Source organism: Schistocerca serialis, chromosome 10 (assembly GCF_023864345.2).
Source record: "Schistocerca serialis cubense isolate TAMUIC-IGC-003099 chromosome 10, iqSchSeri2.2, whole genome shotgun sequence".
Lineage (NCBI taxonomy): Eukaryota > Metazoa > Arthropoda > Insecta > Orthoptera > Acrididae > Schistocerca > Schistocerca serialis.
Genome location: NC_064647.1, coordinates 89873826 through 89945914, shown reverse-complemented (window position 1 = coordinate 89945914; position 72089 = coordinate 89873826). Strand labels below are relative to the sequence as shown.

Here is a 72089-nt window from a genome sequence, read left to right as displayed (position 1 = left end):
GCAGCGAGGTCGTGCAATTTGTGCTTTTACCAGGGGGGGGGGGGGGGGGGGGGGGAGTGTCTTAGGGGGTTAGTACAATTATATATGTTACTAACTTTGACCGTGGCGTTACCCATGGTTAAACAGTTATTTATAAGTAGATGTTAATGCCGAAACTCACTGTTCACGCATATGCACTATCAGAAAAGCCATCCCTTGTTATATCTTTAAAAGTACATTATAGGTGAAGCTTATTTACAAAATCATCTACATACAGGTATACGAGGGGAATTAAAAAAGTAAAGGCACATTTGTGAAAAGCTGTACTTATTCTGATGATAGAAAACTGAAACATGCGTTATTTTTCTACGTAACCTCCCTGGACTTCAATGCAGTTTTCCCGACGTTTTACGAGTTTTTTTTATTTCATCAGAAAATACGTTCATCGGTTGCATCTGTAACCAATTTTGCACCGCAGCAATGACGTCTTCATCACTTTCAAATCTTCTTCCCTGTAGTGCTTCCGTTAAGCGTACAAACATGTGAAAATCGCTTGGAGCCAGGTCTGGACTGCATGGTGGATGTTCCAGCACCTCGAATCTCAACTCCTTTATTGCGTCGGCTGTCCGTTTGGCAGAATGTGGGCAAGCGTTATCTTGCTGCAGGATGACACCTCTTCACAGTTTTCCACGACGTTTGGATCTGATTGCAGGTTTTAGTTTCGTACGCAACACATCACATCCACCATACAGTACAGACCTGGCTTCGAAAGCCTCGTTTACGCTGGGGCGACGTCTTGCAACATTGTGGCATGCTACGGAAATGTGGCCTGCGTTGTCTGGTCATTTATTTCTAAATGTTATGAAATGCTTACCTATTACATAACACTTTTACAAAATTAATAAGCGAACATATTAATAGTATTAACAGCAAGACTGTATTAAAAACTTTCAGTTATCGGCTCCATAAATTTAAATTATATGTAAAGTTTTACCCCAGTGCATAGGAAATAAACATCCCAGGTTAGGATGCCTAAACTAAAATCAGAGGAGGGGATGCTCTGATGCAGAGGGGGGAGGGGGGAATCCCCCCCCCCCCACCCTGCAAATCGCACACTGCTCTCAACACGATCGAGCACGGCCTGTGGCGGAGTGGTTACATCGCTGTTATGGACTGGCCTGCACAGAGTCCTGACCTGAATCCTACAGCACTCCTTTGGAATGTTTTGGAACGCTGACTTCTTTGCCAGGCATCACCAACCAACATCGATACCTCTCCTCAGTGCAGCACTCCGTAAAGAATGGGCTATTACCCAAGAAACCTTCCAGCACTTGATTGAACGTATGCTTGCGAGAGTGGAAGCTGTCATCAAGAGCCAATACCATATTGAATTCCAGCATTACCAATTGAGGTCGCCGCGAACTTCCCACATTTTCATCCAGGTGTCCGAGTACTTTCTATCACACGGTGTACCAACTACCCCAACGAGCATCGCTGAAACAACCGGTTTTTTGGTTATATCGTTTTTTTCCACATCAGTTTAACCTGACTATTAAAACCGATCTAAATAACCGGTTTCTGAAATAACCGATTTTTTGTTCCTTTTATTTCCCATAACACACATATAAATCGAACAGAGATTTTTTTTTTAGTCTCTTGACCCTCTCAATTTCAGGATACATAGAACAAAACATTAAGTTAAATAAGCAAGTAAAAGATAACTTCGCTGCTCCTCTCAAAAAATGGTAATTGATTAAACACCACAAAAAATCACCAGAACTACTCCCACTGAGTTTAATTTTTTGAAATACTGTTCAAGAATCGTGCTGTAATCGGGAATCGTACCACTATTTGAACATAACGAATGGTCAGTGCTAAAGGGTGAAACTGAGACTGAACAACAACTGTATTTTTCGCATTCATTTGGCCGTTTTCAAGGGCTGTAAGCAGATAAAGGAATACCACGTAGAAGACACAGGCGGAGGAGATCAAATACTTTCTGTTTTTATTGAAGCTATGAATGAAGCGTTCATTAATCCCTCCTCTTTTTATTATTTCGTAGAATAGTCTTTGAATTCCTATGGGACGAAACTGCCGAGGTCATCGATCCCTAGACTTACACACTACTTAAACTTATGCTACGAACAACACCCATCCATACTCGAGGGAAGATTCGAACCTTCGGGGAGGAGGGGGGGAGGCGAGGAGGGGGAGAGGGGGGGATGGGGGGGGGCAGCGCAATCAGCAATCAGCGGCATGGCGCCTCTTAACCGCGCGGCAAGCTTTGATATACTACAGCGTACTACGGACTATGTCTACGTTCATATATCCGTCATTTTACAAAAGGATCCAAATTATAGTGACATCTTTTATAAAAAGGATCGTATTTGTGCTTGACAAAGACCCTTAGTCTCGCTAATCGCACGATTAAATAAACATCGTAGAAGGCTGTGAGATTAAAGACTTGTCTGCCATTTATACGAAGTAAAAAGGAGGAAGGAAATCATGGTAACAGTTGTTGTTGTTGTGGTCTTCAGTCCTGAGACTGGTTTGATGCAGCTCTCCATGCTACTCTATCCTGTGCAAGCTGCTTCATCTCCCAGTACCTACTGCAACCTACATCCTTCTGAATCTGCTTAGTGTATTCATCTCTTGGTCTCCCTCTACCATTTTTACCCTCCACGCTGCCCTCCAATACTAAATTGGTGAACCCTTGATGCCTCAGAACATGTCCTACCAACCGATCCCTTCTTCTGGTCAAGTTGTGCCACAAACTTCTCCCCAATCCTATTCAATACTTCCTCATTAGTTATGTGATCTACCCATCTAATCTTCAGCATTCTTCTGTAGCACCACATTTCGAAAGCTTCTATTCTCTTCTTGTCCAAACTATTTATCGTCCATGTTTCACATCCATACATGGCTACACTCCATACAAATACTTTCAGAAATGACTTCCTGACACTTAAATCTATACTCGATGTTAACAAATTTCTCTTCTTCAGAAACGCTTTCCTTGCCATTGCCAGTCTACATTTTATATCCTCTCTACTTCGACCATCATCAGTTATTTTACTCCCCAAATAGCAAAACTCCTTTACTACTTTAAGTGTCTCATTTCCTAATCTAATTCCCTCAGCATCACCCGACTTAATTCGACTACATTCCATTATCCTTGTTTTGCTGTTGTTGATGTTCATCTTATATCCTCCTTTCAAGACACTGTCCATTCCATTCAACTGCTCTTCCAAGTCCTTTGCTGTCTCTGACAGAATTACAATGTCATCGGCAAACCTCAAAGTTTTTATTTCTTCTCCATGAATTTTAATACCTACTCCGAATTTTTCTTTTCTTTCCTTTACTGCTTGCTCAATATACAGATTGAACAACATCGAGGAGAGGCTACAACCCTGTCTTACTCCCTTCCCAACCACTGCTTCCCTTTCATGTCCCTCGACTCTTATAACTGCCATCTGCTTTCTGTACAAATCATAAATAGCCTTTCGCTCCCTGTATTTTATCCCTGCCACCTTAAAATTTGAAAGAGAGTATTCCAGTCAACATTGTCAAAAGCTTTCTCTAAGTCTACAAAAGCTAGAAACGTAGGTTTGCCTTTCCTTAATCTTTCTTCTAAGGTAAGTCGTAAGGTCAGTATTGCCTCACGTGTTCCAGTGTTTCTACGGAATCCAAACTGATCTTCCCCGAGGTTGGCTTCTACTAGTTTTTCCATTCGTTTGTAAAGAATTCGTGTTAGTATTTTGCAGCTGTGACTTATTAAACTGATAGTTCGGTAATTTTCACATCTGTCAACACCTGCTTTCTTTGGGATTGGAATTATTATATTCTTCTTGAAGTCTGAGGGTATTTCGCCTGTTTCATACATCTTTCTCACCAGATGGTAGAGTTTTGTCAAGACTGGCTCTCCCAAGGCCGTCAGTAGTTCCAATGGAATGTTGTCTACTCCGGGGGCCTTGTTTCGACTCAGGTGTTTCAGTGCTCTGTCAAACTCTTCACGCAGTATCGTATCTCCCATTTCATCTTCATCTACACCCTCTTCCATTTCTATAATATTGTCCTCAAGCACATCGCCCTTGTATAGACCCTCTGTATGCTCCTTCCACCTTTCTGCTTTCCCTTCTTTGCTTAGAACTGGGTTTCCATCTGAGCTCTTGATATTCATACAAGTCGTTCTCTTATCTCCAAAGGTGTCTTTAATTTTCCTGTAGGCAGTATCTATCTTACCCCTAGTGAGATAGGCCTCTACATTCTTACATTTGTCCTCTAGCCATCCCTGCTTAGCCACTTTGCACTTCCTGTCGATCTCATTTTTGAGACGTTTGTATTCCTTTTTGCCTGCTTCATTTACTGCATTTTTATATTTTCTCCTTTCATCAATTAAATTCAATATTTCTTCTGTTACCCAAGGATTTCTACTAGCCCTCGTCTTTTTACCTACTTGATCCTCTGCTGCCTTGGCTACTTCATCCCTCAAAGCCATCCATTCTTTTTCTACTGTATTTCTTTCCCCCATTCCTGTCAATTGTTCCCTTATACTCTCCCTGAAACTCTGTACAACCTCTGGTTCTTTCAGTTTATCCAGGTCCCATCTCCTTAAATTCCCACCTTTTTGCAGTTTCTTCAGTTGTAATGTACAGGTCATAACCAATAGATTGTGGTCAGAGTCCACATCTGCCCCTGGAAATGTCTTACAATTTAAAACCTGGTTCCTAAATCTCTGTCTTACCATTATATAATCTATCTGATACCTTTTAGTATCTCCAGGGTTCTTCCATGTATACAACCTTCTTTCATGATTCTTAAACCAAGTGTTAGCTATGATTATGTTGTGCTCTGTGCAAAATTCTACCAGGCGGCTTCCTCTTTCATTTCTTAGCCCCAATCCATATTCACCTACTATGTTTCCTTCTCTCCCTTTTCCTACACTCGAATTCCAGTCACCCATGACTATTAAATTTTCGTCTCCTTCACAATCTGAATAATTTCTTTTATTTCATCATACATTTCTTCAATTTCTTCGTCATCTGCAGAGCTAGTTGGCATATAAACTTGTACTACTGTAGTAGGTGCGGGCTTCGTATCTATCTTGGCCACAATAATGCGTTCACTATGCTGTTTGTAGTAGCTTACCCGCATTCCTATTTTCCTATTCATTATTAAACCTACTTCTGCATTACCCCTATTTGATTTTGTGTTTATAACCCTGTAGTCACCTGACCAGAAGTCTTGTTCCTCCTGCCACCGAACTTCACTAATTCCCACTATATCTAACTTCAACCTATCCATTTCCCTTTTTAAATTTTCTAACCATGGTAACAGTAATAAATTAAAAAGTTAATAAAAACTTCATTCATAGTATTCAATAAAAACACAAAGTATCTGATCTGCTCTGCCTGTGTCTTCTACGTAGTGTTCCTTTATCTGCTTACAGCGGTTGAAAAACGGACAAATTAACACAAGAAATAGAGTTCTTCAGTCCCTTTAGCACTGTCTACTCGTAATGTTCAAATAGTGGCGTGATTCCCGTTTACAACAAGGTGTTTATTTAATCGTGCGATTAGTTAGACTAAGCGTCATTGTCAAGCACAGAATACGATCTTAAAAGGTGTCACTGTAGTGTGAATCCTTTCGTAAAATGACGGAATATGACTGTATTTAACTAGTAATTAAGAGTGATTTGATAATCACATGAAATACAGATGTTAAAAATGTTTTTCGACACTGACACCTAGTCGAAATTAGTTAACTGCACGATTAAATAAATGTCGCATTACAACCTACTAGGGACCGTGTTTACGTTTAATAAGCATCTGGAGACTGTGGATCCCCACAAATACCAAACTTTAATCTTTCAGAGCAGATGAAGCATTACACTCCTTTCTCACTTCGTAAAAATATTCCCAGACTAGGATTGGAGGCATTCTGCAATACTACGGATGTCCGGCTACGAAAGCGAGAAACTACCGTACAAATCAGATGGGAGCACATCTTGCACAGTGCACGTACACACACGTACCTAACCCACAACATTATTGTTTCATCAATTCTGCTCCAATATGTGTTTGTTGCTCGTTTCTGTCGGCGTTATTATAAGAGTAGCACTGATCACTTATCCCGTTTCCTATAATAACGCAATATTTCAAAACATTGTACGAGTAAAAATTATTCCTTTTTTGAAGAAGGTTTATTTACAAACGAAAAATTTTAGCATTACTGCTACAGGTAATTGATATGTCGGTTTTTTTACTAGGTGATAGGTAAAAAATAAAAAAAAAACCTTGTTACAACCGAGACTAAACAAATACCGAAAATACTAGTTATTCAGAACTAAAATACCAGTATCGGTTTTAACCGGTTGGTTTTTCCAATCCCTACTGCCGCTCCTCACGGAAAAGGTTGAAAAGGTATTTAAGTGAAATCACTCAAACCCAGAGATTCAGGAAGACATTCATGCAACTGACGTAACAGGCATAGTTGGGTCAGTCGGTCATCGTACCGCTCAAACGTAATCGCAAACTAGCCCCGTTCAGTTGTTTCATTCGACTGAAAAAAACAACTGAACGAAGAAACAATTGACTGGCCAGTCAGTTCAAAGACCTTGTAAAAAATAATTAGACTCACTGATGGCGCTGCAGTCGCGGGACAATTTGAACCTTCGGCCGGACGCCATTATAGTGGTTGTAGTCTGATGTGTTGTGTAGCATTGTTGTTTATGAAGATCCTGATTCAACGTTGTATATTTGTTGGGGCGTACATACAGTATTTGTTACTCGTAATTCTACTGTCTGTACATCCCAATCAAAAGAAGTACAATGGTGAAGAGTTACGCAGCGATTAATTGTACAAATAAATTCGAGAAAGGAACGAATAATACATTTCATAGGTATGTGAATATTTTAAGTTGTTTCGTGTGTCAGTGCACTTGCTTAATAAATGTTTTTGTAACACGGTATTAGCATAATGTCTGTGCATCTATTTGCAGGTTTCCTTTCTCAAAACCACAGCTGTTACAAAAATGGTTACACGCTGTCAGGAGGCAAGATTTCCGACCGACAGAATACCATTTTATATGTTCTGATCATTTTGAAGAAAGTTGGCTGATCGGTAGTGTTTTCATGGTCTAGGTTAGGTTGAAACTTGATAATTTGGTCGTGTGTTGCCAAAGCACTATGCCATATGTAACGCACTTCTCGTCATAAAACCTTAAGCAAGGTAGCGTCAGAAAATATCTATTAATATAGTGGGCAAATCTTTGAGTATTTTGATGCATTTTGCGTACATCTATCGTAAATGAACTACGAAAAATGCTAGGGGTCCAGTACATAACTTTTAGCTACGGCTGATTCCATGTAGTACGTAAGATAAATTCATAAACAGTGACTAGTTGCTGTTTGTTGATAAATTAAAAAGTATATTGTAGTAAAGCATTTAAATGAGGCATTATGTTTGCGACCTAACTCAAGGGAAGGCATTTTATAACCAAAAGCGATGATATATATAAACATTCGAACTCCGCGCGTCAGTTTACCACTCTAATGGCCGCCGCCCAGCTATTCAATTTGTCCGCTCTTCACAGTCGACCACTCGTGCGGTTGTGGGAGCCTGAGTCAGTTATTGGAACCAGTCGATTGTCCCATCACTACTCTCCCACCGGCGGTCGTGATGTATGTCCTGCATCGCACAGTCCCCTCTGGCCAGGGAATGAGAAAAACTGAACAGCGTTTAGTTATAAACTCTGCGAGTGACGTAATTCTGATTGACGCGATTAATTTTAGAGTTAAACGCAAAATGTATTACAAAAAAATGGTTCAAATGGCTCTGAGCACTATGGGACTTAACATCCATGGTCATCAGTCCCCTAGAACTTCAGAACTACTTAAACCTAACCTAAGGACATCACACAACACCCAGTCATCACGAGGCAAAATGTATTACACTGTAAACATTTAACTTCTGTTTCATTGACTGGTGACGTGAGTCTGGCTTGAGCAGCCAGAGACTGTGTGTGTGTGTGTGTGTGTGTGTGTGTGTGTGTGTTTCCGACGAAGTTCACTTTCTGACAGACTTTTTTGTTGTGCCTATCTTCGATTCAGCATCTCCGCTATGAGGCGAGTAGCAGCTATCCTTTTCGTAATATTGTAAACGTTATATGTGATTCGTGAAAATAAAACGGCATGGATGAATAACATAGTGAGAAATCAAACAATGGACACTCCACGTAGGAATATCAACAATGTACGGGAAAACATATGGCTACTTACCGTAAGGAAAACACGTCAAGTTGTTGACAGGTACAATTAAAAGGCACTCACATAAAGCTTTCGGTCACAGCCTTGTGCTCGTGTCATTTGAAATTTTCACACTGGGCGACAAAATCTCTGGAGCCGACCCCAGCTCAGCGACATGTAAGTAGTAATGCTTAGGTCACGCATTCTATGTCTTGTAGATTTGTGAAGTATGCACTGATGTTATATTGTGGTCCACGTTGGTGTGTTCCATTTTAGGTGCTTGATAATGACGCAGTTGTCGAAATCGGCCGATAGTACAACTAATAAGAAATAAAAAGTAAAGATCGGTACAGCCTTTTACGGACAATGGTTCGCTTCATATAAGTTCTGTTGCTCGTGGCCCCATTCAAAATCAAAATTACGAATGTTTTGTGGCTAATAATGTGTGAAGCTTACCTCATTGTTAAACCGATGTTTCTCGGGTATTTTTATTTCTCTGCTGTGTGACCATTTTATCATACTGAAAAGCAGTAACAATATACGGAAACACCTTCATTCTCGTTCTGTGGTGGTCGAAAAGTCTCCTACATCGTTCTACAGTTCTTCGTGTAGGTGATGTAGCTCGCGTAAGCTCAGAGCAGAACTGAGGCGATATTTGGTTAAGTTAGGTTGCTATTTACTAGATCATTTTACAGTGATATGTGTGAGCATTAAACACAATTAAAATTCGACATTCACAAGAGACTTTTAGTAGACTGCAAACAAATATTCGTATACGTGGGCAGCAAGATTTTACAGGTCCCCATAGATTACACTATCTGATCTAAAGTGTCCGGACACCACTTTGTAATGTGGAGTCTGTGGAATCGACAGCTAGATGTCACGAGAGACGGACTTGCCAGTATAAACTGGGGGGGAGTATTGTCTTGTCAGCAGAGAAACAGTAATAACAGAATGGGTCGGTCAGGAAAGGTCAATTACTTCGAGCATGGACTAGTTATTCAGTTGATGAAATCTTCTCGGGTGATTTGCGAGTGGTGATACCATCATGTTACAACATTTCGATGAGTTTCGTACCTACCCTCATAATGGCTTGAAGTACAGGGTGTCCACAATGAGACTCCAACATTTGAACTCATACAATCTGAGAGGAAACACAATTTATTGACGAACAAATACAGGGAAATCATACAGCAGCTCATCAAGTTTTCATACACAGGTGGACGGTTTAGTACACTTGAACATGGGCGCCACGGGTAGTGAGTGCAAAGAATATCAAGTCTATAATCTATTTCGATGCCCCCCCATGAACCATGGACCTTGCCGTTTGTGGGGAGGCTTGCGTGCCTCAGCGATACAGATAGCCGTACCGTAGGTGCAACCACAACGGAGGGGTATCTGTTGAGAGGCCAGACAAACGTGTGGTTCCTGAAGAGGGGCAGCAGCCTTTTCAGTAGTTGCAAGGGCAACAGTCTTGGTGATTGACTGATCTGGCCTTGTAACAATAACCAAAACGGCCTTGCTGTGCTGGTACTGCGAACGGCTGAAAGCAAGGGGAAACTACAGCCGTAATTTTTCCCGAGGGCATGCAGCTTTACTGTATGATTACATGATGATGGCGTCCTCTTGGGTAAAATATTCCGGAGGTAAAATAGTCCCCCATTCGGATCTCCGGGCGGGGACTACTCAAGAGGATGTCGTTATCAGGAGAAAGAAAACTGGCGTTCTACGGATCGGAGCGTGGAATGTCAGATCACTTAATCGGGCAGGTAGGTTAGAAAATTTAAAAAGGGAAATGGATAGGTTGAAGTTAGATATAGTGGGAATTAGTGAAGTTCGGTGGCAGGAGGAACAAGACTTCTGGTCAGGTGACTACAGGGTTATAAACACAAAATCAAATAGGGGTAATGCAGGAGTAGGTTTAATTATGAATAGGAAAATAGGAATGCGGGTAAGCTACTACAAACAGCATAGTGAACGCATTATTGTGGCCAAGATAGATACGAAGCCCACACCTACTACAGTAGTACAAGTTTATATGCCAACTAGCTCTGCGGATGACGAAGAAATTGAAGAAATGTATGATGAAATAAAAGAAATTATTCAGATTGTGAAGGGAGACGAAAATTTAATAGTCATGGGTGACTGGAATTCGAGTGTAGGAAAAGGGAGAGAAGGAAACATAGTAGGTGAATATGGATTGGGGGACAGAAATGAAAGAGGAAGCCGCCTTGTAGAATTTTGCACAGAGCACAACATAATCATAACTAACACTTGGTTTAAGAATCATGAAAGAAGGTTGTATACATGGAAGAACCCTGGAGATACTAAAAGGTATCAGATAGATTATATAATGGTAAGACAGAGATTTAGGAACCAGGTTTTAAATTGTAAGACATTTCCAGGGGCAGATGTGGACTCTGACCACAATCTATTGGTTATGACCTGTAGATTAAAACTGAAGAAACTGCAAAAAGGTGGGAATTTAAGGAGATGGGACCTGGATAAACTAAAAGAACCAGAGGTTGTACAGAGATTTAGGGAGAGCATAAGGGAGCAATTGACAGGAATGGGGGAAAGAAATACAGTAGAAGAAGAATGGGTAGCTTTGAGGGATGAAGTAGTGAAGGCAGCAGAGGATCAAGTAGGTAAAAAGACGAGGGCTAGTAGAAATCCTTGGGTAACAGAAGAAATACTGAATTTAATTGATGAAAGGAGAAAATATAAAAATGCAGTAAGTGAAACAGGCAAAAAGGAATACAAACGTCTCAAAAATGAGATCGACAGGAAGTGCAAAATGGCTAAGCAGGAATGGCTAGAGGACAAATGTAAGGATGTAGAGGCCTATCTCACTAGGGGTAAGATAGATACCGCATACAGGAAAATTAAAGAGACCTTTGGAGATAAGAGAACGACTTGTATGAATATCAAGAGCTCAGATGGAAACCCAGTTCTAAGCAAAGAAGGGAAAGTAGAAAGGTGGAAGGAGTATATAGAGGGTCTATACAAGGGCGATGTACTTGAGGACCATATTATGGAAATGGAAAAGGATGTAGATGAAGATAAAATGGGAGATATGATACTGCGTGAAGAGTTTGACAGAGCACTGAAAGACCTGAGTCGAAACAAGGCCCCCGGAGTAGACAATATTCCATTGGAACTACTGACGGCCGTGGGAGAGCCAGTCCTGACAAAACTCTACCATCTGGTGAGCAAGATGTATGAAACAGGCGAAATACCCTCAGACTTCAAGAAGAATATAATAATTCCAATCCCAAAGAAAGCAGGTGTTGACAGATGTGAAAATTACCGAACTATCAGCTTAATAAGTCACAGCTACAAAATACTAACACGAATTCTTTACAGACGAATGGAAAAACTAGTAGAAGCCAACCTCGGGGAAGATCAGTTTGGATTCCGTAGAAACACTGGAACACGTGAGGCAATACTGACCTTACGACTTATCTTAGAAGAAAGATTAAGGAAAGGCAAACCTACGTTTCTAGCATTTGTAGACTTACAGAAAGCTTTTGACAATGTTGACTGGAATACTCTCTTTCAAATTCTAAAGGTGGCAGGGGTAAAATACAGGGAGCGAAAGGCTATTTACAATTTGTACAGAAACCAGATGGCAGTTATAAGAGTCGAGGGACATGAAAGGGAAGCAGTGGTTGGGAAGGGAGTAAGACAGGGTTGTAGCCTCTCCCCGATGTTGTTCAATCTGTATATTGAGCAAGCAGTAAAGGAAACAAAAGAAAAATTAGGAGTAGGTATTAAAATTCATGGAGAAGAAATAAAAACTTTGAGGTTCGCCGATGACATTGTAATTCTGTCAGAGACAGCAAAGGACTTGGAAGAGCAATTGAATGGAATGGACAGTGTCTTGAAAGGAGGATATAAGATGAACATCAACAAAAGCAAAACAAGGATAATGGAATGTAGTCTAATTAAGTCGGGTGATGCTGAGGGAATTAGATTAGGAAACGAGGCACTTAAAGTAGTAAAGGAGTTTTGCTATTTGGGGAGCAAAATAACTGATGATGGTCGAAGTAGAGAGGATATAAAATGTAGGCTGGCAATGGCAAGGAAAGCGTTTCTGAAGAAGAGAAATTTGTTAACATCCAGTATTGATTTAAGTGTCAGGAAGTCATTTCTGAAAGTATTCGTATGGAGTGTAGCCATGTATGGAAGTGAAACATGGACGATAAATAGTTTGGACAAGAAGAGAATAGAAGCTTTCGAAATGTGGTGCTACAGAAGAATGCTGAAGATTAGATGGGTAGATCACATAACTAATGAGGAAGTATTGAATAGGATTGGGGAGAAGAGAAGTTTGTGGCACAACTTGACCAGAAGAAGGGATCGGTTGGTAGGACATGTTCTGAGGCATCAAGGGATCACCAATTTAGTATTGGAGGGCAGCGTGGAGGGTAAAAATCGTAGAGGGAGACCAAGAGATGAATACACTAAGCAGATTCAGAAGGATGTAGGTTGCAGTAGGTACTGGGAGATGAAAAACCTTGCACAGGATAGAGTAGCATGGAGAGCTGCATCAAACCAGTCTCAGGACTGAAGACCACAACAACAACAATCGATTTCGTGCCATGTGTTGCGGAGCATCTGTTCTGCGACTGAGTTAATGACAATTCTTATGCGCTGTTTCAAGTCTTGCAGATCCTTTACTGGTGTAGCGTATACCCGGTCTTTCACATAACCCCACAAGAAAAAATCGAGGGGGGTTATGTCGTGCGAACGTGGTGGCCAAGGAATTGGACCTCCTTGGCCAATCCATCGTTGCAGGAATGTGTCACTTAAAAAGTTTCGGACATCAAGGCTCCAATGGGGTGGTGCACCGTCCTGTTGACACATCACATTTGGCTGCAGGCCTGCTATCTGTGACACAGCAAATTGTTCCAGCTTGTCCAGGTAGATGGCTCCATCCACAGTCGGCACCTGAAAGAAAAACGGCCCAACAATGCGATTTATCATCAAACCACACCACACATTAACTTTCGGACTGTCGCGCATGTGTTCCCTAGGTGCATATGGATTTTCGGACCTCCAGATGCGCACATTGTGACGATTGACAGCGCCTGACACGTGAAAGGTTGTCTCGTCAGTAAACATCACTCGTGATAAAAATGTCTCGTCCGCGGCAATGCGATCTAACATGACACATGCAAGTTCTTCTCGCTTTGGTCGATCATCAGGCTTGATTTCTTGCACAACCTGCACTTTATATGCGTACAAACGTAATCGCTAATGAAGCACTTTGTGCACTGTTGAACGTTTCATACGAAGTTCTCGTGCTGCCTGTCGCACTGGCTTCTGTGGACTTTGTTCGAATGACCGCCGCACTTGTTCCACATGATAGTCGCTGATCCCAGGCTTACCACCACCATGCTCTTTCGCAACACTCCCAGTAGGCAAAAACTGATCACACCACTTCTTTATAGTCTTGAACGACGGGGGCGCTTTGTTGTAAACTCGACGAAAGTTTCTTTGCACTTGGGTCGTCGATTTTGTCTCTGCATACCACCAGAGCACTTGTGCACGCTCCTTCATATCCTCCATTTTGCTAAAAGAATTGATTGCAGCTCCACTACGGCCACTTGGCGTATCAAATTTGCACACCACAAACTTTTTGAGTTGCTCTGTCTGCCCCCTTCAGGATTCACAGGTCCACCATCTGAAATGAGAAAGATATAGGATATTAAAAGTGGAGTCTCATTGTGGACATCCTGTATAGTGTACACAAGATATAAAACGGCAGTGCGGTAGCGGAGCTGCCCTCTGTACTCAGTTGATTCAAGTGAAAAGGTTTTGCTACATGATTACGACCGCACGATTGTAATTAACAGACTTTGAAAGCGAAACAATGGTTGCAGTTAGAGTCATGAGACATTCCATTATGGAAATCGTTTGGGAATTCAATATTCCGAGATCCACACCGTCAAAAGTGCACCGAGAATAACAGATTTCAGGCATTACCTCTCATCGCGCACATCACAGAGGCCAACGGCCTTCACCTAATGACCGAGAGCAGCAGCGTTATCGCAGAGTTGTCAGTGCTAACAGACAAGCAGCACTGCGTGAAATGACTGCAGAAATTAATGTGGGAAGTACGACGTACATATCCTTTAGGACGCTGCGACGAAATCTGGCGTTATTGGTTATGGCAGCAGACGACAGATGCCTTTGCTATTAGCTTGGCACTGCCTGAAGTGACTCTGCTGGGCTCATGACCATTTCGGGTAGACTCTAGACAACCGAAAAAATGTGGCCTGGTCAGATGAGTTCCGATTTCAGTCGGTAAGAACTGATGGTAGCGGTCGCATGTGGCGCAACCCGATGAAGCCATGAACCCAAGTTGTCAATAAGCTGGTGTTGGCTCCATAGTGGTGTGGGCTGTGTTGACATAGAATGGACGGGTCCCGATTATGTTTGTGTACTTGAAGACCATCAGCCAGTCATTGACTTCATGTTCCGAATTTTTACGGGTGACAATTCGCTATGTCACCGCATCAGAACTGTTTGAAGAACATACTGGACAGTTCGAGCAAATGATCTGGCCACACGGATCACCCGACATGGATCCCATCGAACATTTGTAGGACTTGATCGAAAGGTTGGTTCGTGCACAAAATCCTGCACCAGGAACACTTTCGCATTTATAGATGGCCGTAGAGTAAGCATGGCTCATTATTTCTCCAGGGGGCTTCCAAAGACTAGTTGAGTCCATGCCAGGCCGAGTTGCTGCGCTATGTCAGGCTAGAGGAGGCGCAACACGATATTAGGAGGAATTCCACGACCTTTGTCACCTCGGTGTAAGGCAAAATTTTCGTTGTCACAGCTAAGCGATGCTTGAAGTGGCAATATGGTAGAGGATTTTGGGTGGCGAATGCCTGGAGAATGTTATCTGCCATCGTTTGTAGTGCCAACAATGAAGGAGGAGTGTCACAGTATGAGGGTATTTTTTCATGATTATGGCGTGATCCCATTCTAGCGCTTGAGAAAATGCAAAATACGGAAGGATATGAACACATTTTACAGTACTGATACTATGGACAATGGAGACATACTTCGGAGACGAAGGCTGTTTGTATCAGTGCGACAGACTGTTAGGCAGTGGTTTACAGACAATAACGTTCCTGATGTGGACTGGACTGCACAGAATCCTGAGCTGAATCCAAAGGGACACCTTTGGATGAGTTAAAACATAAACTTCAGACCCCCCGCGCTCACCATCAATAGTTTCTCTCTTTTCGGGTCTTGAGCAGAAATGGACTGCCATTCCTCCATAGTAATTCAGACAACTCACAGGACGTGTCACCAGTGAAATTCAGGCTGTTATAACGGCGATGGGAGAAACAGGTAAATCAGGGAGTATGAAAAAGAACCATTTGATTTTTTAAAAAAATCATTACTGTTATGTTATTTGAGATATGTGCGTGAACAAGGTACTATTGGAAAGAGAAAACTCTCTAGTTTTACATGGTTTTCGTTATACTCCGTACGTCGAGAGAAAAGCTCTGACAGCTGGCAGCACAGTTTGCCGGTATTCGACACGGACAGCAAGCCAAAGGGGGGGGGGGGGGGGGGGGACAGACCTTCCTGTCCCATCCTTCGGCCCGCAGCAATACTCGACTCCATCAGAACCTAACAATGCCGCGTCATTCACTGCAGCATACCTGTAGGGGCAGCATCCTGCTGACCAACGTGTTCCTTGATGGAATATGTTTTTACACATGCACTACCAGTGTTTGTCACCTTACACAAACACACACATAAATATTTTCTTTAATGATGTTGCAGCCATTTGACTACAACACTTTTTATTTTATTGTTATGCGGTTCAGATTTCGCTGTATTTCATATCAGTCTGATATCTTTTGAAGTTACTGTACTTGAAAATGGCCTATGGCCGAACTCTGGGTCGTGCAACAATAAAATAAAAATTATTACCGTCGAACGGCGGTAACATCATTAAAAAAGTTACCGTTCCTATGGTTCCAACCAGAATAAAAATCACACACAATCGGATTTTCAACATTAAAAAGGTAAAGCAAATTGCACAAATGCTACGTGTAAAATATCGGATAAGGACGTTACCTCTATTTTTCGTGCAGGAGAACGAAAACCCCAAGATCGTCGTCGTATGACTGGGCATCTCTACTCACGACCACATAGTCTTAGGTGTCCTCATCATCTGATAAGGAAATTACTATATTATGAAAGGATTCTTCTCTTACATCTTCTTCTGTGTTTGACCTTGTAATCTCTTTCCACACGTGGTTCACGCGTTCTTCCAATTTTATGACGTTATTCATGTGACAGCCTCATTTACCAGCCTCTGTGTGTCTCGCAACGTAAACGTTTTGTTTCGCTCCGCAACATCTGCTTTTATTTGAGCCCAGATGAATTCAATTGCGCTGTAATGGCAGTGGTACGGTGGAAGACGTATAACTTTGTGGTCATGGTTCTCTGCTAATGTATAAATCGTTTCACTAATTCCAAAAGTTCCGCTTTCCGCATATTCTGTTTAAAGCTTATTTTATTATCTTTCAATCAGCTATTTCGTATCTCCTTGCAGTAGCCGTTGGTGCCTTATGAAGTCGTACAGCCTGAGAGGGACTCTCCAAAATTTAGTGTGTTTTGTGCAGTTTTGCGTAAAAGGTGTATGGTCCATTTTTCTTTGCCGAGAACACACTGTTACAGAGAACTTTCTTTTCCCACTGTTGGGGACTGATACGAACGACTTCATTTACCAACAGGATGGAGCATCGTCACACTGGCATATGGAAGTGCGGGAATTTTCAAATCAAAAGATTACTGAACGATGGATCCGTCGCACTGGACCAAATGGTTCAGCTTTACAATACTGGCCTCCAAGGTCGCCGGACGTGTGCGTGATTATTTCTTGCGGGGGTTTATAAAAGACTGTTTATGTGCCGCCACTACCCACAACAATGAATGAACTGAGACATCACACAACAGTAGCTGTGGAAGCTTTTAAGACGTGCTCGCTGCAGTGTGGGAACGATTTGAATACCATATTGACATATGCAGCGCATCTCAAGGTATGAAAAGGTATGAAAAAAACTTTTTGAGTTTCCCGTTCATCAAAAAACAAAATTCATCGTATATGTTTATTAGTTTCACAAATATAGACGCGTCATACCGGATGATTCTTTTTAATACATCCTGTATTTATGTCCACCAGTAGTAATACTTTTGATCAGATAGTGTATAGTGTAATCGATAGAAATGTAGAAGCAAAGGTAAATGATGCAAGAGTATTCAGAGGACATGATGAAACATCACACTATTACTTGCCGGTTTCAGAGATAGTAATGTGTACTTGCCGGCAAGTTCTGGTCGAAAACGTTGAAAAATTGATTTTTTTAAAATAATTTTGCTTACCTGAAGTAAGCAGATTATGCCAGGAAAAGGAATTTTTCGATTTCGAAAGTATTTTAGAAGCTACTGCGTGTTCAATGGAATTGTGGGCCCTATCGAAATATAGGCAGCTGTAGGCACTCAGTGAATTAGTTCAGTAAAAGATTCTCCCAGTATACGAATTTCTGTCCATTGAAGATCTGCGAAAAGATGCACCAGTACATTACGCAAAATGGTAAAGACAGTCCGAATGGGTGCATTTGGAAACTGGTACTGAAACATCTTGATTGTGGAGTAACAACTGTTGAAATAGCAGCATATATACAGTGAAGCGCCAAAGGAACCGGCTTAGGCATGCCTATTCAAAGACAGAGATATGTAAACAGGCAGAATACGGCGCTGCGGTCGGCAGCACCTACATACGACAACTGTCTGCCGCAGTTGTTAAATCGGTTACTGCTACTACAATGGCAGATAATCAAGATTTAAGTGAGTTTGAGGGTGGTGTTACAGTCGGCGCACGAGCGATGGGACACAGCGTCTCCAAGATAGCGATAAAGTGGGGATTTTTCCGCACAACTATTTCACGAGTGTACTGTAAATATCAGAAATCCGGAAGACCATCAAATCTCCGACATCACTACGGTCGGAAAAAGAACCTGCAAGAATGGGACCAACGACGACGAAAGAGAATCGTTCAACGTGACAAACCGCAACCCTTACGCGAATTGCTACAGATTTCAATGTTGGGCCATCAACAACTGTCAGCGTGCAAACCATTCAACGAAACATCATCGATATGGGCTTTCGGAGCCAAAGGCCTGCTCGTGTACCCTTGATGACTGCGCGACACAAAGCTTTATGCCTCGCCTCTGCCCGTCAACACCGACATTGGACTGTTGATGAATGGAAACATGTTGCCTGGTCGGACGAGTCTCGTTTCAAATTGTATTGAGCCGATGGACGTGTATGGGTATGGAGATAACCTTATGAATCCATGGATCCTGCATGTCAGCAGCGGACTGTACAAGTTGGTGGAGGTTCTGTAATGATGTGGCGTGTGTAGTTGCAGTGATATGGACCCCTGATACATCTAGATACGACTCTGACCGGTGACAAGTACGTAAGCAACCTGTCTGATCACCTGCGCCCATTCATGTCTGTTGTGCATTCCGACAGACTTAGGCAATTCTCACAGGACAATGCGACATCCCTACACGTCCATAATTGCTATATAGTGGCTCCAGGAACACTCTTCTGAGTTTAAACAATTCAGCTGGCCACCAAACTCCCCAGGCATGAACGTTATTGAGCATAACTGGGATGTCTTACAATGTTATATTCAGAAGGGATCTCAAACCCCTCGTACTCTTATGGATTTATGGACAGCCCTGCAAGATTCATGGTGTCAGTTCCCTTCGGCACTACTTCAGGCATTCGTTGAGCCCATGTCACGTCGTGTTGTGGCACTTCTCTCGCGGGGGTCCTACACGATGTTACGAAGGTGTACTGGTTTCCAGAATGAGATTTTCACTCTGCAGCGGAGTGTGCGCTGATATGAAACTTCCTGGCAGATTAAAACTGCGTGCCCGACCGAGACTCGGGACCTTTGCCTTTCGCGGGCAAGTGCTCTACCAACTGAGCTACCGAAGCACGACTCACGCCCGGTACCCACAGCTTTACGTGTACTGGTTTCCTTGGATCTTCAGTGTAGCTGTACATATGTTCAGTGAAGGTTATTAATCTACTCTGAAGACCACGGATGTGTTAGGAATTGTCTCAGGGACGAACAGCAAAAATTTTGCAAAGTTATCTGACTGGAAACGAGTGACCACCTCAGCTGTAAGACATAGCCAAAGAGGGTCCGGCTAGGTCTGGAACCGAACGACCAGTACGGTCGCAGGTTCGAATCCTGGCTCAGGCATGGATGTGTGTGCTGTCCTTAGGTTAGTTAGGTTTAAGTAGTTCTAAGTTCTAGGGAACTGATGACCTCAGATGTTAAGTCCCATAGTGCTCAGAGCCATTTGAACCATCTTTTTGGTCCGGCAAGCCTCCCTCCCCTCCCCCCCCCCCCCCTCACTTCCTCTCACCTAAATGAAATTACACAGCGGCCTAGTAGCCGTGTAATGCATTTTGCAAGATGTAAGGGGAGACATAAAAGTTTCCGTTTGCAGCGTATATGCAAAGTAGTGCAACTCCGGTGTGGGTATATAAGCACCGACGTGTCGGCAAAGGATTAGTCTGACATTCGTGTCTTGTCAACGTGCGTGTGGCAAATGCGAACTTAGGCGACGACATTACCAACTGCGTCCAAGTACGACCAACGTACTGTCATTGTTTTCTAGGCTGCTAACAGGCAGGTAAGTAATGGTAGACATTCATTGGAGAGCGAAAAATGTGTAAGGGACAGCATATCTCTCGAAAACCACCGTTGTGGAATGAAGCGCCACTGCTTCATGATAAAGCACTCCCCATGTCGCAAACGTCGTAACGCAGACGTTACACCATCTCAAGTGAGAGACACTCGAGCACCCATCAAGTCCTGATCTCTCCCCATACGATTGTCACACATCGGTTCCTCAACAAACGCCTTGAAGCGTTGACGATTCCTGTCGGACAACGATGTGCTGCAGGCAGTTCTGGACTCCCTCACGTAGCAGGACACCGTGTTTTACCAAACTGGTATCTGCAATCTGGCGCGTCGCTGGGATCACCCTCAACGCCCACGGCGATTTTGTTTAAGTGGTATACCGATTCTGGACTGTACGGCCATCGAACTGAAACTTTTTGATCGCGCTTTATATTTTGATTTTCAATCGTACGACGGAAATGGGATACGCACATCGATAGGCAGCATGTCGATCATCAGATTTAATAGATTTAAACTATTGCTATACCAATAGCATTATCGGCTTACACCTATCCCTACTTGAGCCAATACCAACCATTGTACATTGTTAGCCTTACTTGAATCCAGTTTTTGTTTTGTTGACCAGTTCAGTTCTTACTTGCTGTTTAATTCAATGTAAGTGCAGCCGTTTCTAATTTTTGTGGTGTTCTGATAGTTCCTGATTACAGATAAGTTTGTACAAGAAAGAAAGAAAAAAAACAATTGTGATTCGCCCATGAGCGTTATGATAAGCTAAAAATATGTAGGTACTGCTATAATAGCCTAATTACCCCAGTTTAACGTTAGCACAGGAGCCATTATTTGGAGACTGGTAGAACTTAAAGGTGGAAATATTTATGTATTTCACAAGCCAGCGGAGCGGTAAAAATCATCGTAAATAACATCAAACTATAACCAGTGCGTAAAAATACACCTGGATTTGCCTGTGTCACCCAACAATCTCGTTGATCAGCAAAACTCTCGCCCAGACGACGATAGTTACACTTCTTTAAAAACATTTGCCGAAAATTCTGTCATTATTAGCCCAAATCTGGTCATCCGGGCAGTACTCAATTATGAAAACCAGTTCCAGTACGGAACGATAGGGAGGGCTTTGTAGACAGCAGAAGAGGTATGTTATGACAATACTTTCTATAGGTCGTTCATTTCTAAAAGCTGCTTGAATTCGTCCGAACTGGCTGCCCCTCTCTCGTCCAAAATATATTTATGTTCTTTTAAAACTATAATAACTGAAGCCACGAGTTCCCTGCAGAATTAAATCTTAAAATGTTTGTGTTCATGCACTGTCAAAAGATGAAACATGCACAAAGGAAAACGATGCAACACCAGAATTATGGTCTATAACTATCAGTTTGTTCACATTCTCCACTGACCGGGATAACTCTATGCCTTGAGGTGCTGAGCTACCAATCCTTGGATTCAGGAGGTGACATGGTTCGAATACATCTGCCTCCGGTTTCCGTTTCAATTTAGGCAGGTACCAGGGTACCAAATTCCTTCCTTTCATGTCAGATCAAGTTCCCTTAAATATGCAGCCTCTCTGTTTAAATGAAAAGAGCTGCATCAATAGCAAGCCGAACATCTCCTGACACTAAAAGCCACATTTACATCGGAAGGTGGGTAGCGATTGTTATTTTGTACTATTTTTCTGTGTGTGTTTATGTCTCATCTGCGGATGGCGATGTATCACGCTTTCAAGTTTTACTAAGAGAACAATGTTCTAATTTATGTAAGTCTGCAGGCTTTCGTGGCCGTTGTTACTGAAGTTAAAATCTTCTGGGTTATTAGGCCGCATCATGTTTCTTCTAAAATGTTTGATGTTTTGGCCCCTCTGCTGGGATCTTCCTCAGGATCTTTTGGTGTCCACTACTGCTAGCAGTAGCAGTGGACACCAAAAGATCCTGAGGAAGATCCCAGCAGAGAGGTCAAAACGTCAAATATTTTAGAAGAAACATGACGCGGCCTAATAAGCCGGAAGATTTTAACTTCAATGTTCTAATTTGTAATATTCTTGGATCAGAGAGTCCAACTGTCACAACTCTAACATATTTGTATATAAAAGTCATATAAATGATAATGTATGTTGTACATCGTAGAGGAGTTTGTTAGCATCAAAGACTGTTGTTGTTGTGGTCTTCAGTCCTGAGACTGGGTTGATGCAGCTCTCCATGCTACTCTATCCTGTGCAAGCTTCTTCATCCCCCAGTACCTACTGCAGCCTACACCCTTCTGAATCTGCTTAGTGTATCCATCTCTTGGTCTCCCTCTACGATTTTTACCCTCCAGTACTAAATTGGTGATCCCTTGATGCCTCAGAACATGTCCTACCAACCGATCCCTTCTTCTAGTCAAGTTGTTCCACAAACTCCTCTTCTCCCCAATTCTATTCAATACCTCCTCATTAGTTATGTGATCTACCCATCTAATCTTCAGCATTCTTCTGTAGCACAACATTTCGAAAGCCTCTATTCTCTTCTTGCCTAAACTATTTATCGTCCATGTTTCACTTCCATACATGGCTACACTCCACACAAATACTTTCAGAAACGACTTCCTGACACTTAAATCAATACTCGATGTTAACAAATTTCTCTTCTTCAGAAACACTTTCCTTGCCATTGCCAGTCTACATTTTATATCCTCTCTACTTCAACCATCATCAGTTATTTTGCTCCCCGAGTAGCAAAACTCCTTTACTACTTTAAGTGTCTCATTTCCTAATCTAATTCCCTCAGCATCACCCGACTTAATTCGACTACATTCCATTATCCTCGTTTTGCTTTTGTTGATGTTCATCTTATACCCTCCTTTCAAGACACTGTCCATTCCGTTCAACTGCTCTTCCAAGTCCTTTGCTGTCTCTGACAGAATTACAATGTCATCGGCGAACCTCAAAGTTTTTATTTCTTCTCCATGGATTTTAATACCTACTCCGAACTTTTCTTTTGTTTCCTTTACTGCTTGTTCAATATACAGATTGAATATCATACAACCCTGTCTCACTATATAACCACATTACCAAGGATAAATACAAACTCAATTATGAATTCACATACATTAGAAGCCAAACTGAAATTAATGCATGAATCAATGTTACGATCCCAAAACTATAGCTCATAATACCTGTGTATTCAATTTTGTTTAGAAATAAATTTGGGTACTATACCTGACTGTTAAAACAATAATTTAGAAAACGTTCTTGTCACTTAGGGTAATTGGAGAATATTAATAAAAAGAAACCTAGTTTAATAAAATTTTAGACTGAATAGAGGAACTTGTGATGCTTTAATGAGCTGAATAAATTCTGACTTTGTTTTAGATAAGTTGTAAATTTAAATACGAGGTTGTTGGAGAAAGATAGCCATCATAAAAAAGACATCCCATGAACCATGGACCTTGGCTTGCACGCCTCACCGATACAGATAGCTGTACCGTAGGTGCAAACACAGCAGAGGGGTATAAGTTGAGAGGCCAAAGAAATGTGTGGTTCCAGAAGAGTAGTAGCAGTCTGGATGATTGACTGATATGGCCTTGTAAGATCAACCAAAATGGGCTTGCTGTGCTAGTATTGTGAACAGCTGAAAGCAAGTGGAAACTACAGCCATAATTTTTCCCGAGGACATGCAGCTCTACTAAATAGTTAAATAATGTTTGCGTCGACTTGGGTAAAATATATGGGAGGTAACATAGACCCCATTTGGATCTCTGGGCAGGGACTACTAAGGAGAAACAAAACAGGCATTCCTCATAACAGAGTGTGGTATGTTAAATCCCTTAATCAGGCAAGTAGACTAGAAAATTTAAAAAGGAGAATGGATAGGTTGAAGTTAGATGTAGTGGGGATTAGTGAAGTCCGGTGGCTGGAGGAACAGGACGTCTGGTCAGGTGAACAGGGATTGTAAGCACAAAATCAAATAGGAGAATACAGGAGTGGTCTTAATAATGAAAAAGAAAATAGGAATGCGAGTAAGCTACTATGAACAGCATTATTGTACCCAAGATAGACATGAAGCCCACATCTACCACAATAGTACAAGTTTATGTGCCAACTAGTTCTGCAGATGATGAAGAGATTGAAGAAATGTATAATTAGGTAAAAGAAATTATTTAGATAGTTGAAGGAGACAAAAATTTAATAGTGATGGGGGACTGGAATTTGATAGTAGGAAAAGGAAGAGAAGGAAAAATAGTAGGTGAATATGGCCTGGAGAGAAAGGAATAAAAGAGGAAGCCTTCTGGTAGAGTTTTGCATGGAGCATAATTTAATCATTGCTAACACTTGATTTAAGAATCATAACACAAGGTTGTATATGTGGAAGAGACCCAGTGATACCAGAAGTTTTCAGATTGATTCTATAATGGGTAGATAGAGACCTTGCGAAAGACCAGTTTGGATTCCAGAGAAATGTGAGAACACGCAAGTGAATACTGACCCCACGACTTATGGTAGAAGATAGGTTAAGGAAAGACAAACCTACTTCTATAGCATTTGTAGATGTAGAGAAAGCTTTTAACAATGCTCACTGGAACACTCTCTCTGAAATTCTGAAGGTAGCAGGGGTAAAACAGAAGGATTGTAAGGCAATTAACTGCTTGTACAGAAACCAGACAGTAGTAATAAGGGTCAAGAGGCATGAAAGGGAAGCAGTGGTTGAGAAGGGAGTAAGACACGGTTGCAGCCTATCTCTGGCATTATTCAATCTGTACATTCAGTAAGCATTAAAGGAAACCAAAGAAAAAGTTGGAGTAGGAATTAAAATTCAGAGAGAAGAAATAAAAATGTTGAGGTTTCCCAATGACATTTTAATTCTGTCAGAGACAGCAGAGGACTTGGAAGAGTAGTTGAACGCAATGGACAGTGTTTTGAAAAGAGGCATATGACTGAACACCAACAGAAGCAAAACAAGGATACTGGAATGTAGTGAAATTAAATGTTAAGGGAATCAGATTAGGCAACAAGACATTTAAAGTAGTAGATTTGGGCAGCAAAATAACTAATGATGGCCAAAGCAGAGGGGATATAAAATCTAGACTGACAACTGTAAGGAAAGCATTTCTGAAGAAGAAAAATCAACTAACATTGAATATACATTTCAGTGTTAAGATGTCTTTTCTGAAGGTATTTGTCTGGAGTGTAGCCATGTATGGAAGTGAAACACGGGACGATGAACAGTTTAGATAAAAAGAGAATAGAAGCTTTTAAAATGTGGTGCTACAGAAGACTGCTGAAGATTAGATAGGTCGATCATGTAATTAATGAGGAAGTATTGAACAAAATTGGAGAGACAAGAGATTTGTGGCACAGCTTGACCAAAAGAGGGCTTGGTTGATAGGACACATTCTGAGACATCAAGGGATCACCATTTTAGTATTTGAAGGATGTGCGGGGGATAAAAATTATAGAGGGAGACCAAAAGGTGAATACAGTAAGCAGATTTGGAAAGATGTAGGTTGCAGTAGCTATTCAGAGATGAAGAGGTTCGCACAGGACAGAGTAGCATGGAGAGTTGCATCAAACCAGTCTTCAGACTGAAGACCAGACCAGCAAACATAAAAAAACATTTGAACCCAATTAATGTTATAAGTTATTCAACCCAACATTAAGACTCTTCTGCTCTTCAATAGTGAACCTTATATTATAAGACTGAGGTGCGTTTTGTTAGCAATGAGCCAGTACCTTATAGTCGACTTTTAATTTGTAAATAATCTTCACAGGTTTGCTGCCGGATCACATTGTACAAATTCCTCAATATTTCCTCGAAGCAACTGTTCGACATCTTCAGGTGGTTCTACCTTGTTTGTGGCTAGGTACGACTGACGGTATCCGCACACTGACGCCCCGTTTTTAGAACGTGTGCGAAGAATGCACAGCTGCGGAAATCGTGCACGCGCAGAGATTTGCAATATTCAAACTCCCTCTGCCGAAAATCGCAGATCGGCTTTCCCACGCGTGCGCTGTACGCTGTGTTTTTCAAGTGCGACCAGACATTACTCACCAACGGCAGTACTAGGCCAGTGTTATAACGGGCCTGTTACCGAAGAATCTTGAGCTTCACATCGTGATTTAATAGCAGCCAATGCAGGATTCCAGGCTGTGCTCAGTTGAAATCCCGTATCCTTGTTGATGAGATTATCGGCTGTACGGATATGTATTGCTTCCTTAATGACGCAGTCCCAGAAAGATGGTGCTGGGATAAAACTTCTGTCTTTTCATAAATCATACGATGTCCTGTATTCAGGCAGTGTTACGCAGTTGCCGACTTTTCCGGTTGATAAAAGGCGAGTGTGACGCTGATGTTCATGGCAGCATTCTTGTACTGTGCGGCATGTCTGGCCTATATACGCAGGCCCACACTGACAAGGAATCTTGTACACACCACATTTCCTCAGTCCAAGGTCACCCTTAACCGAACCCAACAGGTTTCTCAGTTTTGCAGATGGTTGAAAACCACACTTAATTACATATCTTCCAGTTCTTGATGACATGGCACCAAACTACAGCAAAAAGGCCAAAGTGGAAGGTGTCTTCGTATCTTCATTCTGCTCCATAGGTTGTACTCGCCTGGGCCTGAATGCAAGTACACTCGGCTCATTCTCTTATGAATTTCTCCCTTCTGCTTGCAGAAACTGAATTACACTTTGTAATTCACGCTTGGCAGGAGCAACAATGACGCCAGCCATGTTTACGTGGCTGTAGTGCAATGCAGACTGATGCCTTGGGGAGGTCGGCAATGGCGGGATGTGAGAGTTGTGAAGTAGCCAACAGCTCATGTCCACTTCCTGCCACTCGTGTAGCCTCTATACTATGCGATCGGAGGTTGGGAAGAATAGAAGAACATAATTGGCAGTTCAGTAAATTTATAAAGCAGAATTTGCTTTTGGGACATTGCCAACTTCGCCTAGCAGAAGCTGTGAAGTGTATTTATGTCTACGAAAGTAGAGATCATACTTAATGATTGCTAAAAGGTGTGCAATGAAATTTCCATAAGTCTGATTTACCTCAATGGTACAAACAGCAACAATAATGTCACCTGGTAGCTAAAAGTGGCAGCAACCAAAAAGCCGTCAACACCAGCCACAGTCAGATGATTTCTATTAGATTAGTTATTCCCATTAATCATCTTGCAGTGTGTGTCCTTAAAGTGTGCATATAGGAAGTGCCACGTGTTTCGCCATCCTTTATGAAGAAATAACACAGGAGCACAAAGAAAACAACAACATTAGTCAAAGAAGGAAGAAATGATTAAGAGAAAAATTGCAATTAAGTTTCATAGATATTTATTTCATATAAAAATAACACATCAAATTTGTCATTGTTGGAACCATCACAAGAAAAACTGTTTCTCAAGTTTTCAGTCACTGTATCCATAATATCTATGCGACACGTTCATGGGGAGACATAAATTAAACTGTGTAATTTTTAATCCTTTTCTTGGTAAAATCTGTCAGTTACAGCATCAGTTCATCAATCTCACAACAAAACTCTCCATCATCCAGTAAATAAACACAATAAAGTGATAACCTCCACTTAACATCAGAGGTATTACAATTTGTACAGCACTTTACACTTTATGACTGACCAGGATTCTGCCTTTCCCAATCCCATCATCTGCTTCCTCTTCTAACGCCGGAAGTCACTGCTCGATCTGCATCTGTGTTAATCAAAAACATATGTTACCATTTGCACTTTCAAATATGACAAACATGCAACAGAAACAATTACTAATATTTTAAATCAGATTTGTTAGTCACTACAACAAGCAAGAACAGAAGATATCAAATCTCTGATATGTTACTTCGTAAATACAATGAACTGTGATAAATATATATACATACAAGAAGAGGTCCCCCAGACGTGGGATCAACTGTTGCAAACCATACATACAATGATGTAGGTTAAGATCCCAGGCCTACAGCGTACAACCATTCACCCTGATTGGCCCTCGTTTGTGAGTAATCGAATAAAAAAAAATTAGAATTTTTCTTGGTGTTCTATAGCATTAAAAAAAATTTGTTGTGTACAGACTTGTTGCGTGGTGTAATGGACAGAGTAATGCCTTCATATATAGATGGTTGTGGGTTCAAACCTCGTCCGTCAGGTGATTTAAATTTATTTTTAAATCTTTATCAAAATGATTTTAATCATTTGTTTTGTTCAATTAAGTGATTTGAATGTAATTTTATATTTATATTCCTTTGTCATGTCACTCTGATGATCATATCGACTTATTCATTTGCCCTCTTTTTCTTCCTGTAACTCTTTTTCCACTTGAGATATTTGTTTTAGTGATTTTAGTTAATTTTGATTTAATTTCTTCTGTCATTTAAATCTTCATCTGTGTTACTTTGTCTATAATGCAACAGGAATTTACCCTATGTTTGAAGTGTTTATGCGACGATTACCTTAAAAATTACACATCTAGTAACAAAAAAAACATTTTTTCACCATTATATGGTCAATATAAATAGATTGTTCCATCTTTTGTTCATTTAATTGACAGAACAGCATTTTCAATTTTATAACAGATAAATATAATTAAATTCACATTCACAAAAATTCCAAGTGGAAGAAAAATGAGGGCAAATGAAGAAGTTGATACAATCATCAAAATAATGTGACAATGTAATAGAAATTTAAAATTAGATTTAAACTACTTAACTGAAACTCTTCGTTCAGGAAAAGAGAGAGCCACAAGATTACCTGGCACAGTCAAGACTTAAAGAGTTGACTACTTCCTGTACAATAGTGAGATGAATAAAGCCAAGAGGGACTAAGGATAATAAATGGACAGAAAACCGTCTTCTTGTCCTAAAGAAGAATTTAAGACGTTTGACCCAAAAGTTAAATTCAAAAATTTATTAAGAGACAGGAAAGGTGTATAAGGGTATGGAAGTTGAAGGAGGAGGAAAGCAGGCTACAGTAGCTACAAGTAGCAAAACAAAAGCACCCCAACGGATGAACCAAAAATGGTAGAAGAGGAATGGGCTAGATTCAAGGGAACATTAGTGAGTGTGGCAGAAGCAATATGTGGGAGGACAAGCAACAAAAAGAGATGGAAAGAAACACCCTGGTGGAATGATAAAACAAAGGATATAGTAAAGAATAAGAATAGAGCCTTTTGGGTATGGTTCCAGAAGATAACAGTAGAGACAAGAGAAGAGTATCAGCCAAGCAAGAAAGAAGCAAAAAGAATGGTGGTGGAGGAAAGAAGAAAGTGGATGGAACAGTGGACCAGAATGATGGAGGAGGATAGTGAAGATTCAAAAAAGGTGTTATATGGGAAGTAAGAGGAAGAACGGTGCAACAGATTATGCTCGAATGGTGAATAAATGTGGACAAGATGTACAAAATAAGGAGGAACTCAAGAATATGTGGAAGGAGTATTTTGAAGAACTCCTGAACCCAAATGGAGACCTGGATGAGGAGGAACAATTCGAGAGAAAAAAAAGAGGAGGAACAGCAAATAGAAAAAGACCTTACATGGGGAGAAGTGGAAGAGGCATTGGGCAAGATGAAGGGAGGGAAGTCACCAGGTCTGGATGAGCTAAGTGTAGAGGTGGTGAGAACAGCAGGAGAGGTGGGGATACAATGGCTATATCGAGTAATGAAAATTGTGTGGAGACAGATGATCCAAGAAGACTGGAAGAAGGGAATAACTGTCCCGATCTTTAAGAAGGGAAATATAAAAGAGTGCAAGAACTATCGGGGAATAACATTGATGAGTCACTGTACAAAAATTTTGGAAGCACGAATTCAGGAAAAATTAGAAGGAAGAATGAGAGAAGAGCAACATGGCATCAAAACATGAAGGTCCATGGTGAATCTAATTTTTGCTGTAAGATAACTGCAGTAACAACACTATGAATATGGAATAGATCTACTAAAGACCTTCCTAGACACTGAAAAAGCATATGATAGTGTACGTCAAAGCAAAGCGTGGAAAGCCCTGGAGAACAGAAGAGTAGCAATACAGATTATTTGGAGGATAAGGGATATAGACCATGGAAGTGTAAGCTGTGTGAAAGTGGGAGGAGAGAGATCAGCTTGGACTGAACAGAGGAATGGCTTGAGGCAGGGAAGTGTACTTTCACCATTACTCTTCATTGTAGTGATGGATGATGTAATGAGTACAGCAGCACAAGTAACTGGTGAAAGGAAGATGAAAGCTATGGTGTTTGCAGATGATCTGATGATTTGGGGGAATAAGGAGAAGGAAGTACAAGAGCAGTTGGATGTATGGGAACGAACAGTGCAAGAATATGGGGTGAAATTTAATATAAGTAAGAGTGAGATGATTATCACAACAAGAAAGAAGAAGAGAGGAATAATGGGAATAACAATTGATGGGGAACAATTGAGGAGAGTGGAGAGTTTGAAGCACAAGGGAAGCCTGATGCAGGAAGATGGAAAAAAACAACACAGGAATAAATGGGGGGGAGGGGGGAGAAAAGCAGAAGCACTTTGGAAGAGTGTCAGAAGCCTGATATGGAGCAAGGATGTACCCCAAATCAGTAAAAAGGTTATATACTAGTCGTACTTTGTCCCGACACTGACATATGCATCAGAAATCTGGGTTATGAAAGGAAGAGAGAAAAGCTAAATACAAGCTAGTGAGACGAAATTCTTGAGAAACAGTGTTAGAGTGACAAAGATAGACAGGTTAAGAAATGAGAGGATCAGAGAGTTAATGAAGGTGGAACCATTACAGGAGGAGATAGAGAAATCAAGGCTGAGATGGTATGGACACGTTAAGAGAATGGAGGAGAAGAGGATACCCAGGAGGATACACAAGAAGAAACTGGTAAGAAAGAGACAAAGAGGAAGACCGAGAGACGGGTGGCTGAAAGGAGTAGAGGAATGTGTCTAGAAGAAAGGAGGAGGCTGGACCAAGGTGAAGATGGAGAGATGGTGGCAAGATAGAAGACGATGGAGAGGCCTATGTTCCATACAGACCCGGCCAGAGACTGGAAACTGTCCAAGATGATGATGAACTGAATAAAAGTAATGGTCAAAGTCATTTTGACAAATATTTAAAAATAAAGAAAAGTTTAAATCACCTTGCAAGGTTTGAACCCAGAACCTTCTGCATGTGAAGGCAGTACTCTGTCCATTACACCAAGCAACCAGCCTATTGTTGCTACTTTTTTTAATGGTATTGAATGTCATCCAAATTTCTAATTTTCTTTTTTCGTCAGTTACTCACAAATGAGGGCCAACTAGGGTGAATGGCTGCAGGGTGTGATACCCGGGATATTAACCTGCATCTCCATATAGATGGTTTCAAAAAGTCACACCCACTGCTGGGGACCTCTCCTTGTCAGATCAGGAAAATGCTTTCACATAATTGCAACTCACTCCCAAATAAGCACACATACACAATCATTTTTAGAACTATTTATTCAATAACCAATGCTCAACTAAGTCAGTAAAGCAAATCTGTCATCAACCCAAGATCTTTGCGCTTTACTGGGCACGGTCCTATAGCATTTCCTTCCTCCAACCTTTTGAAGGGACAGAATCAGTCACAAGGGGAGATACAGTTCAATATGTACTCCAATCCACTGCCAGAAGCGAAAGAAGTGCTATTAGGACTGGTCAGGGGTCACACTTGAAACCTCTGGATTTGCAGTCTGCCACCAAGCTTTTCATTTCAAACACCTGATTACTTTACAAGTGAGTCAACATATTAAATATCTCACAATGAGCATGTAAGTAAGAAGTAGTTCAGAAAAGGTTTGAAGTTATGTTTATAGTTTCTTGGAATCACTAATCTACTCTGGGTAATTTGTGCACTTCTAGCTACACTATGTCAAGCCGTGTACACAGTTTCTATTTGTAATACTTGTTTTACTGTGTTAAACCTTTAACACAAGATTATACCTCATAATGAGTAGGTTATGACAGCATTTTAAATTTTTAAATATGGTCAATAATATTATGAAATACTGAAAATTAAATTTTTGTTGCCCCTTGAAACAGATTGGCAACTTGAAACTGGAACCGTGCATCACAAAGTGAGTAAGCTGTTCGGTCCTCTTCTACACTCCATAAATCCATAAATGACAGGCTGTAGCTGTTGGCCATGATCAGATTCCAATGTAAGAAATCTAATATGAAGTATATCTCACAATTACATTGTACTTCATGGGTGGCAAACTATTATCATATCAGAATTTGGTTTATGAGAGATGTTAGCAAGCCTTTGAGATAGCAATGATAGTCCTATACAACATATTAATTTTGATTCTAATGTGATTTGTGATTTCATGTGTGTTGCAAGGGAGGATAAAGGATACCAGTAATGATGCCCCAGTATAGATATAATGTACACAATTCTTGCTGGTCATAATTACAATTAATTCAAAAGTTAATAATTTTCACGAAGATGGATTTTTTCGTTTTCTACAGCTGAATGGTCCTTTCTCCACAAATTCATCAAGAAGGTGCCAGTACGCAATTCTGTCTATTAGAAGAAGTCCATGTCTGGTAACCTAACGTAACTTACTGTGAGCAGCCTGCCAAAAACCAGGCAAACGACAATGAAGCATATGACCCCTTAGTTGGCCGTTTTCTTTGAAAACCAATGTTTTAAATACCCTTCACACCTAGAGCTATGCCTCACTGGGACCCAAGTTGTTCTGCTGTCGAGATGAGTCTTCAGTGGTTGGTACAGACAGTCTTCAGAGCTCGTGCTCCAACTGTTCAGGTGCCATAGTGAAACAGTTTAACTGAGTGTTACAGACTCCAAAAGATCAATAAAAGACTGTTGAATTAATGATCTCACTGCTGCTAGTTGTGACAATCAGATCACCTGGAATTATGTTGTCAAGTCTAATATGATCACATCCGGACCACCGGTGCCTCACATCTGAACCACCGGTGCCTCCGTGCTGCCAATAAGGTAATCCGCCACATTCTAATGCTGTGCGCTATCATTAGGCAGCATCTCTCTCATTCATTCTTAATTGTAAGTGACGAATTCAATGTTTCAGGCTTAGTTGGGAGGGGAGGGCAGGTGGCACTAGTTTCCAAGCCACACAATTGGTACTTTATTTCATCTTTCACGACATAGTGCAGCTGACTAAACATAAGTGCACTGAAATATAAATTCTTTGTTTATTTGGTGTGTCATCAGCATCATGTCCACTACACAACATGAAATAGTAGAACGAGAAGACTAAATAAATTAAATTAGATTGTTGTGGTGCAAATTACTAACAATTTAGATCAAATATGTGTTGTAGACATGAAGCAAATACAAGAAAAAGATTCTGAATGGCACAGCACTGAATCAGTGTAAGGTAGATGCACAATGGATGAGGAGGAGGTGTAACGTGTATTTTGAGGAGAATGACTTCCATGCCAACCAGGATGGATTCCAAAATCAACTTTTCTCACATTATACATGGTGTTACAAAAGGTATGGCCAAACTTTCAGGAAACATTCCTCACACACAAATAAAGAAAAGATGTTAAGTGGACATGTGTCCGGAAAGGCTTAATTTCCATGTTAGAGCTCATTTTAGTTTCGTCAGGATGTACTGTACTTCCTCGATTCACCACCAGTTGGCCCAATTGAAGGAAGGTAATGTTGACTTCGGTGCTTGTGTTGACATGCGACTCATTGCTCTACAGTACTAGCATCATGCAGATCAGTACGTAGCATCAACAGGTTAGTGTTCATCATCAACGTGGTTTTGCAGTCAGTGCAATGTTTACAAATGCGGAGTTGGCAGATGCCCATTTGATGTATGGATTAGCACGGGGCAACTGCCGTGGGGCGGTACGTTTGTATCGAGACAGACTTCCAGAACGAAGGTGTCCCACAGGAAGATGTTCGAAGCAATTGATCGGTGTCTTGGGGAGCACGGAACATTCCAGCCTATGACTCGTGACTGGGGAAGACCTAGAACGACGAGGACACCTGCAATGGACGAGGCAATTCTTCGTGCAGTTGACGATAACCCTAATGTCAGCGTCAGAGAAGTTGCTGCTGTACAAGGTAACGTTGACCACGTCACTGTATGGAGAGTGCTACGGCAGAACCAGTTGTTTCCGTACCATGTACAGCGTGTGCAGGCACTATTAGCAGCTGATTGGCCTCCACAGGTACACTTCTGCGAATGGTTCATTCAACAATGTGTCAATCCTCATTTCAGTGCAAATGTTCTCTTTACGGATGAGGCTTCATTCCAAAGTGATCAAATTGTAAATTTTCACAATCAACATGTGTGGGCTGACGAGAATCTGCACGCAATTGTGCAATCACGTCATCAACACAGATTTTCTGTGAACGTTTGGGCAGGCATTGTTGGTGATGTCTTGATTGGGCCCCATGTTCTTCCACCTACGCTCAATGGAGCACGTTATCATGATTTCATATGGGATACTCTACATGTGCTTCTAGAACATGTGCCTTTACAAGTACGACACAACATGTGGTTCATGCACGATGGAGCTCCTGCACATTTCAGTCGAAGTGATCGTATGCTTCTCAACAACAGATTCGGTGACTGATGGATTGGTAGAGGCGGACCAATTCCATGGCCTCCATGCTTTCCTGACCTCAACCCTCTTGACTTTCATCTATGGGGGCATTGAAAGCTCTTATCTATGCAACTCCGGTACCAAATGTAGAGACTCTTCATGCTCGTATTGTGGACAGCTGTGATACAATACGCCATTCTCCAGAGCCGCATCAGCGCATCAGGGATTCCATGCGACGGAGGGTGGATGCATGTATCCTCGCTAACGGAGGACATTTTGAACATTTCCTGTAACCAAGTGTTTGAAGTCACGCTGGTACGTTCTGTTGCTGTGTTTCCATTCCATGATTAATGTGATTTGAAGAGAAGTAATAAAACGAGCTCTAACATGGAAAGTAGGCATTTCCGGACACATGTCCACATAACATATTTTCTTCCTTTGTGTGTGAGGAATGTTTCCTGAAAGTTTGGTCGTACCTTTTTGTAACATCCTATATAGTGAAACCCATACATCAAAGAACACACAGTATTTTTTAGCACCCAAAAAGTACTGACTATGTGCCAAGACAATTTTTACTAACAAAAGTATGATTATGTAAAAAAGCAGCACAAATATTGTCAGACGCTGATAAATTTTTAAAGGGGCACAAAGTTTGATAACTTGCTTAAACAATCAGAAATGGAAAAATATGCACTTCACAAAACAAAAAATGTAGTATCCTCTGACTACAATCTCAGTGAGTCAACTGGAATCGACTAACTTTTACAAACACCTGCAAATAACAATACATACGAGTATCAAATGGAACAATCTATAATGTGATGAAAAGAACAGATTGCTACTGACAATAGATACAACACATTAAGTTGCAGACAGGCACAATGAAAAAGACAGTTACAGAAAAGCTTTTGGCTAAAGCCTTTTTTTAAAAAAAAAAAAAAAAAAAATAAAGCATACACATATGACTGCTACTCCAGCTACTGTGGCTATCATATGCTGACATTTATCTTTCTTTATTGTAACATGTTTCACTTCTGTAGGAGCTTTTAAGCTGAAATAGGTACATTTCAAGTGTTGTGTAGGTGTGTGGTAGAAATCGAGGTGGCAATATGTCACTAGAAAGCTTTGCTATTTTGATGCACCCAAGATGACCAACTTGTGCTTCATTTGTCATCTGTTTCACAGTTTCGTACATAATATCTACATAATTTCCAGTAATACACTAGATATTATGAATGATTTGTATTTCCAATTATTCTCACAATTCTTACCAAACTTTTATTGTCTTGTTCAAATCACTCTTTTGGAACCATATTAAAATTTAAGCTTTTGCCACCCACAGAAACCTGCTGCTGCGGGCAAAGGCAGCCCCCTGCCCCGTAGGATTGCCAAACTCCAGTGTTTTCACAAAAAGTAGTGTTCAGAAGTTGATAATGACATCATGATCCAACTGACGAGATCCCTAATTATAAGCCGAACCACAAGCCTTCTGTTACAACTCCAGTAATATTTTGAAGCAAATTACTGCTAGCCTGCAAAAATCTGTCTGAAACTTTTGCAACACACATGTTAAACGTGCATCTTGTTAGTGTCATAATAACCCAAGAGTGACAAGCTAACATGCAGAAGGAAAAGGGTTTTGGAGGACAGCAGCGACAGGAAAAACAATCAGGCAGGAGGACTGTCTGGAGAAAATCAGGAGGCTATAGGAGTTTGGTGAGGGATTTAGAGATGTGAAAAAGGAAAACAGAAGGGAGTCGTGCTGAAGTACTCAAAATAATAATAAAGAAGCTATGTGATGCATATTATGGGAGTTTATGGCTAAGTTACTCCAGAGATGAGAACTTACACCAGGTTCAGGTGGACCCGAGGAAGGAAGGGCCCCAACCACTTTGTCGGGGTTGATGGTACAAGCTGCCCCAGAGAAGGGAACTTATACCAGGTTCGGGTGCACCCAAGGAAGGGAGAACCCCAACCACTTTATAGCAAGAGAGGTACATCATGTTAGCCATGGTAAGAAGTTAGAGGAAAGCGTACTTAATCAGTGGAAGGCCAATGTTAAGAAATATTTACAAGTATTATTATTTGCTCAAGGGTAAGGGAGCATTACCTCCAGACTGATTAAATAAAATTATTAACGTTAAGTAATTTACCAGTTTCCAAAGACCATGTAATCTCAGAGTACCCTGAAGTTTGGTCCTAGAATTATAGATAACATTTACCTTCTCCAAGAAAGAGAGATTTTTGTGGTGAGGTATAATGAAATATGTGTTAATGGTAAAACCAAACACACAGAAACACTTACTGCACTGATAAAAAAATTCTGAAAGTCATAGCAAACCTTTAGTGTCCATTTATGTAACACTTACATAATAATTAAAGTTGAATGTGTTGTCACACTATTTTTCTCTTAGTGGAGGGATATGTAGTAATACATCCCATTCCTTGAATAAGAGGTATCACATCCTTAAATAAATATGTCAGAGAAAAGATGTTCGTGACTGCGATAGTCGATAAGTGGTGAGCACTCTCCTGTTGGGAGGTGTTTTGAATTGTAGGTGCCGATACCAGAGCTAACGATCCAGTGACTGTACGGAAATGGGTAGCAGTCAAGTGACCCTACCTGCTGAGGTGGAGACAGGAGTTCCATGGACCGAGCGGTGCAGAAGAAAGAACTCCATGAAATCTAAAAACACGGCATGTCAAAGATAGTAAGTGTATTGTAACTGTCAATTATCAAGTTGAATATAAGATCTGTTGTGTAAATAGTCCAGAGAGGTAGTATACGAGTTGGTAGCTGCCCTAATTTATCATGTACTGAGTTGTAATTTTGAAGATAATATAGGAAGGTGAACTGAATCTCATTTCTTAATTATGTGGTGGAGTGAATGAGAATGTGAAGTTAATTCCCAGCAGCTTTATCAGCAGACTGTAAGGAGGTGAAGTCTGAGCCAAGTTGGAAGAAGGAGGCACACTGGTTCAGGGCACAGACTAGCTGGACCCTGATTAATAATACTTAACAATGACCGAGCACTCAATAAACAACATTCATTGTATATACACGGAGTGGTCAGGTGGCAACTTCTTTAAGAGTTTGGTGCACGAGGCCAAGTATAACAAACCACCATGCAGCCCAAGCCAACCTGAAACACTTCACCTCCATACCACATCTGAGGATGAATGACTGAGGATGACATGGCGGTCAGCTGACTATCCCGTGGTTTCCAGGGCCTGATCGCAAGATTTCTTTTTTTGCAATCAGCTGTAAGTTCATCTCCAATTTACTGGTTTCGGTTATATAACACACCACAATCAGGCCATCTATTCTAGATGGTAGTTGAATTTTTGAACGACAAAATGAATGTACGTTGTACACAAAACAGTCGTCACACCAGCTGATGTATGCACGACATTTATTACTCACTGTAGAACTGTCCTGTTGTCAGCAACATGGATGTTGTTTAAGGGCTGCTAAGACAAGATACACTGGGGTGTGGCGGCTTGCCTAATAAGTATGTAGGTGTAGACAAGGTATGCCTTCCTCTGACCTCATGATATGTAATGAGTTTGTGAATGCTTTAGGGAAGACTTTTTATGTTCACATGACTTTTGAAAATTCTCAATGGGCCTGTGTAATTGCGCACAGGGCAATGTGAGTATGCGTGTTGCATTGCTGTTTCAGCTGTCAAATGTCAGAAATAAGCAAACTGAGCACTGTACAGTACTCTGCAGATCACAACTGGATGACACAAATGATACTTCTGCCACTCCTTTACAAATGTATGCTGTCTGGTAAAGTGTGGCCAGACAATGCTCATAGACTTAAACTGCTCATTCAGTTAATATATTTTAACAGCAGATTACTATGGTCTACCAGCATGTCATAATTTATGAATCTCATCCAGGAGAAAATATTACATTCCGAAATGCACAATAAGCTTTTGTCACTGATATGGATGTCCAAACTGAATAAAATTTCAAGAAAACGGAAAACTGTATTAGCTACACGAGTCAGTCATTATGATGACTGGATAATTGGAATATACTCTTCATCAAATTTTACAATAATATGTTTTCAATATTTTCTACTTGCAGTCTAGATTTTCATTCCTTAGGTGAAAATTAGCTCCGTATTTCCATTCGAGTTTAAAATAGCAACTGTACCTCCTCCTCATTTGTTTCCTCTTCCGCTGCACCAGCTTGACTCTGCTCAGGCACTGCCTTTGTTTTCAGTTTCTTCTGCAGCACTGCCAGTGAGATCAGCAATGCCTCTTCTGTGCGTAATGTGCGGGTGCCCTGGGAAGGGCAGGTGTTCACATAGTGGTCAAACAAAAGGCTGGGCTGCTCGACATTCAACTGTTCGTCATTTTCCAGAGCAGCCTCCAACCCCTGGAGACCACCAAATACTATAAGTGCATGGCGGTACCTGTAAAGTAGGCACATAACTCATCAGAATAAAACATCTAAATAAAAATCAATTAAAAGGAAGGGAGAAAATTACTGTTATATACATTACTGGTCGTCAAAATTGCAATGAAATTTTATTTACTGTAAATACATATCATAGCATGAAGATAAAATGGTTAATTTGTAGGTGATTTAGGGGTATAAAGGATGCCAAAGTTAGTACACAGATCTGCTACTTCTAGCAGTAACAGCAGCTCTAACCCAGATAGGCACCAAGCTGAACTGAGTTCGGATGACAGATATCGGGTTACAACATTCTATGCTGCTTGAATACTATGCCAAAGGTTACCGATCATAGCGGCGAGGAAGTGGTGGTGAGAAAACTCTTGTCAATCCATGACCAGAAGTTTTCAGTGGGTGACAGATCTGTACAGAATGCTGGCAAGGGCAACAGTGGAACATCCCCTGTTCAAGGTAGGCCAGCACAGCATACACAGTGTGCCGTGTCATGTTACCCTGCTGAAATAGAACGTCACAGAAACCATGAAGATATGACACAGCCACCTGCCTTAACTAGTCTGAAAAGTGAGCTCTGCTGTCTAGACTAAGAGAACGAGAGGTGTCTGTGTTGTGTGCCCAATATAGGATGGTTACGCAGGGGAGGGGGGAGGAGGGGGAGGGGGCAGTAAGGGAACGAATTTTTCCTGGATAAAAATAACACTTTTCCCCTGTTGAAAATACACCTTTTCTGTGTTAATTGACAATGAGCTGTAAAACTTATCAATCCTTTGAATGGTAAAGGTTTTGTACACCAGCATAGAACTTCCAGACAATTTAGGAAATAATCCAAAAAAGGTGCTTTCTGAGAAGATCTGTGATCCACGACAACATGTATGCTGCATATTTTCATATTACAAAAGTGTAAATCTGAATTCCACCAAATACAGCATGGTAGCTTTCGAAACACTGAAATTGAGAATGCACTGTGCAATATTCTTCTGTCAGCCAATCATGGCTCACATCATGTGATCTCATCAGCAAGTGACAGCAGATGTTCAGAGCACAGGACAGGTGATACAGTCAGCCAATAGCAATATTGCTGTTAAGAAATGCAAACACATAAATAGAAGCTAATAGTTTAAATTAATATTCATAGAGTACAGCTACACGAAAAGCTAAGGTTTCACATATAATACTGGTCTTCTTTGGTGCATTACCCTTTCATATATATCAAATAAAAATGTGTCAGTACAATTTTAAATAATGGCATAAACGGCTGGTCTTCTGGGCCTAAAATTTTTCCAAGTGGCTCGTCCTCAAAGAGTTATGTTTTGAAAGAGAGTCAAATGCTCTGCAATTTAAGAAATTCATAGCATATTCTCACACATAACATAACTCATGCTGCATAACAGAAAACTTCCTTTGAAAGTAATGCTTCTCAACCCAGCATTTGCAATATTTTCTCACAACCTGTTAGAAATGTAAACAGTTGTAACGTCATGCTCATTGAAAACAGTATGTTGTTACAAAGTATTGCACAGTCTTCGTCTTAAGGCCTTTGTCACATTTTGCTGTCAGCAGACTGTTGAGTGAACACTGTGTTTCGTTGTTTAAGTGGCGCATTTTCTTTGCAACTGTAGTTTTATTCTGGTGTTATTCTCTCGTTTATGTTTTATTGCAACATTATTATTCTGCAGTAGCACGCTAATGTAAAATTCTTTGATAGAGTATCAGTTATTATTAGTCAAAATTACAAAAATTTAACTGAAAAATAGAACAATGAAAAATTCTCGGAATTCTAAAAAAATTCCCCGTCTTTCCTCGGATGGATAAAATTCCTGCATTTTTTCCAGATTTCCTGAAGTGTATGCAACCTGCCAACAGCACCACACTGTAGCAAATGCTGGGTCCATATGACTGTGACAAATGCAATCTGGGAACTTTCATCCCATCCACCTCCATAGCTCAGTGGTCAGCACATCTGGTTGCTGAGCCAGGTTTCTTTTCGGTACTGCCAGGATTTTACCTCGTTGGAAGGACTGGAATGTGCTGCACTCAGCATCATGATGCCAACTGAGGAGCTACTTGACCGAGCAGTAGAGGCTTTGAGGTCGAGAAAGCCGACAACGGCTCGAAGAGTGGTTTGCTGACCCCACGTTCCTCTGTACTGTGTACAAATAACGTGAATGGCAGGAGATGAAATGGCCATCACTCGGTCCTGATTGGCCCATGTGGGCCGAAATGCAGAACAATGTTTGTTTACCTCAGCGCCTCCACAAGATATGCTATATATAGAACTGGGCTTACTCTGAAAAGGCTATATGCAGTCCTCCTGTGTCCAATGATGTCATCAGGCACACCACTCTTAGCTCAGCTCTTTTTCCTGTGCTGAGAGTTTGTAGTGCTCTAGACATTGTCACGCTGTCTGTGCTAAGGTATGCGGCACAGCTGTATGATCCAGCACAGCTGAGTGTACAACACGTCTGTCCTCTCAGGCTATTTTGCAACTTTTATAGAAACTAGACAATAGTTATAAGAGTTGAGGGGCATGAACGGGAAGCATAGTGGCTAACAACGGAGTAAAACAGGGTTGTAGCCTTTCCCCAATGTTATTTAGTCTGTACACCAAGCAAGGAGTAAAGAAAATCAAAAAATATTTTGGGGTAGAAATTAATGTTATGGGAGAAGAAATATAAACTTTGTGGTTTGTCAGTGACATTGTAATTTTGTCAAAGAAAGCAAAGGACTTGGAAGAGTTGTTGAGTGGAAAGGAGTGCCTTGAAAGGAGGATATAAGATGAACATTAACTAAAGCAAACTGGAATGTAGTCAAATTAAATCAGATTAGGCTGCGGGAATTAGATTAGGAAATGAGGCACTGAAAATAGTAAATGAGATTTGTTATTTAGGCAGCAAAATAACTGATGATGGCCAAATTAGAGATGATATAAAATGGAAATTGGCAATGGCCAGTAAAGCTTTTCTGAAGAAAAGAAATTTGTTGATACTGAATATGGACTTAAGTGTTAGGAAGTTTTTTCTGAAGCTATTTGTCTGGAGTGTTGCCATGTTTGGAACTGAAACGTGGACAATAAACTGTTTGGACAAGAAGAGAAAGAGGCTTTTGAAATATGGTGCTACAGAAAACTGCTGAAGTTTAGATGGTAGATCACATGACTAACAAGGAGGTACAGACTAGAATTAGGGAAAAAAGAAATTTTTGGCATAACCTGACTAGAAGTGATTGGCTGATATGAAACACTTTGAGACATCAACACTTTGAGACATCAAGGAATCGCCAACTTCGTACTGGAGGGAAGTGTGGGGGATACAAATTGTAAAGGGAGATCAAGAGGTAAACACAGTAAGGCAGCTTCAGAAGGTTGTAAGTTGCAGTAGTTATTCAGAGATGAAGAGGCTAGCACAGGCTAGAGCAGCATGGAGAGCTGCATCAAACATCTTTGGACAGAAGACCACAACAACAACAGTTCTCTTTTCCAATGTTTTCTCGGAGACTGGTCAAATTGAGATGGGCCTGCATTCACAAACAACAGCAATTCCTGTCAGCTTTGAAAGTGATTATAGTTGACAAACTGTGGCACTTCTCTCTAGTCCACATCAGTTAGGATCCTTTTATGGCTGTTTTACACCGTGTTACATGGCTGTGAGTGATACACAATTCCTTGTAGACATATTGGCTATTCCACCTTGATACAGCAACAAATTGGGCAATGCTATTCAAGGGCAAATCCAGATACAATGACTCCTCTGTCATTCTGTCACATCTCCTCATCAAGCAGCCTGTGTTATTTCCATATAACCACCTGGTACACACACTGCCACGATATAATGTCTGCAGTGGAGGGATACATTACCATGTGGTGTCAGTTCTACACCATAAGCAGTGCTCCAAACTTATCAGTCCGCTTTTTTAATGGCTGACTATGAGGTGTAGCATGTTATTTGTAGAATGAGACATTCCATGTCCTCAATTTCCATTGGCCTTTGAAAGATATTCATGGGTTAAAGTATTAGTACATGGGAAGCATGCCACATTTGGGAAGTTTTGATGGTTTGTGCAGATCGGAGTTATACCAGCCCTGTGCTATCAGTGATGAGGACCACAGCCTGGTGCTGCTATCTGTTGGGTGCAGTCATTTTCTGCACAAGGTGGCGAGTGATGGGCATGGAGCACACGTGGCCTCCATGGGGTCAAAGAAATCAGTGCCAAAAAAACAACTTATGTTCACATTTTATTGCAAAAAATTGTTCAGAGTTTCTTGTGAGATGCACTCATGGAAACATCTAGCCATAGTTCACAGTATATAAGAAACTATCAGCCTCGATTGCGGTAATGAAACCAACCTTTATCTAGGTTTCAGCCCAAGTAATTGAGCCTTCCTCAGAAGATAAATCTGATTCTGTAATATGTCTATGATGGCATGGTCTAGAAATAAAACAAAACAGCCTGAACAGGAATAGTCACATTTTAAAAATGCAGTACATAGGTACTAAGTCACCATCAAGACTTAACTTAAGCTCCGGGGAGCACCTCGTTTCCATGGACGCCGTGCAGTGGACCTCGGGAGCTCACATGAAACTAAGTAGACCTAGATGACGTACTGCATATCAACATGGTGGGGAACATTGAGCATGTCTAACTGAGACCAAGACTGTCAAAGATAAAAAACCAACGTAGTTATATGTTGAAACAAAAAACTTATAGAAATGTTGAAACTCTGAAATATAAAGCCTCTGCACCAGGTTTTGACTAAAATGTAACGAACTATGCATGGATTTATATGAGTGTGAACACACTACTCCAACTTACACTACTAAAATATATCAGCCCTTTCACAATGAATGCTGCATAACACAACCATCGTTATTAATGAAATATGACATAAAACAGCAAAACTGTAGTATGTAAATGCTAAAATGCAATAATTTTGGATAACCTGTACACATATGGTCGATTAGGTGTTTTTAACAGTTGATGTAGATATACTTCTTACTGCTGGTACGCACTGAATGAAGAATATTATCAAGATTAATTTTGTATCTTATTACCAAAAATAACGCACGAGTGGATGAACAACGCCACTTCATCGCCATGTAATAGCAATCGACCAGTACGTGTAACTGGAACGGACGTGCAACGCCCTTTCATCGCCCTTATACGCTATGGACCGACAGAGGTCAATTTCACTATGTGCTACAAAAGAGAATCATTGCGTCTTATATCAAAGGCTATAAACCCACATCCTTTCGTCTTTCCCTCTCCTTCCCTCTTTCCTGACGAAGCAACCGTTGGTTGCGAAAGCTTGAATTTTGTGTGTGTGTTTGTGTTTGTGTGTGTATCAACATGCCAACGCTTTTGTTCGGTAAGTTACAAAGGCTATTGTTAAAATAGATACGACAAAACATCCCTGAGCTGAGAAGACACCTTGGAAATTATTTTTAGGGACCCTTGACATGGGAAAATGGCATGTTCTTCACAAGGAAGAGTTAAAAAGAAATAACAGATAGCTACTAATATGCCCATGTGCATACCATAAATGGACAAGGATGACGTCGTCTCTGGATTGCAACTATACATAAATGTAAAGGGAATTACCCTAAAAAGTTGAGACGGACCAGCTAAACTTCATCTTGTCACCTGGAGCCTCAGGTGACAAGATGAAGTTCATTTAAATTTGACAGCACTAGTTGTTTCTGCTTCGTTACTTTAGCTTCATTTATAACAACTCTTCTGCTATCTTTGCAACCTGAGTACATTCTATTGTTTTCATGATCACAAAACTGCTGGATCTTTTTAATTGTTTCTTCACTTATACCTACTCCTTTCTTCTTTCCTAAAGTTGGAAGAATGCCTTGCTCTTTCACTAATTTTCGGGCTAGTTTAACCAAACGATGAGAAATGTTGAATTCATGAACTATTTTTTCTCTTGCCCACGAGTCAGGGAGCAAACTTAAAATTTTAACTTTTTCCTCTTTAGATGTCACTAAACATTTAATTTTTAATTTCTCTATTAATCTCAAATATTCAGTGTCAGATGATGCTGGTGGTAGGTTTTCTTCTTCTTTAGAAATAATGTTGGTATCTTTATTATTAAAGCATGATTCCAAGTCTTTTCTAATTTTGTCTGAAATTTGTTGTACCGTATTTTCAATAGCTACTTTTCTTTTTCTGCTATTTAATTTTATTATTTTCGAAGCAGGAGATATGTCTAACTTAGAACAAGCAAAATCCAATACGCTAACAGCTTCCTCATTAGGAATATAAATGTCATTAACAAGGTTACATGATTCTGGTTCTGGATTCACAACAAATATTTTTGAGTAACAATTTGGGCGCAGGGTATTACCAGGAATCACATTGTGTTTCACTTGGGAAGCTGTTTCACTCTCATATAACAAGGACAAATGTTCAAGTTTTATTTCCCTCAAACCTTTAGTAATAGCCTTCTTGTGAACTTTAAGTGGATCACAGCACTTTCTTCCAAAAATGTGGTTGTACTTCAGAATATATTTCTTCTCATGATACTCACACACTGATGTTACAGAAGAACTTACTCGAAATTTAAACATAGTTTGTCTAACTTCATCAAAGTCAATGACATTTTTCAAGTTTTTTGAAACTGAACCATAAACTGTTTTCTGACACACTTCACTTGCTATCTGTCCAACAGAGCACTGTTCATCCATGTTACTGCACTCCACTTAATCTCTCAAAATTAATTACACATTACACACAGAACAAAGCACATAACACCTTCTACACTCTCGATGAAGTATGCACATCCACTCTAACAGAGGTTTCAGAACAGACTGACTACAAAAATCCCACACGCAGCAATAATGTACTTCTACAATGCCACACCCAGCAATAACGTACTTCTTTATTGACAATAAACCTAAACGTAAATGGGCATTTTTATTACCATACAACAAAAGCGAAAGATCCTATTGTTTAATACTGCATTATTAAAAATAAGTAAACTAAATGAATATTGGGTGATAGTGTTAACTAAATATATGTCACAATTAAATTTTATTACAATGAAACAATAAACCATTTAAATAGGCAACAGCCATAAGATCAGTTGTAGAGTAATGTGAATTATCTCCGCATTTTCAAAAATTCTTATCTTTGTTCACAGTCAGATATCTATGTTGAAATTTTAACAGTCGTTGCTATCATATAGATGCACAAACTCTGCAAAAAATCATATTTTTACATTCAGTCCCACCCGAGATAACTCTACAAAAAATGAAAATTTTCAAATTTCAAAAATTCATAAAAAATTAAGGAAACATCTGAAAGTGTTCTTGCTCTACAAGAGGCTAGTAGTGTACGATATCTAACTATAGGAGAAAAATAGACTCTCATAAATCACTCCTTGTTTGTAATTTTTCTCGGCCTAAAAAGTGGATTTTTGAAAATTTGGATACCAAACTTTGGAGGTCATTTTGACTAGTTATTTTTGAATTTATGGTATTTTGTGTATTAGACAATGTTGTAGAGGACACTTTTCCAAAAACGATCATGTCAACTGCAATGTCGTAACTTAACCCAGTGCAGAGATATTAAAATTTTCATTATGCCTACAGACTGAAAAATCGTCACACGCCTACAAATAAAAATGGCCGCCATCCAGTAAAGGTGTAAGATAAATTATTTTAGAGAACTGTTTTGAACTTCTAAAATATAGGGCAATCACATATAAAAAAATTAAAATATTTAAACATGGTCAAGCAACCATCACTGGACCACTTCATATGGATTGACCCAATAAGACCAGTAAGGGAAAATGTGTCATTTGACAATTATACTCACTAAGAAGATTATATGTCAAACAATAGTAGAAAAAATATAGCAATGTGGGTCAGAAGTTTGGAAAATGAGAAAGACAGAAAGATTAGATAGTATCCATGGAAATGGATTACTGAAGACACAGAATGCTGGAGTCTTAGGATTTAACTAACCACATCATCAGAAATGAAGCAATCAGAAAAATGATGGAAGTAGAAGACAAGATAGTGGAAGATATTATGGTGTGGCATTTAGAATGAATGTACGACAATAGCTGACCACAGGAGGTATACAGGTGGATCCCAGAGGGAAAATAGGAATGAAGAAGAGAGGATTAGGATTTAACGTTCCGTCAACAACAGGGTTATTAGAGATCGAGCATATGCTCAGATTGCTTCAAGGCTCGGGAGGGAAATCAGCTGTACCCATCCAAAGGAACCACACAGAAATTTGCCTGGAGCAATTTAGGGAAATGACAGAAAACCTGAATCAGAATGTTTGAATAAGGATTTTAACTTTCATCCTCCTTAATGTGAGCCCAGTGTGCAAACCACTGCACCACCTTGGTCAGTAAAATGGCAACGACACTGACCATCTATAAGATGAGAATGAGGTTGACTGCCTATAAGATGGAGACCCATAGAGTCCACAGCTTCATTGTCACGTCATCCAACAGGGGGAGGTTCAGAAGTGAAACACAGCAGTAGCTTCCACTTATTCAGGCTTTTACAGAGTCTTTGCATCAACTGCTCAGAAGTCATAAGGAACAACTTTAGAGTCAAAATATTCACTGACACTTCCTGGTGACACTAGGCGTCTATCTATTATTGGTTACTTCCCGAGAGGTGGTAGGGTGTAGGCATTATGCAGTACACATGTGAAATGTGTGTTGCTTACAAGGCATGTGAGAAAAGTAATGAGACTGATTTTTTTATCCAACAAACTTCTTATTTTTTTCAAACAACAATATTGTCTCCTTAAAAGTAGTCCCTTCACCAGCTGTACACCTGTAGAGTCATCGTTCCCAGTCTTGGCAGCAGCACTGAAGAGCTTCACCTGGTAGGCCTTCAACATGGTCAGTCACACTCTTTTGAGTGTTCTCCAGAGTCACAAAATGCTGTTCTTTTAAGAAATTTTTCAATTTCGGGAAAGGAAAAAAGTCACAAGGACTCAGATTAGGTAAATAGGGTGCTGTGGAACAAAACAAATGCTTTTGAGGTCAAAAATTCCGTGACTGAAGTCACTGTGTGACATGGTGCAGCATCCACTTGTCTGCAATGCCCAATCTCACTCAATTCATCCTTTTCCTGAGCCTTTCAAGGACAAATTTGTAAAACACTTGGGGACAGTTGGTCTCGAAGGAACAAATTCTTTATGCACTAAACCCCAACTGTCCAAAAAGCAAATGGGCATCATTTTGATTTGCTTATTCGAGCTTTTTTTCGATCAAGACATCTCAGTGTGCCATTCCTTACTTTGTCTCAGGATTGTACTCAAAAATCCAGAATTCATCATCTGTAATCACACAACTGAACCATTTGGGATTCTTGGCAATCCTCTCAAGAAGATCAATGCACACGTTTCTTTGATTGTTGTTCTGCTCAGATGTGAGGTTTCTCAGTACCCTTCTAGCACAAATCTATCGCAAGTGCAAAACTTTGATTACAAGGCCAAACATCTTCCTTATTGTTAAACGTCGGTCTGATCTCTCAAGAACATGCACTTGTTCAATGTTTTCATTGGTTTTTTAAGTTCAAGGTCTCCCTGAGCAAGGTGCATCTTTAGTGTGTTCTCAGCCTTCCAGAAATGGCTTATGCACTTGATAAGGAATGTTCCCCATGGGCCTGTTTTGATTTTTCAAAGATCGCACTCACGGATTCCCCTAGTTTGATTCAAAACTTGATGACATAACATTGCTATAAATTCCACTGTTCCATTTTTGTAACACACAACAACAACAACAACAACAACAACTTCACTGATGGAGCTCTCAAAAATCATGTGTTGGCTGTAGGAACCTGAAACTTGGACTGAGCATCTGGAAGGGATGAACACACTAGTCTGCATAAGCAGAACAACAAAGTGTTGCTACATCACTCACCATGTTGCCAGTCTCATTACTTTCCTCACACATATTGTATAATGCAGTCATCTACTCCACGTGCAACAGAGTAGACCAAATAAAACTAAAGTTCTCAATTTGCTTCTAAAATATATTTTTCCACTTTGAGACACACAGTTCTGCTCTCAAAAGGCAGCTCTTGTATCTAGCTGCTGCTTACCCAGACAGTTGTTTCCTTTTCAGCTGAGAAGCTGGTGTACCCTTGTCAGAGGTCCCAATGGTCAGGTCGTAACCACCCTCAAAGGGGCACTGTGTGAACACGGCACTCAGGGAAGACGCCACTCTGACAGTGTACCCCCAGTAGACGCCCATCTCAGCGCGCGGTGTCACTGGGGATACAATGGCAGCTCGCGTCCGCTTCGCCTCCTTGTGGGACGGCGGCAGGAGGCGCACGGTAACTCTGAGGCCAGGCACGAGTGCGCGGTCGGCAATCACGTCTCGCTGCAGCCCGACGTTGACCACACACCTGCCAGGTTTCCCTGGCCGCTTCACTGTCACTCCTTCCCTGCAGAGAGATGAAGAAGCAGCTGTATTACTCAAGGATTACACTTTTTGCATGTCAAAATCCTGTGTTAAAATTGATTGGTGAACCAAAACAATTGGAAGTATGTATATAAGGTCATTTACGAACTCCCAAGTAAAAAGTCACATGGTGTTAGATCCGGCGTACTGGGGAGCCAAGGAAACAGCCACATTATCTTCACCACTATATTCAATACACTGATGGGGGAAGTTCTTCATTAATGTAGTGATGAACTTCAATGCTCCAATGAGGGGACGTCTCACCTTATTGGAAGTTGAAATTCTTGGAATCAGCAGTCAGTTTTGGACACAATCACAACTGAGACATACAAATGTAAGAGATACTCATCATGGTCTTCTGGCAGAAGAAAAACAGCCCATACAGCGTTGTCTGTGCACTGTGCACTAAACACTAACCTCTGGCGAGTCTCATTCATGAGCCAGAATTTCACGAGGATGTTCAGTGCCCGACACAATCACATTGTGGCGATTAACTTTTGCAGATAAATGGACAGTTGTTTTGCCGAATATCACCTTGGAGGTGGCATGTTGATCCTCAGAAGCTTTCAGCATTGTGATGCAAAATTGAAAGTACTGACCACAATCTTTCATTTTTAACTGTTGTACAAGCATAGACGATGCTGTCTGAAATGTAACAGCCACCGCAAAATCTTCCTCACAGTTCGCTGCAGTTTCCAAGTTTGTGACTTGTGTCAAGCATTGATTTTTTTTTCTTTTTGACTACACACAAACACTCAGGTCACAGTTGCACCTGTCACACTTGGTTAAACGATAAACAAGTGTCCCTATATTGTTGATATCAACACACAGCTCTCTGTTTCATAGCGGTTATTTTCCATAATTCCTTCTCAATGTAGGCTGCACTGTTGTAATGTATAAACATGTTACATATTTCAACATATCAAAACACTTTTCTCATTCTGTTGTCATTTTGTCAAGACCCCGCTCTCTTTAACACCAACTGTTGGGCACAATGTAAACTCGGTGAGTTTATGGTTCTACTCATGCATAAATAATATTTGTACAAAAATACTTTGGAAAATGCATAACTTTGAAAAATAAATAAATCGTTTACAGAAGCCCTGTGTTTACATCACTTAAACTTCTGCATGTCAGTCATAGTAACAACAATTACATTGTTGACATAATTTTATTCATGAAAATAGCTTTAGAACAGCACATACTCCTCTGTACTCTGCATTTAACCAGTATTCTACCACGGAACCTAATCTGCCAGTTGCTTTACCTATATGTGAGGCTACATGATCATTCCATTTCACATTCACACAAATTTTTACTCTCCAGTACTTGTGTGAGCTGACTGATTCCAATAGTAACACAATGATATTGTAATCACAAGAAACATTTCGACAATGTCTGACATGAACAGTTTTACATTACTAATATTTACGAGTTGTGAATCTTTGCATCACTTTGATAACATGTTAAGATCTGGGTGACAGCGTGTGTAGTTTTTCTTCAAATAATACTTCATTACAAATAAGTGCATCACCTGTGAAAGGCTGAGTTTTTTATTAATATCAGGCACAGATAGTGGTTTGGCTTTTGTCACTTCACAGTCCAGGTGGTTATGCAATCCACTGCACTTCAAAGCCATCAGCCTAAGCACCTGGCATCTGTGTGTCTGAAGACTGTTGTGTCATCTGCAACCATCACAAGCTGCATGCAGTCTGCCTTTATTAGGTCACCTGAGAAAACAGCATAGAGGATTGATACAAGCACTGAATCTTGTGACATGCCAACGTTGATATCGCCTTCTGAAGAGATTACACACTGGACATGCACATGGAATGAGGCTAGCGATTTTTTTCGATAAGACATCTCTCCAACATTTTCAGGTTGAAATTACAATTTTCGTGAACCAATTTTTGTTGTGAGAGAGGGCAAGTTTTACTTCACTAGATTTCACAGCCAACACTCTTTTGAGTTGCCATGTACATCACTTATTCCAAGTTGTGCTAGAACTAAAAACAAGATGTAGATGAAATTGACCATAGCCTATCACCACTGCATGCCACGTCATGCAACTGTGCGATATTCTCAAGAATACAAGAAATACTCACTGGGACATGCTTTGGAATGTCGCCATTAGAACTTAATATCAACAGACTTCGACAATACTGCATCTCGTTTCAGATCAGATGCTCTTCACACTATGGTCACCGTCCAATTGAAGCACACTGTGAGGAAGGTGGCCAAGTACTACTCTGCACTGAAATGAGCAAAAAATGGTCTTAAGCCTGAATATTCAATGCTAATGTAAATACACAAATTCAAACACAGATCTGGATTTACATTTTTTGTAAAATTCAAAATAAACCTTTGCTTTTGTATGACTGGTGAATTTACAGATGCATGACAAAATTTCACACATATGTTACACTTTGTTGTGCTTCCAATTGTGCAGTGGGAAACAGACCTACATTCTGAAAACCTACGGACAATTATGAAGATTCTTGAGGTCAGCAAGTGTGTTGGAGGCAGCAACAATCAAATAACAAAATTTTCAATAGTGCAGAGCACTTTTTTTCACCTTTCCTTACATGACTCCATGATTAATTGTTTCTGAAGTGGAATCTCAGAATGATTTGTAATCAAATATGACTCCTATACTTATTCCCATCAATATGGAATTCAACTCCACCTACAGTCTCTAGAATTCCCTGAGATTTCCTCATCTTTTCCAGTAAATTAAATTTCCATGAGAACTGCCAATTCTTCAGGTTTTCCAGACAGGTCACCACCGTGGGAAGGTAATCTAGATACATTCGTTATCTCTATCTATCTATCTATCTCTCTCTCTCTCTCTCCTCTCTCTCTCTCTCTCTCTCTCTCTCTCTCCTGCTCATGCGCGCCCACACACACACACACACACACACACACACACACACACACACACACACACACACACACACACACAAAATGAATTCTTGAAACAGTTACACATTTTGTTTTTCTTGCTTTCCTTAAAAATAAATAAATAAAATAAAAAATAAATTTTTTTTATTAGTTATGTCAATGTTTAACGACTGCCTCTTCACTCATGTTTTCCTGATGTGCTGCCAGCACGAGTGGCTAGCATTGTCAAAGATTCACCTTACACTGCTGGTGGCAGCCTAAAAACTTGCTGACGAAACATCAGGAAAATAGTTAAACAAACATCAGCCAAAGATGCTGAGACAGAAGCTAACAGGTAATGTGTCAACAAGTGACCACAAAAACATCAACAATTTTGTACATCAATATTCAATCATCTTTCAGGCATGCATCCAGGATATTATTAATTCTTGTTCCTATATTTCAGTTGACAGCCTTATTGCCATTCTACAAGTGAGTCACTTACAACATTTTTAAATCACTCTATACAATACTGTGGAGCAAACACACATACGTAAGAGTTAATACTGTTGGTAACACAAGTGTCAGTCAAACATACAACTTTACACATCTCACAGTAAAAAAAGCAAGCACAGTCAGTGAATCCACATTGCTTATGAAATACAGCATGTGGTTCGTTATTATGGGTGGCAATGGCAGGCAATGAACACTTAGAACAATATTTTCTTTGAGAGTTTGGATGAGAAATGAGAGGTTTCCACAATTTGTCAAACCTGAAACCCTCATCTCAGCTGAGCAGATTGCAGATTGTATTTCCACAGCTTCCTTGACCAAAGAATCCCAGTTGGCTGAGTTTGTGACCAGCGTCTTAACATTACCATTAACCACGGAATGACCAGAGGAAATACAAGATTTGGCCTTTTCCAATTCGTTGGGCTACAGAAGGCGGGTGTATTGCTGCTGTCAAATGCAAATCACCTCAAGAATGAACCCAAGGTTGTCAGTCAACATATCGGACCAATAATTAATAACATTCCCCACTCACACCCAAAAGATGAGAGAATATTCGATCAATCACAAAAACTTCAAGAAACACTTTGAACATAAATGTGTCTGAGACAGCAGGCTGCATTGAAAAACACCATTAAAAATTATTCTTTACACGCCACTGACCTGAATGGAAAATCTTCGTCCTTCCGTAGGTGGTGAGGGGCATCGAGGGGGTTCACAAGCCCAGCGTACTCGAGGTCTTTATGCAGGGGGAAGAAGAACCTCCGGAGGTACTGGGGGCACTCCAGGTACTGCAGGATCCTCGCCAGCTGGGTGCAGCTCCGGCGGGTCATCTTGATGCCATCCGCTTCTGGCACAGTTTCGCATTTCGTTTCATCCCCGACACAAATATCATCAAAAACAATAATCTGTAAAGAACAAAATGTACTTCAGAATAAAAAATGTATATTTTACACAAACAGTAATACGTGCAGTATTTTCAGTCCTGCAAAAGTAAGTATATGCCTTTTACGATTCTCACATAATTTCTAAACATAACAACATTTTCAAAATATTGCATGAAGCTTTATGAGAAGCTACTAAAAAGATAAAAGGAAGTCCATGTTGGGATAGAAATAATTGTGAGAAGATTAGATTGCTACTCAACATAAAGATGACATGTTAAATTGCAGACAGGCCAAAGAAAAAGCCTGCTCCAGAAAAGAAAGAAAAACACACACACATTCACTCAAGCAGGCGCACATGTACACAGGACCACTACATTCTGGCCTGGGTGGCTGGCGACAGTGGTCATGTGTACGTGAGGTGTGCATGCTTGGCTTGAGTGGCTCTGTGTGTGTGTGTGTGTGTGTGTGTGTGTGTGTGTGTGTGTGTGTGTGTGTGTGTGTGTGTGTCTTTTATTTAGACAAAAATGCTGTTGTAGTCTCCAGTAGAAACATTGGTTCAATGCAGCTCTACAAGTTGGTCTGTCCTCTGCAGGCTTCTTCATATCTGAGTAAGCACTGCAACCTGCATCCCAACAAATCTGCTTACCGTACTCATCTCTTGGCCTCCCTCTACAATTTTTACTCCGCACACTTCCTTCTATTCCAAACTGACTATTACCTGTTGACTCAGAAAGTGTCCTACCAACTGATGCCTTTCTTTTAGCCAACTTTTGCCCTGAAAGTATTTTCTCCTCACTTTGATTCAGTACATCCTCATTAGTTATTCAGTATATCTTTCTAATCTTCAACATCCTCCTGTTGCACTGCATTTCAAAAGCTTCTATTCTCTTCTCATTTGAACTGCTTATCGTCCACATTTCATTTCGATGCAATGCTACACTCCATACAAATACTTTCAGAAAAGACTTCCTAATATTTAAGGCTAAGTTAAATGTTTACAAATTCCTCTCTTTTAGAAATGTTTTTTTTATGCTACAGCCAATCTGCACTTTCCATTCTCTCCACTTCAGCCATCATCAGTTATTTTGTTGCCCAAACAAGAAAATTATTCTACTACTTTTGGTGTGCCATCTCCAAATCTAATTCCCTCAATATTGCCAGATTTAATTCAACTATGTTCCATTATCCTTGCTTTTCTTTTGTTGATTTTCATTTTATATTAACTTTTCAAGACATTATGAACGCTCATGAAGTTTGCTGTAAATAATTCACTTCAGTTCAAAAGGAACAATGATGCACATAAACAATAGCAGAAGGAAAAATGACATTCATTACCCCACATTACAACTGTTTTTAGTAAGAAAGGTGTGTGCACAATGTTGCAATTAAAAGTTTTGATAACTTAATCACCGATAAAAAATGTCTGACAAACAGCAAAGTAAAATCTGCAAACAAACTGAAAATGTATCTCCTTGACAACTCCCCCTATTTCATAGAAGAATTTCAAGCACTGTATTGTGTAAAAACTTTAAAAAGAAGACACCTAGGAATATCAGCTTGTAGCCACATTCATAAATTAATTTGTGATCTGAATGTAAAATTACTCATTCCACATCATTACAATTTATTGTGCAAAAGATTCATGAAACATGAAAGTAACTAACTACATTAATTCTTTTCAATTACTCTTCCAAGTCCTTTGCCTTCTTGTACAGAATAACAATGTCACCAGCAAACCTCAAAGTTTTTGCATAGCTCCAGCTTGCTGCATATAGTGGGATAGCAATTCATTTTTAGATTGTGATTTAAAAAAAAAAAGACAGCTAGAGCTGCACCTAAAATGGATGCTTAGCCAGTAACTAGTTTCGGGCTAAGCCCATTCCCAAACCAAACAATGTTCGCCAAGAAAAAGTCCATCCAAAATAAGTACGCACTTTGTTTAGTGCTATTTTGGATCAACATTTTAGACAAATGCTGGTTGGTTTGTGAATGGGCATAGCCTGAAACCAGTCAAGTGCTAAATAAACATCCATTTTAGTTGCAACTCTGGCTCTCTCTTTGCATCACAATCCTAAAGTTTTTATTTCTTCTCAATGAAGTTTTATTCCCTTCCCAAAGATTTTCCTTGGTTTCCTTTACTGTTTGCTCACAGCAGAGATTTATTAATACTGGGGTTATGCTACAATCTTGTCCCGCTCCTTTCCCAACTACTGCTTCACTTTTATGTCCTCAAACTCTTATAATTGCATTCTTGCTTCTGTTCAAGTTGCTCCCTGTATTTTATATTTCTGTCCTAAAAATTTCAAGTAGTATAGTCCCATCAACACTGTTGGAAGCTTTCTCCAAATCCAAAAATGCAGTAAATGTTGGTTCGCCATTCTTCAACTTATCTTCTAAGACAAGACACAGCGTCAAGTATTTCCTCACATGTTCCTTCACTTCTTTGGAATGCAAACTAATGTTCACTGAGGTTGGGTTCTACAAGTTTTTCCTCTCTTCTGTAAATAATTTGTCTATATGAAACTGATTGTTCAGTAGTACTCACACCTCTTGGTACAACAGCATTCACTCAAGTTATAAATACAAAAGTTATGCAATACCAACTGATGTCGACAGTGTAAATCACTGGTACTTCAGTAGTACTTTTTAGTGAGGCCCGACAAACAGTATTCGCATTCAAATGGGCTCAAACGTTTCTCGATTTGCAACAGCACTCGATATAGTATTGAGCCTCCTCAAACAATCTTGTGTCATCCAACTTGAATGGTGCAAAAGCAAGAGGTACTGGAGACATTACGAACTAGCCACAACAAGCTACATCTTTTCTAAAAATTTGCAATTTCATGAAACACATAAGGAAACAGTGCACCACAATACAAACTTATGTTGCATTCAAACACACTTACAGTAAGAATTCTCATGCAGTATTTATGGGTATACTAGATGAACCCTGTGTTGTTACCTACAATTAAACAGTTATTCATAAAGGAATGTTAATGTCGAAACTCACTGTCCTCGTGTATGCACCATCACAAAGTTATGTCTTAGAGGTATTGAGCCATGAGCCACTTGTGGCCTAGCAAACCACGCAACATCGGAAAAAAGGCATCAAATGATGAAAGAATTTGACAGAATACATGCTGCTCACTCCATTACTTAAGGAAAAAAGTTCTACGCAACCGAGTAGCAAATTACAAAATGCGCCACAAAAAGGAGTAAATAATTTCACGAGTGTTTGTGACATGCCTAGCACTGAGAAGATCGTAATTGTGTTAGTGTGTATGGAGAGCAAGAAATCTGCTGTAACATCACTGTAAAAAATGTTCTGAGACTTCTTGTTCTTTCCGTACATGTAGAAATTTCTGGTTCTCAATACATGCGGGCAGACAATGCACATCTGTCTGTGAAGAAAAACATGGTTTGTCCAGAGAAATACCTGCCATTTTTAACATTTGTCCTCAATTCTTCTTTATCAAGGAGGTCACTTTCGAAGGGAACTGCAATGGTTGAAACTGGACAGAAACACAATTTGTTGGAATGATAAGAATTTGTCATATCAATCCTGTCTCTCCTTTGGATCCACCAGTGACAATGGTGGCCTGCATGATATGCCTTCTAAGTCTGTGATGGATAAGCTAGTGCCACTGCGCAATCTTGGTGCATCCAGGTGCTTAGAAATATTTTCACTCACATATGTTACAGAGTTTAATGATGATTTTATCCTACAGGAATATTTCTACTGTCTTGGTTTATGCACACACTTACTGAATTTGTCGAAACATTTAAAAACTAATCTCTATGTTAACCTTAATGCATTCCTTTGCATTTAACTTTCTGGATGATGTTTTAGTGACATTACCCATCATTTGTGAACAACAGTCACGTTGACCATCTCACAGGAACAGTGATTTCGTGTTAATTCAGGTTAGAGGGTATCTACATTCCAAAGTTCATCCAAATTGTCCAACCTCTTCAGCGTGAAGGAGTAACAAATATACTAACTCAATGAAGGAAGAAAATAAGCAATTTCTTGTTCAGTGCAAATTTTATAATATTTGTATGTGCAACTACATCATCTGTCCTCACGTGTGTGCCCGTTACCAGCAGATATGCTTACATACCATAATCAAACCCAAAAATCCTACGACATTAAGCCTGACACTCAATGGCTAAAATCAACAAGCTTGTATGGAGTATAAGGATTGTATAAGCATTGCATTCATTACGCTGAATCGTATTTCAAAGGACATATTAATGAATAAAAGCATTTTCACAAACACAATACAGTTTGGGTCAAATAGAAGCATCCGAATCCTCCCATTTGCTTTGACCTGTTACGTAATGGTGTTGTGCGATATCATTACGACGCAGAGTTTTTGAGTTGGTTGTGTTCGTAGATGTGTTTGCTGGTGACCGCTGGTGGTGTATGTTTATGTACTGAGTGTAATGTGCTGTATTGGGTTCATTTGTGATTTCGTGTTGACAGTGCAACGTTGCTGGGAGTGTTAGCTGTTCATCATGTATCGTGTGTTTAAAGTGCTTTCAGTGAGTTAGTAACGACTTTTGTTTGTTTATGTGTCTGGTGTTTTTGTTAGGTTTATTGGTTTGGTGTTTGTTGTGCGGCAAGAAGTTTAATTCATTGCGTGGTTTCTGTTGTTAGGTATGGATATACTCCTAAAATGTATTAGTACTTCATTGTGTGTCGAGTTTGGGGAGGAGACGAGATGTCAGTTATTAAGTTCTTGCAGTTATTTGGTCTTTTTGCAGAGGTTGTCAGATGTAGTATTTGTGGTGAAAATATAGGGCTAATGAAAGATATGGCATCTCGGACAAGGGACGTATGTATATGGCAGTGTTGGCGTGATAAAGTCTGGCGGTTCATTACACGTGGTACCTGGTTCAAGAAATCTAGGTTGGCCATGAGGGAGACTGTTTTGCTGACGTGTTATTTTTATTATAGGTCCCTTATTAGTTTTTGCGCACGAGACTGGAGTGAGCAAGAGAACGATGTTACGTTAGTTTTCTTTTTGTAGAGCAGTTTGTTCTGAGTACATTAAGTGTAGGGATGAGTTGGGTGGGCCAGGCATGGTGGTTGCGATCGATGAGTTTTAGTTTGGGAAGAGGAAGTTTGGGAGGGGTACTTTTCACATTGGTCTATGGGTGTAGGGTGGCTGTTATTTTGGGGATGAGTATGCTGACTGTGTTCTTAGGGTTTTGGAGGGCTGTACTAAGAGAGAATTGGTGGGGTAGATTGAAGAATATATTGAGGAGGGGAGTACTGTTATTTTAGACGCATTTTCATCGTAGAAGGGTTGTCAAGCAGAATCTTGAGTTCAAAAAATATGAAACTGGGCCGTGCATTAATATGATAAAGGGGTCTTCGGGGGTGGGGGTAAATCAGTCATAGGAAGGAGGAAGAGGCACTCTTCTAACCTGCAATCTGATTTAGATGAGTGTTGCTGGCACAAGAGCATCCCTGGGGATTATTGTATCTTTCGTATTTTGTTTAGAGCTGTGGGTAAGATGTATTATAGGGCGAGGGTGGTGAGTTGAGAGAGTTGGGTTTGTGTGGGCATTGGGGGGGGGGGGGGGGGTGTTGTTGTGGACTTAAGGGGATGGGTTGTGGGTGGGCTTTATGATTATGTTGTACAGGACCTGTTTCATTGCAGTTTTTGTTGATTTGTAAGGTGTGATTGATTTTTGTTTATTTTCTGCTTTTTTTATTTATTGGCAGCTTTTTTGGGGGGTTTATGAGATGGGTGGTTTGGGATTGGTTAGTGGGTGGTTTGGGAGTCTTTCTTGTTCATGTTTTGGTTGCATTCTTGTGTGCGTGCGGTTGGAGTGGCCAATTTAGATTTTATCGCCAGAACTGTTGATGGTAAGTAATTTTTGTTTTCAGTTTATTCTACATGAGTTGCAATGTTTTGTGTGTTTATGGTAGATTGATTGTGTTTTACTTTATGAAGTGATGTCCGATTTTTGGGCTGTTGAGGTGTTGGGGTATTGGTTACATTTTTTGTAATTGTAGGGGTTGGTTTTTTGGTACTGACAGTTGCAGTTGAGCTATATAGGTCAAGGGAAGTGTCCGAGTCCAGTGTTTTTTGTTGGTGTAGTGGAATGCAGTAAATTTTTTTTGTCTGTTTTCAAATCAAGTGGAGTTTATTTTATTGTTATTTACCTTGTCCCTGTCCTAAGCCCCTAGTTTCCCATGACGGTCCCATTAGTTTCATTTTATTTTTGGAGTGAGATGTTATTGTATTATTTATATTTGTTTTTGCAGTTGTTGGCACATGTATGGAGGTGCTGAAAGTAGAAGTTTCCGCCATACTGATGACTTCATGGGTCAAAACAGACAGGTGGAACCGGATGCTTCTGTACTGCCAACAGTTCAACAGTCAAAGAGTAAATAGTTTTTTCTTCACTTGCTTGCCATATTGTCCATATCTGCTTTACAATTCTTATGGGTATTTACGTTCTGTCATCGCAACTATAAAAAATGCACCATTTTTTCACCAAACTTGTTTCACTTCATTAAGGTAAAGCATCATCAGTGGTCTGTAATTAAGTCACTTAAATTTAGCTTTTTCTGTGAGTAATTATTGTTCTACATTTCATTAAAGGGTTTACAGAAAGTCTGGGAACACTTTGAATTAGTTATTGCACAAGGACCAAACATTGTACAAATATTGTACATATGTCATTTTGAAGAGAAATACCTGAAGTTCTTTCCTCATGTATACCACCACAGCATAGTTCGGTAATTTGCAAATAGTCAGCGTTAGTCGCAAACATGGCAAGTTCAGGTGTGCAGCGAGCTGTCTGTGTGTTGGAGTTCAACAAAAACAAGTGTGCTACAGCTGTTCAATGGATGTTTAGAACCAAATACAGTAAGAAGCCATCAACAAGGAAGACCATTTACCACCAGAACAACAAATTTGTTACGACAGGTTGCTTGTGCCTGTCAAAGAGAAGTGGACGTCCCAGTGCATCCTGTGAACTCAAAATGGGTCCAATGACAGTGTGGGAAGTCCTCTGACAGAAGCTGTCTATGAAACCATTCAAACTGGAGCTAGTGCAGAAGCTCAATGACAATGACAAAGGCAAGCGTTTTGAGTTTTGTTCACAGTTGCAACAATTGAATGGGGATGGCATTGTTGTTCGTTTGATTTTTAGCGACAAAGCCACTTTTCACCACACTAATGGCAAAGTGAACAGTCATAATTGTCAAATCTGGGCTAAAAAGCCTTCACACAAATGCACTGAATTTGAGCGCGATTCCCCAAAGGTTGTAACTCGCCACGTGAAAAACTGTACGGGTCATTCTTCTTCGCCGAAAGCACTGTCATTGGATATTCCTACTTCGACATGTTGCAGCAATGGCTGATGCCTCAAATGCAATTGGATTCTCTCTTCATCTTTCAACAGGATGGGGCTCCACCCCATTTTCATCATGAAGTTCATGAGTACCTGAACACGAAGCTGCCAGATCCCCAGCTGTGCTACAGAACAGGACAGCTGTTTCATGAAATGGCCTCCCCGATCACCAGATCTCACTCCGTATAAGTTTTTTCTGTGGGGACACATTAAAGATCTGATGTATGTACCGTCTCTACCACGTGATGTAAAAAAAATTCAGATTGTCTCTTCAAAATGCAATATGTATGACATCTGTACAATGCTTAGTTCTTGTGCAATAAAAAACTGAAAGTGTTCCCAAACTTTATGTACACCCTGTATTCTTCAATTCAATAAATATCTTTTACTACACACTTTTAAAAGTAGGCTATGTGTTAATTTAGGGTATACACTAACTCCATTCCAATTCCTTCCCAATCTGCCCAGTGATTTCAGTATGAGGAGTAACATACTCTCATGCACACAAACTTTCACATTTATAAAATATATGTGATAAACATCTTTGCTGATTTTTAAGTAAAACTAACATGTGTCCTTCGAGTCTTATGACAGCAGGCCTCAATCAAATCGTGGTGGGTTACAACCTGTGCCACCTCAAATAAACCAATCAAGCTTTTGAGAACTGCCTCTACCATTGTCATCAGGAGTTAAAATCACTGACTGGCAGGACTGGCGAGATCTTCTGCTTATACAGATGTAATGGCAGCACCAGAGGGTTTGAGTGACACTGACGCATGTACGGAAGGCAAGTTGGGCAGCCCTATCCTGCCACAGGACCAAGTGACATCAAATAGTGTGAGGGACTGGTGCCACATCTGAAACTGCCACTCCTGCTTCCCTAAAAGGCAGTCAGAGATTTTTAACTCCTGATGATGATGGCGAACACAGCAATTAAAAGTTCACGTGTTTTGTTCGAAGTATCACAGCTTTTAAAATTAGAAGATTTTATTGAAGTAAAACCAAAAGTCAAAGGTGAAAATGCAGTCATTCTAAAAAATAGCTAATGAGCATACAACATGAACAGCAAGGATCCCAACACACTTCTCTGGGCCACACCTGAAGCTACTTCTACATATGCTGATGACTCTTCAACAAGGATAACTTGTTGCCCCCTCCCTAAAAAATCCCAAATCCAGTTACAAATTTCACTCAATACCTCATACAATTGTACTTTTGACAATAAGCACAGACATGGTACTGGATCAAATAATTACTGGAAATTGAGAAATATTGCATCTACCAAACTGCCTTGACCCAAAGCTTTCAGTATGTCATATCAATTTATCTATTAAACAGAAAGCCACCACTCCGATCACGGTCCTGCCTTGCTTGATCTGACTCCAGGATGCATTTTTAAAGAAAGTCAGCAGCCTTGTGTGTCATCCCTGACCAGCGTGAACAAGCCGAAAACAACTACAAGTATAAACTGGCCTGGCATTTTGCCCAAGGGGGAACACAGCGGCAGTTTTGTACATAAAATTATTTTATTGCATTCTTCAGACTAGGCTCACACAAATGGTATCACAAACAGTTTTGACTTCTTACCAATTCAACTCTGTTTAAAAAGGAAGACAAAATGGCTCTGAGCACTATGGGACTCAACTGCTGTGGTCATTAGTCCCCTAGAACTTAGAACTAGATAAACCTAACTAACCTAAGGACATCACAAACATCCATGCCCGAGGCAGGATTCGAACCTGCGACCGTAGCGGTCTTGCGGTTCCAGACTGCAGCGCCTTTAACCGCACGGCCACTTCGGCCGGCTAAAAAGGAAGACAAAGACAACAGTAAAATACTAGGAAATTAAATTTAAAAATTTAAACTGACTTTTTACGCAACTACATGTACTTGAATATATTACTACATACAACATGAACAGCAAGGATCCCAACACACTTCTCTGGGCCACGCCTGAAGCTACTTCTATGTACTACATTACTACATAACTCCCCCCCCCCCCCCCCCCATGAACCATGGACCTTGCCGTTGGTGGGGAGGCTTGCGTACCTCAACAATACAGATAGCCGTACCGTAGGTGCAACCACAACAGAGGGGTATCTGTTAAGAGGCCAGACAAACATGTAGTTCCTGAAGAGGGGCAGCAGCCTTTTCAGTAGTTGCAGGGGCAACAGTCTGGATGATTGACTGATCTGGCCTTGTAACACTAACCAAAATGGCCTTGCTGTTCTGGTACTGCGAACGGTTGAAAGCAAGGGGAAACTACAGCCGTAATTTTTCCCGAGGCCGTGCAGCTTTACTGTATGACAAAATGATGATGGCGTCCTCTTGGGTAAAATATTCCGGAGGTAAAATAGTCCCCCATTCGGATCTCCGGGCGGGGACTACTCAAGAGGACGTTGTTATCAGGAGAAAAAAAACTGGCGTTCTACGGATTGGAATGTGGAATGTCAGATCCCTTAATCGGGCAGGTAGGTTAGAAAATTTAAAAAGGGAAATGGATGGGTTAAAGTTAGATATAAATGAATAAAAAAATAGGAGTACGGGTAAGCTACTAAAAACAGCATAGTGAACGCATTATTGTGGCCAAGATAGACACGAAGCCCGAGCCTACTACAGTAGTACAAGTTTATATATCAACTAGCTCTGCAGATGACGAAGAAATTGATGAAATGTATGATGAGATAAAAGAAATTATTCAGGTAGTGAAGGGAGACGAAAATTTAATAGTCATGGGTGACTGGAATGCGAGAGTAGGAAAAGGGAGAGAAGGAAACATAGTAGGTGAATATGTATTGGGGCTAAGAAATGAACGAGGGAGCCGCCTGGTAGAATTTTGCGCAGAGATAACGTAATCATAGCTAACACTTGGTTCAAGAATCATAAAAGAAGGTTGTATACCTGGAAGAATCCTGGAGATACTAGAAGGTATCAGATAAATTATATAATGGTAAGACAGAGATTTAGGAACCAGGTTTTAAATTGTAAGACATTTCCAGGGGCAGATGTGGACTCTGACCACAATCTATTGGTTATGAACTGTAGATTAAAATTGAAGAAACTGCAAAAAGGTGGGAAATGAAGGAGATGGGACCTGGATAAACTGAAAGAACCAGAGGTTGCACAGATTTTCAGGAAGAGCATAAGGGAACAATTGACAGGAATGGGGGAAAGAAATACAGTAGAAGAAGAATGGGTAGCTTTGTGGGATGAAATAGTGAAGGCAGCAGAGGATCAAATAGGTAAAAAGACGAGGGCTAGTAGAAACCCTTGGGTAACAGAAGAAATATTGAATTTAATTGATGAAAGGAGAAAATACAAAAATGCAGTAAATGAAGCAGGGAAAAAGGAATACAAACGTCTCAAAAATGAGATCAACATGAAGTGCAAAATGGCTAAACAGGGATGGCTAGAGGACAAATGTAAGGATGTAGAGGCTTATCTCACTAGGGGTAAGATAAGATACTGCCTACAGGAAAATTAAAGAGACCTTTGGAGAAAGGAGAACCACTTGCATGAATATCAAGAGCTTTGATGGAAACCCAGTTCTAAGCAAAGAAGGGAAAGCAGAAAGGTGGAAGGAGTATATAGAGGGTCTATACAAGGGCGATGAACTTGAGGACAATATTATGGAAATGGAAGAGGATGTAGATAAAGATGAAATGGGAGATATGATACTGCGTGAATAGTTTGACAGAGCACTGAAAGACCTGAGTCGAAACAAGACCCCCCCCCCCCCCGCCCCGAGTAGACAACATTCCATTAGAACTACTGACAGCCTTGGGAGAGCCAGTCCTGACAAAACTCTACCATCTGGTGAACAAGATTTATGAAACAGACTTCAAGAAGAATATAATAATTCCAATCCCAAAGAAAGCAGGTGTTGACAGACGTGAAAATTACCGAACTGTCAGTTTAATAAGTCACAGCTGCAAAATACTAACGCGAATTCTTTACAGATGAATGGAAAAACTGATAGAAGCCGACCTCGGCGAAGATCAGTTTGGATTTCGTAGAAATATTGGAACACGTGAGGCAATACTGACCTTACCATGTATCTTAGAAAGAAGATTAAGGAAAGGCAAACCTACGTTTCTAGCATTTGCAGATTTAGAGAAAGCTTTTGACAATGTTGATTGGAATACTCTCTTTCAAATTCTAAAGGTGGCAGGGGTAAAATCCAGGGAGCGAAAGGCTATTTACAATTTGTACAGAAAGCAGATGGCAGTTATTAGAGTCGAGGGGTATGAAAGGGAAGCAGTGGTTGGGAAGGGAGTGAGACAGGGTTGTAGCCTCTCCCCGATGCTATTCCATCTTCATATTGAGCAAGCAATAAAGCAAACAAAAGAAATGTTCGGAGTAGGTATTAAAATCCATGGAGAAGAAATAAAAACTTTGAGGTTCGCCGATGACATTGTAATTCTGTCAGAGACAGCAAAGGACTTGGAAGAGCAGTTGAACGGAATTGACTGTGTTTTGAAAGGAGGGTATAAAATGAACATCAACAAAAGCAAAACGAGGATAATGGAATGTAGTCGAATTAAGTTGGGTGATGTTGAGGGAATTAGATTAGGAAATGAGACACTTAAAGTAGTAAAAGAGTTATGCTATTTGGGGAGCAAAATAACTGATGATGGTAGAAGTAGGGAGGATATAAAACGTAGACTGGCAATGGCAAGGAAAGCGTTTCTGAAGAAGTGAAATTTGTTAACATCTAGTATAGATTTAAATGTCAGGAAGTCGTTTCTGAAAGTATTTGTATGGAGTGTAGCCATGTATGGAAGTGAAACTTGGACGATAAATAGTTTAGACAAAAAGAGAATAGAGGCTTTCGAAATGTGGTGCTACAGTAGAATGCTGAAGATTAGGTGGGTAGATCACATAACTAATGAGGAGGTATTGAATAGCATTGGGGAGAAGAGGAGCTTGTGGCACAACTTGACTAGAGGAAGGGATCGTTTGGTACGACTTGTTCTGAGACATTGAGGGATCACCAACTTAGCATTGGAGGGCAGCATGGAGGGTAAAAATCATAGAGCGAGACCAAGAGATGAATACACTAAGCAGATTCAGAAGGACGTAGGCTGCAGTAGGTACTGGGAGATGAAGAAGCTTGCACAGGATAGAGTAGCATGGAGATCTGCATCAAACCAGTCTCAGGACTGAAGACCACCACAACAACAACTCCCCAGGTTGAAGACGTACTTGCAATGTAAACATGCGATCTGTTCCTTCCAGAACACTGACATAAACCATAACAACAAAAATTCTCTTTATTACAAATCTGATTACTAGTTCTATTAGCTGAAACATTATTTATTTTTTAATTTGAAGCTCCATATTTATGATAAGAAGCACTGGAACTGTCTGAAATTTCAACTTTTAGTTACCCTGAAAAATTGATTTCTTAAAGCAACTTAACAAAACTTTGTTATTAGGTAAATATCTCTGAAATACATCTAATATCTTAAACCAGTCCATTTCAATAGTTTTTACTGAACTGATTTAATTAGTAAGGTCGCCAACACGATATTTTAAAGCCTAAAAGTTGTTTTTCAGTACCAATGTAATTTTATGGAAGGCTGAAAATACACATCAAATATAGATTTATGAGATAAACATAAGTCACACAGCAGGAACAAAAAGTGTTCATTTTAACATAATTTGATAATGGAAACTGAATGACACACATGCAGTAATAAAATATCAAATGGAGCAATGGAATGACATTTATACAGCCTGCCTGACAAGTGACTGCGAAAGGTGAGCTAATAACCCTGTTTACTACAAATTTACAATGAAATGAGTTAATGGATGCATACTACATGTAGAACATGGTTATTTATTTTGAAAAACAATCTTTCTTTTCCCATACCTTGAGCTAACTAATTACTTTCTGCAGGAAACATTGAAAACGCCAAATTACAAATAAACTCAATATAGTAAAAAAAGTTTAATTTCCTATTTAGTGTAAAAGAATGTTGGCTACCTTTGAAGGTTGCTGTGAGTTAGGCCAAGATGATAGAGGCATTATTATGTTGAAATTACAATGAAATGAACACCCTTAGTTGCCTACAGGCATTGACATAGGTCAACGGGGACAGATGAAAATGTGTGCCCCGACCGGGACTCGAACCCCGGATCTCCTGCTTACATGGCAGACGCTCTATCCATCTGAAGACACAGAGGATAGCGCAACTGCAGGGATTTACCTCTGGCACACCTCCTGCAAAACCCACATTCTCAATGTATTGTCCTGCACTACATTCGTAGTGCCCCCGCCCATTATACTCATTAATCACGGCGTGTTGCCGATTCCCGTAAGCGTTCGGGCACTGTTTTTGCATTCGGACAGAAGAAAATGGTCAAGTGGCCGGTGGTGTTCATTTCATTGTAATTTCAATGTAACGAGCTGCTTGGTCACCGATGGTATCTGTTCTTTTGGACATGTCCGAAAGAACAGATACCATCTTAGTAAGCATTTTTATGTATTGCACTGTTGGCTGCGCCATCAATTTAAGCAGTGTTTCCACACTGCCAAGTTGACATTTTTTTAGAGAATGCTAGGGAACAAACAGTTCTCCACCACACCACATTGCAAAGGTGTCATGGATGGGATTGGTGGAACTGCACAGTCTGCAGTCTCGAATATCTGCAAAGTTGGGAAACACATACTATCTGTTGTTGAAGATTTAGCAAAAATTACAACTGAAAGATGTTGCAGCATAACCTTTTTTTCTCTCTGCCCAGCAAACTGCAGAGAATAAAGAGGAATTAGATCAAATATGGATGTGAATAGTCCCAGCACAGCAGATGAAAACTATCCATGTTGTTACACCTATTTCTTCTTTTATTATTGAGTACCAATATTACTTACTATCCCCCCAGAGGTTTGCACACAATTTCAAAAAGCAAGCTTTAGTCACAACAAATCTGTGAGACCTGATTAATCATATTGTCTTGCTCCAAGAGGATTTTGCTGTGGTTGCCCATGCCAGAAAAAAGTCAAGACTTTTTGTAGAGCAGGTGATTTATAGTTGAAGATGACGGCCTTTCCCTCAAAGGAAGAGAAAGACCGGGTGGAAAAAAGATCAAATTGTAGAGAAACTGGTTTCAACTACTGTAGACCAGAGGAACAAGTACCACTTTCCCCACATAACAGCAATTCAGAATGAATTTTTCAAGTGATAATGTCATCTGAATACTAGGAGATGTCATTTCATTACTGGACTTTTTTTTAAATTTCATTAGTGAAATATATGTTTAATGCATTTATTTTCCATACAGATAAGAACAAAATGTGTATCTGAATTACGTAATTCTGATAGCAGATTTTTATATATTTATTTTAAATACACAACTCTCACTATATGAAAGAAATAAACTGCTTTGGTAAGAAAATTACATTTCATTACTTAACTCTAGACAGTACAATAAAACCATTTGTCCTTATAATGTTTCTTGATCTTTTTTATTTTTAAATGAAAAAAAAAAAAAAAAAATCTTAATTGACTGTCACTCTGTTATGCATGGAACTGTTCACATTTGTTTTCTGACTGATAGTTTTAATACCATTTGTGTGACCTGGAGCTGACAAATAGAATAAAAGAATTTTGAAAACAACTATAGTTGCCTAAGATATCATAACAGAAGCAACTAAAAGCCGTAACTGAAGCACAATGTCGCATGGAGGACATGCAAGGACACTGTGTCCCATCCACAGATCTGAAAGAACTTTGTGTTGAAATGTTTTCTACAAATTCCAACAACCTCAAAGCTTTTAACTAACTGCATTTGTGTTCACTTAAAAAAATTCTTTGATATTTTAATTGTAATCCTATAATAACTAAGTTTGTTCAGATTATGCCATTATTTGATTTCTCGTGTTTCATGACACGGAGTTCATTTGCGCTACATTAGCGCCTATTTGCTCTCTCATGTTACTGTGTTTCATACTGACAAGTATGACACATCTCAGAGCAGACCATGAAGTCACACACCACAACAGCCTTACGTCACAGGTCAAAGCCGACAGGTGGGATCGGACGCTTCGGTCGACCCAGGCAAGTTCCTTCAAAGAATCCCTGCAATTAAGAGTTCGAAGGACATCTTATAAATTTTATTTTGCACTTCGTGTCACTAGACACCTCGAAGTTAACATTGGTCCTAAAGTTTGCGCACACATGGCATATTACAGATACACATCATTTGCAAGTTTTATTGTTAATGCACAACATTGTTACATGTTTTTGTAGGGGAGAGGAGTGATTCCTACATGGGGGCAAAACCTTCCTTATATAAATGTTTGCTTCAGGTTCTTCTTCCTTTGAGGACAGAATTGGGAATGACACACACATGAACAACCTTTTTTATATAACACTGAAAACAAACAAAACTAAATCAAGTAGAATGCTTACTGTAATGCATGTAAAAACTGCATAGGCAGACCATAAAGAGTGATACATCTGGCACCAAGAAATACTGGAACTTCTCTTGTACAAACATGATTTCTCTCTGGGTCAACTATCATAACATGGTAATAATACCAAAAACCTCATCTGTAAACATAACTAACCTCATCGATTCTGTATATACATGCTGCTCTTGCTATCTGACCGGCTAAATATGTTCTCAGTTCTTGGCTCTGAGCATTTTCCAAAATAGTACCTGGCACAGCTATGCTAACAGTAGGCATCTCAATCAGCGATAATGATATTTTATCATCTTCCGCTATCTTGTCTTTGTCAGGTGGCGCGTTCTTCTCTTCGTTAGATTTCTTCGCAAGTTTCAACAACTTTTCCTGTTTACGAATTTTCTTGAGAAGTTTGTGTTTTCGTCGTTCTTCCGTTTTACTTTGAGCTAGAGTAGGTGACATGTCTCCCAAGCTAATACAGAAATTGACGTGAACAAAAGCTTGCACTTAATGGCACACGACTGATTAGCACCGAACAAACAATCCAACAATGGTACTACAATCACAATTACATAACTACAAACACTATAAAAACGAACAGAATACCGATACCCACGTGCTATGCACGCCCTAAACACTTCCACATGTTTGCCTGCATACTGCGCAGTTGGCACTACGTGATTACGAAAACAAAGCTGTCGAAGTCTATATTCAATTGTTCACGCAGAACAGTGCCGCCACTCGTAGCCAGTACGCGGCTATAACGTAACGCATGCATCGAACGATCCATATCGAGCACCTACTCTCGTGGCGGTAAATATGGATTCTGTTTATTGTGATGGCTAGAGCGACGACTAAAAACTAATGTAAAATTAATTAAAAACGAAACTAGTAACTTCACTTACTTGCCTCGTCAACCATGTCTTCTCCATTGATTACTCCACAGATTGTATACGTCGCAGGAAGCAATCCTTGTTCCCCGTAAGCTGGGTACAATCTAGATATGTCTCTGACGAACACCGGAAGAGTCTCAGAAGGTTGAACGTTCCCACGCAACCGAGAATTGTGGAAATACAGGTACTGTACGAGCTAACTAAGTTGACACTCGACGCGGTGTCTGATGCAAGCGACCGTAAAGGTATTTCCCATTTACAGTCGCTTCCATCAGCCATCACGCTGAATATCAACTTAGTTGGAGCGAATATTACTGGAAGAGGTACAGTTCGTCCTTGTCTCCCTGTCGACCTTAACTTTTAATCCACGATCTGACAGATTTCCACAAGTACTCCATATTCTGTGTATGGGCAGATGGATCGTCTGAAGAGACAAATTCCACAGAATGACTTATAAATTCCTTCTTTCTTCAAGGTGTTGTAGGACTTAAGGGCATCTGATATAACTTTGGTGTTTTCTGAGAGACACTTAAGTATTTTTGTCTCTCGAACTGTAAAGCGTTTCCAGGATTCCCTTTCGGTGCCTCCAAAGATCCATATGTGTACAATTTCATTTTTTAGTGGTTGTCCTTTCTTGTATTTCCGAGTAGCTCTTCGCGATTCGTCTATTCCAACCATCTTGATTTGTTCACCGATATGAACATTGTCATTCATGACTATCACATAGCCGACTTCCCAACAGAACCCATAGTAGTTTACAAAAGGTGTTTGTCGATAACTCAGCTTCCGACACGGTCGCTTGTAGGGTGTGACTGAACTAATGCTCTTTTCAATGATCAACTTACACTTGTTGTCGAACTGTATGTTTTTCCTTATCGATGTCTTTTCCAGACACCGCGCGCAGTCTAAATGAAATGGGAAGTCAGCATTAGCATCTTTTTTGCTTAGTTTCACACAGCTGTCTCCATGACAATTCATATAATTCCTGAAATCGTAATTTGGCAGCGATCCCTATTCCCAGCAGAAATCTGAACGAGATTGAGCGCTACACAAACGAGAAATTAAGTTTCGCCAAGTAAGAGAATCAAGACTCGCGATTACAGCGGCTTCACTCATTTTTATTTACAAAGCTAGACGTTACATGATTCTCCCTTGACAATGCTTTAAACACTTCCCATATCTCCCGCCACGACAGCCGTGAGCTCGATGTGTTTCGTTATTCGATATATTTGGTTCGGAGACAGCACGTTTCATAGGCAACGATCATGGAAACTACCCTATAATCGACTGTTTATGCAGAGCAGTATTGCCATTCATAGCTAGAACTTGTTCTCGTATGATCGCCTGTAGACCATGATATCGACAGAACTTTAAATTTTTCACAGAGAATGGTGAAAAAACATAAGGAACACTGACTGAATAGGTGCACTTTGCCATGGGTCAAACAAACCTGTGATCATTCGTGCTGCCCTTCTTTGTAACATTAATACCTCCTGTTAGACTTACATGGTACGGAGTGGGTCGCTCAAGTAATTTGTAATCGATCTCCTGTGTAGACTGGTTGTTGTTTACCAGTATTCTACCAATATAGCGAACTCTACCAGCTGCTTTACCCACTACTGAGCCCATGTGATCATTCCATTTCATATCCCTACAAAGTGTTGCACCCAGATATTTGTATCAGTTAGCCGATTGCAACTATGATTCATTGACATTATACTCATAGGGTACTACGTTTTGTGAA

At 40.2% G+C, this 72089-nt stretch overlaps 1 protein-coding gene across 3 annotated transcripts; it reads right to left on the bottom strand.

The window, feature by feature from the left end:
* Positions 1-27295: 27295 nt before the first annotated feature.
* On the bottom strand, positions 27296-70469 carry LOC126425148 (putative methyltransferase C9orf114). 3 transcript variants are annotated; one of them, XM_050088100.1, is made up of 5 exons: positions 70358-70469; positions 53442-53686; positions 49027-49371; positions 38687-38948; positions 27296-27686 (listed from the first exon to the last, which is right to left on the bottom strand). In XM_050088100.1, exons 1-5 carry the CDS (start codon positions 70382-70384, stop codon positions 27669-27671), a joined length of 897 nt encoding a protein of 298 aa, XP_049944057.1. In that variant the 5' UTR covers positions 70385-70469; the 3' UTR covers positions 27296-27668. The 3 variants fall into 3 exon arrangements, with proteins under 3 accessions (XP_049944057.1, XP_049944055.1, XP_049944056.1); XM_050088098.1 differs by lacking the exon at positions 70358-70469 and adding an exon at positions 69615-70113; XM_050088099.1 differs by lacking the exon at positions 70358-70469 and adding an exon at positions 69457-69583.
* Between the last annotated feature and the right edge of the window lie 1620 nt (positions 70470-72089).

Bases quoted from the DNA above. Each gene is read 5' to 3' on its own strand.
- LOC126425148 (XM_050088098.1), bottom strand. From the start codon at position 69,914: ATGTCACCTACTCTAGCTCAAAGTAAAACGGAAGAACGACGAAAACAC. The intron at 53,687-69,614 runs GTTAGTTATGTT...TGTTCTTTACAG, and splicing joins GTATATACAGAATCGATGAG to ATTATTGTTTTTGATGATAT. The intron at 49,372-53,441 runs GTCAGTGGCGTG...ATCTCTCTGCAG, and splicing joins GACGAAGATTTTCCATTCAG to GGAAGGAGTGACAGTGAAGC.